Source organism: Cucurbita pepo, unplaced genomic scaffold (assembly GCF_002806865.2).
Source record: "Cucurbita pepo subsp. pepo cultivar mu-cu-16 unplaced genomic scaffold, ASM280686v2 Cp4.1_scaffold000102, whole genome shotgun sequence".
NCBI lineage: Eukaryota > Viridiplantae > Streptophyta > Magnoliopsida > Cucurbitales > Cucurbitaceae > Cucurbita > Cucurbita pepo.
The window spans coordinates 204,106-274,133 of NW_019646432.1; the positions used below are offsets into that span (position 1 = coordinate 204,106).

General features: G+C 38.0%; 8 protein-coding genes and 1 long non-coding RNA gene across 10 annotated transcripts in view; 4 read left to right on the plus strand and 5 right to left on the minus strand.

Moving 5' to 3' along the window:
• Positions 1-10,688: 10,688 nt before the first annotated feature.
• LOC111783842 (COBRA-like protein 10) lies at positions 10,689-13,689 on the minus strand. Its single transcript, XM_023664686.1, has 2 exons — positions 13,053-13,689; positions 10,689-12,523 (listed from the first exon to the last, which is right to left on the minus strand). The coding sequence occupies exons 1-2, from the start codon at positions 13,687-13,689 to the stop codon at positions 11,094-11,096; spliced, it is 2,067 nt and encodes a 688-aa protein (XP_023520454.1). The 3' UTR covers positions 10,689-11,093.
• Positions 13,690-15,467: 1,778 nt separating this feature from the next.
• On the minus strand, positions 15,468-17,155 carry LOC111783834 (thiamine thiazole synthase, chloroplastic-like). Its single transcript, XM_023664681.1, has 3 exons — positions 16,683-17,155; positions 15,938-16,426; positions 15,468-15,856 (listed from the first exon to the last, which is right to left on the minus strand). The coding sequence occupies exons 1-3, from the start codon at positions 17,091-17,093 to the stop codon at positions 15,683-15,685; spliced, it is 1,074 nt and encodes a 357-aa protein (XP_023520449.1). The 5' UTR covers positions 17,094-17,155; the 3' UTR covers positions 15,468-15,682.
• Positions 17,156-25,143: 7,988 nt separating this feature from the next.
• Positions 25,144-30,793, minus strand: LOC111783813 (polyubiquitin-like). The gene is made up of 3 exons (XM_023664654.1): positions 30,711-30,793; positions 29,204-30,113; positions 25,144-25,382 (listed from the first exon to the last, which is right to left on the minus strand). Exons 2-3 carry the CDS (start codon positions 30,111-30,113, stop codon positions 25,144-25,146), a joined length of 1,149 nt encoding a protein of 382 aa, XP_023520422.1. The 5' UTR covers positions 30,711-30,793.
• On the plus strand, positions 28,054-28,980 carry LOC111783815 (2S albumin-like). The gene has a single exon (XM_023664655.1). The coding sequence runs from the start codon at positions 28,485-28,487 to the stop codon at positions 28,905-28,907; it is 423 nt and encodes a 140-aa protein (XP_023520423.1). The 5' UTR covers positions 28,054-28,484; the 3' UTR covers positions 28,908-28,980.
• Positions 30,794-33,059: 2,266 nt separating the features above from the next.
• On the minus strand, positions 33,060-34,042 carry LOC111783837. The gene is made up of 3 exons (XR_002813437.1): positions 34,015-34,042; positions 33,838-33,895; positions 33,060-33,098 (listed from the first exon to the last, which is right to left on the minus strand). It is a non-coding gene; the product is annotated as an uncharacterized LOC111783837 (long non-coding RNA).
• A 7,233-nt stretch (positions 34,043-41,275) lies between these two features.
• Positions 41,276-43,075, plus strand: LOC111783805 (21.7 kDa class VI heat shock protein). The gene is made up of 2 exons (XM_023664646.1): positions 41,276-41,667; positions 42,640-43,075. The coding sequence occupies exons 1-2, from the start codon at positions 41,358-41,360 to the stop codon at positions 42,924-42,926; spliced, it is 597 nt and encodes a 198-aa protein (XP_023520414.1). The 5' UTR covers positions 41,276-41,357; the 3' UTR covers positions 42,927-43,075.
• Positions 43,076-43,941: 866 nt separating this feature from the next.
• On the plus strand, positions 43,942-48,250 carry LOC111783833 (transcription factor ILR3). The gene is made up of 5 exons (XM_023664680.1): positions 43,942-44,263; positions 46,016-46,078; positions 47,127-47,204; positions 47,314-47,476; positions 47,638-48,250. Exons 1-5 carry the CDS (start codon positions 44,124-44,126, stop codon positions 47,896-47,898), a joined length of 705 nt encoding a protein of 234 aa, XP_023520448.1. The 5' UTR covers positions 43,942-44,123; the 3' UTR covers positions 47,899-48,250.
• Positions 48,251-50,074: 1,824 nt separating this feature from the next.
• On the minus strand, positions 50,075-55,142 carry LOC111783824 (probable galacturonosyltransferase 12). 2 transcript variants are annotated; one of them, XM_023664667.1, is made up of 7 exons: positions 54,802-55,141; positions 53,309-53,479; positions 52,263-52,318; positions 52,008-52,166; positions 51,117-51,707; positions 50,647-50,949; positions 50,075-50,544 (listed from the first exon to the last, which is right to left on the minus strand). In XM_023664667.1, exons 2-7 carry the CDS (start codon positions 53,409-53,411, stop codon positions 50,260-50,262), a joined length of 1,497 nt encoding a protein of 498 aa, XP_023520435.1. In that variant the 5' UTR covers positions 53,412-53,479; positions 54,802-55,141; the 3' UTR covers positions 50,075-50,259. The 2 variants fall into 2 exon arrangements, with proteins under 2 accessions (XP_023520435.1, XP_023520434.1); XM_023664666.1 differs by having other exon boundaries at positions 53,309-55,142.
• Positions 55,143-58,524: 3,382 nt separating this feature from the next.
• LOC111783806 overlaps positions 58,525-70,028 on the plus strand; it is a 23,194-nt gene continuing 11,690 nt past the window's right edge. Inside the window, exons 1-11 of the mRNA XM_023664647.1 lie at positions 58,525-58,846; positions 58,959-59,047; positions 59,323-59,432; positions 59,579-59,633; positions 60,774-60,862; positions 62,015-62,081; positions 62,155-62,217; positions 63,220-63,390; positions 63,520-63,613; positions 63,718-63,797; positions 63,888-63,963. Of these exons, the coding sequence (XP_023520415.1) occupies positions 58,735-58,846; positions 58,959-59,047; positions 59,323-59,432; positions 59,579-59,633; positions 60,774-60,862; positions 62,015-62,081; positions 62,155-62,217; positions 63,220-63,390; positions 63,520-63,613; positions 63,718-63,797; positions 63,888-63,963 (1,006 nt within the window). The 5' untranslated portion in view covers positions 58,525-58,734. The remainder of the gene's footprint in view (positions 58,847-58,958; positions 59,048-59,322; positions 59,433-59,578; positions 59,634-60,773; positions 60,863-62,014; positions 62,082-62,154; positions 62,218-63,219; positions 63,391-63,519; positions 63,614-63,717; positions 63,798-63,887; positions 63,964-70,028) is intronic.

The window sequence follows — 70,028 nt, forward strand, 5'->3', positions numbered from 1 at the left end:
CACTCTCCCACATGGCTTCCTCGCTGTGGTGATTCCGCCCAGTACCTTAACGAACGCAATATTCCTGTTGCATAAGGTTTTTACTTCTCTAGCTAAAATTTTTATTAGTTTTTCCTCGTAGCTCATATCTTCATTGAGTTGGAGTGGTTCGTAGTCTATTTCGTGGATAGGGTCCGTAATGTACTTCCTCAGCCTCAACATGTGAAATACATCGTGTACTCCTAAGTGGGCTAGAGGTAGGGCTAACTTATACGCTACTGGACCAACTCGCTCTAGGATCTCGAATGATCCAATGAATTTAGGACTTAACTTGCCCTTACATCTGAACCTCAAGACACCTTTCATAGGTGTCACCTTGAGGAATACTGGGTCTCCTATCTCAAACTCCAGGCTTCTATGCCTTACATTGACATAACTTTTCTGTCTACTTTGAACGGTATGCATCCTAGCTCGAATTTTCTAAACAGCCTCATTGGTGAGTCAAACCATCTCGGGTCCTACTAACTCTCTCTAGCCTACTTCATCCCAACATAGTGGGGACCTACACCGTTTTCCATACAGAGCCTCAAACGTTGCCATTTCAATAGTTGCTTGGAAGCTATTATTATACGAGAATTCCATCAGGTGGAGTTTGGAATCCCAACTTCTCTTAAAATCTAGTACTCAAGCGCATAACATGTCCTCTAGAATTTTGTTTAAACACTCCGTTTGTTCATCTGTTTGGGGGTGAAAGGCGGTACTAAAGTTGAGGCGGGTACCCAGCGCTTTTTGAAGTTTGAGCTAGAACGCTGATGTAAAGCGTGGGTCCCGATCCGACACTATAGATACTGGGACTCCATGTAGTCTTACTACTTATTTCACATACAGCTTTGCCCAATTGTCAACTGTATATGTAGCTTTCCCAGGTAGGAAGTGTGCCAACTTGGTCAACCTATCAACAACTACCCGATCATTGTATAGCCTTTAAGCGTTTTGGGTAATCCTACTATGAAGTCCATTGCTATGCTTTCCCACTTCCACTCTAGTATGCTTAGGGGCTGCAACAACCCCGCCGCCTTTTATTTAGGAGCTTTCACTTGTTGAAAAACTAAACACTTGCTCACAAACTCGGTCACGTCCCTCTTCATGCTCTTCCACCAGAAGTGTTGTTTTAAATCTTGGTACATCTTAGTACCTCCTAGGTGCATGGCAAATGGCGAGTTGTGAGCTTCGTTAGTATTTCTTTCCTAAGCTCCTCTATTGTCAAGACATATAGGCATCCCTGATACAATAGCCCTTCATCTGTGGTCTTCGAGAATCCATTTACTAGACTCTCAGCTAGCTGGCTTAAGACTTTCTGTAGGTTTGGATCCTCTCGTTGGGAGGTAACCATTCTTTGCCTAAGTATAGGTTGCACTGTAAGTCGAGCCAGTTGTGCCATGACTTTCTCGGTCGCTACAACTATGTTGGCTCCCTTGAATTTTCTTTGTACCCTTACTTCCCTCGTAATGAGGGCCGAAGAGTGGGCCGCCTTTCTACTCAAAGCGTCTGCGACCACATTTGCTTTTCTAGGGTGGTACTGGATATCTACATCGTAGTCCTTCACCAATTCTAACCACCTTCTCTGTCTCATATTTGACTCTTTCTGGGTGAAGAAATATTTAAAATCTTGTGGTCGGTTAAACTTTGAATTTTCTCTCCATACAGATAGTGTCACCAAATTTCAGCGCGAACACTACAGCGGCCAACTCCAGGTCGTGGGTAGGGTAATTATCTTCGTATTCTTTTAGTTGATGGGACGCGTATGCAACAACTTTACCGTGTTGCATTAACACACATCCTAGTCCATTCTTTAAAGGCGTCACTATAGATTACGTACTCTTCTGAGATCTCGGGTACCGTGAGTACCGGGACGGTTACCAATCTCTCTTTTAGGTTTTGGAAGCTTGCCTCACAAGCATCATTTCATATAAATGGTACCCCTTTTCTCGTTAGCTGTGTCAAAGGCGAGGCTATTCTAGCGAAGTCCTACACGAACCTTCGATAGTATCTCGCTAGTCCCAAAAAACTCTATACTGATGTTACCGAAGTTGGGCGTTCTAACTTCGTGATCGCTATGACCTTAGTAGGATCTATGGATACTCCGTCCTTTGTCGCCACGTATCCTAGGAAAGAGACTTATCGTAACCAAAATTCACACTTTGAGAACTTGGCATACAACTTGTTCTCTCTTAGGGTGGCTAGGACTTTTTAGAGGTGTTCCTGGTATTCCAAGTCTGTTTTTTTTAGTATACTAGGATGTCATCAATGAGCACGATCACAAAAGTGTCTAGACAGTCCTTGAACACTCGGTTCATTAACTCCATTAACACAGCTAAAGCATTGGTGAGGCTAAATGACATACCACGAACTTATAGCGATCATACCTTGTCCTAAATGCTGTCTTTGGTGCGTCTTTTTCTTTACTCTTTATTCTGATATCCTGACCGCAGATCTATCTTAGAAAATATCGTTGCTTCTCTTAGTTGATCGAATAAGTTTTCTATTCTAGGCAGAGGGTATTTGTTCTTTATGGTTCTCTTATTTAACTCTCTGTAATCGATGCACAAACGCATCGATCCATCTTTCTTCTGAACAAACAACACTGGCGCACCCTAGGGGAATATGCTAGGTCGAATGAACCCTTTATCCTGTAAGTCTTGTAATTGCGCCTTGAGTTCTTTCAACTCTGCTAGCGCCATGGTGTAGGGTGCTTTAGAAATAGGCCCAGTTCCCGGCTCGAGTTCGATGATGAAGTCGACCGCTCGGGAAGGGGGTATTCCTGGTAGGTCATCCGAATACACATTTGGGAACTCATTTACGATTGACATGTTTTCTAGGGTCTTTTCTTTTCCTCTTACATCTACGGCACATGCTAATATAGTTCAACCGCCTTGTTGGACTAATCTCTTTGCTTTCATCATCGAGACTACCTTTGGGGTAGCCCCGACATTTGTGCCTTTAAATTTAAAGCTAGGTCCCACCGATGGTGAGAATATCACTTTTTTTTTTTTTTGCGACATTCTATAATAGCATGGGTTGCAGCTAGTCAATTCATGCCTATTACTACGTCGAAGTCGGTCATCTTTACAACTATTAGGACTACACTTAGAGTTTGATCGGCTACTATTGCTTGGTCATTCTTTACTCTATCCTTAGTTACTACGTCTATCCTTTCAGGGGCTGCTTTCCGACCATACATACAATAAGGGTTCTAATTCAAACCCTGTCTTTGATTCCTCTCGAGGTGGGCTCTCTTCAGCCTCACCTCGTCCTCTATCTCTAATAGGAGGTCGTCCCCTTCCTCGTCTTACTCTTGCGCATGGTCTAGGCAGCATGGTTCTAGAAACCAAGATAGCATCTCTTAAGTCTAAGGCTCATTACCTATGAAATTATGCTATGCATCACATCTACTAAGTTCACATCATATTGCAAACAAAATCACTCAGCATGCAACACATCACATCATGCTCTTAAATAAATACGTGAAATATCACAACAATTTCAGTAACATTAACATAAAAATGCATGCGAGTTTGAAAACGTTTCTCTTTTCTTATCTTGTGCAAGGCGTACCTGACGGTGACGGGGCATCGACGTTGGGACCATGGAACGTGCCAAGCCTACATTGTAGGCTAGTCTACAGAATCTAAAACCTAGAGCTCTGATACCAACTGTAACGACCCTAAATTTCCACATACTCAGAGTCGCTACTAACGTCTCATGCTCATCTATAATGCGGAAATATAACTCTTACATGAACATAATTGATAACGTAAACTTCAAAAAAACGTTTAAAACAACTTCTTCTCTGGAAAACACAGCCATGGTCTTACGTGTTTAAATATGAAATACTGAAATTTAGAGAAAACAAAAACAAATACAAAATAATTTAAAACAATGAAATGCAAAACAACCTATTCTAACTTAAGACTAGAAATTTAAATATGAATCTACCCTATGCACGTGCCACAGTCTCTGCTCGCGATGCCGCCGTCCTCCGTACAAGTGCGCCTTGCCTTTACCTGAAAAATGATGTGGCACACGGCCTGAGTATTTCAAAGAATACTCAGTAAGTGGCCCCACTATAGGGGCCATGCTAATGCAAACACATGCAATCATGAATAGGGACCTATCTCTAATCATCTTAGGGGTGGCCTCCAGTCTCGGACAAATTGGATGTGTAGTACTTCCCTACACACGACTCACACGTGCGAGTGTGAGTCCCCAGGGCGCTCGCACACCCCCTGGACCCTCTGGTCAAGCTAATCTGTAGCGACGTCCGGAGGTCAGCGGAACCCCATAGTGTCATGCGCCTCATGAACACCCTCATCTCTGTGCTTTCGCACCTGTGCGCATTTACGCTCATCATACGGTGCGCGTCCGCACTCATCATCTCTAGGGGAAGTAGCCCTATGCTTATGAACATACAATATGCATGAGGTCCCTCTAAATCCATCATAATGTTTCTTCTGACACAACCCTCTAGTCTCATCTCTTTGTTAGTCTAGGTAACACATACTCATGGATATTTATATTAATATCATTTTTACGCTCTTAGAGTTGTGTCCTATGTCAATCTAACGACATGATGCAATATGGCACTCATCATCATATAGCATGCTCAATATGAAAAACATCATCATATTAAGGTAAACGTCACGCAATCATCATACTCATCATATTGGCACAAAGTGCATCAAACATATCAAGCACGACATTCATTAATATATATATATATACTGAGCACATCATCAAGTATTGTAACCCACACATCATCATAAGTCATACATCATCATAAGTCATACATCATCATAACTCATATACCGCATCGTACGACATAGTTCATACATCATCGTAACTCATACAATTTTTAGTCTATCCTATAGATAGGCCACTTACCTGGTTGGCCTTAGCTGAAGTATTCCCTACCCTAATTTAATTAACGTAAGCTCCCGTTCCTCGTGAGCTGCTCCAAAGGTTGCTAGAGTTCGCTTCATATCGAACCGTTCGTCACCTTTCGTTAGCATTTCACATTTTAATTAATAATCCAACTAATAATGTGAAATACAGCTCTAAAACGGTCTCAGTAAAAATCGAATTCCACGTTTTCATTGTTTCTAAATTTTGGTGGGGTAGTAAAACTTAAATTGAAAATATGTCAATATTATTTCATGGTGCTTCAATCATTCAATCCAACTATGATTTGTTATAATATTATATTCTCGTGTTACAAATATTAATAATTTCCCACCTCTTCCATTTTCCCTCCTTGTTGTACCACTTTTGTTTCTCCTATCTCTGTCTTGTTTTTCTTTCATATGAATGACTATAATATTCAATCAATTCTGTTTTCTCCTCCCTAGTATAACTATCAATTAACATAAGCCATTTTCAATCTTTTTTTTCCCTTTTTCTCTTCCCTAAAAACTACTCTCATCAACAGAAGCCATTTTCTATTCTATTTTCTTCTATCTTTCAATCTATTCTGTTTTCTCCTCTCTCACAAATGACTGTAGAGAAGTCATTTTCAATCTATTTTAATTTTCATTAGTAAGATGCTTATGCATCTATCAATTATGATTTTCTTCTCTCTCCTCAAGATGATGATTCAATTTGGATGCAATCCACAAAGCTATTTTCAATCCATTTTGATTTTCTATTCAATATCAAAAAATCTAAATAATTGAAAAGAAGATCTAACCTAACTTTTCTATCTCTGTCAAAAGATAAAAGAAAAGGAGATCTAAGTTACTGATTACTTTTCCATCTCTTTCCCTTCCTATTAAATCTGCTTGAAGCGAAGGCATCTCCAATTCTTCTCTCCAAAAATCTGTGATCTTTGTTATGTTTCTTTCTCTAATTTTTCCCTTCTCAAAATCTGCCATTTTTTGTTTCTGTTTCGTTTGTTTTTTCCAGATCATTTTGAAGTTGCAGGAGGTGTCAGGGAGATATTTGGGGAAGGTGGAGAGAGAGAGAGTGATTTTTTTTTTTATATTATTATTATCTTTTTTTTCTTTTTTTTTTTTTTTCGGGTCAGTAAAAGCCCAAACCATTTGTATGAAATTTATGGCTGCTCTCTCATACCTATTATTAGAATTAGAAAACTTATAAATACCTAATCTTTTATTCTGAAGTCTTTTTGATAAAATCAGTGTCCTTTGTCTCCTTGTCTCTCCTTTCTCGACATCTCCTTCACAAATACGCGAGTAGTATTTTCACAAAGTGGTATCTTCGTCTCCTTGTCTCTTCTTTCTTGACATCTCCTTCACAAATACGCAAGTAGTATTTTCACAAAGTGGTATCAGAGCGTTCTATCGTTAGTGTGTGTGAGATTTACTTCACAAATTAGTGAGTCTTATTTTAACAATTTTAGCCCTTGCAGGTGTAGACACGATTTTGATGAACGGTCATACACCCCATACTGACCCAATATGGAATGGCAAAACATGTAGAAGGGGTTTGGAACGGGCATGCAACTATGGACAACACGTCCTGGACAAGAAAGACCAGGATATCTGTCATGCGGCCATTGACAATACGCCTTGGACATGTATGACCGTGACATCCTCCCCCACTCAATTGGTTGACGTCCCTGTCAACCGACCCGATCAAGCAAGACTAGGACATTTGTCATGTGGCCATAAGCAACATGCTTTGGACAAGCCTGATCGTGACATCCTCCCCCACTCAATTGGTTGACATCTCTGTCAACCGACTTGTTACAACTCTGTGTTGTAGGCTGAGGTTGACTTTTAGGTCTCTTCAGTGTGTTTCTAGTTGATTTCAGTGTTGCAGAGTCTCGTCAATTCTGTAAGGAGATGTTGAAAACTGCTTCTTGGTTCGTTGGCTCTTGGCGTCTCCTCCGTCAAAGTTTCTCCTACATCTTTTGCTTCAGGATTCTTCTTCTTTATGTGAGGTCGTGTCACCTATCTGTGTTTGACGTCTTTTACTTCAGAAGAGTAGCGTTTCATGTTACTGGCGTGGACAACAGGGCTAGTCCGCATCCATGGGAGCAAATAGATCCTATACGACGCCTTTCCGATCTTGTGAATAACTTCGACTGGTCCATAGTATTTTCTCACCACTCTTCGACTCTTGTTGTTTTGATCTTGGAGTTGATCTGACCTCAACTTGATAAGAACACTCTCTCCTTCTTGAAACTGTCATGGTCGACGCTTTCGACCGACCCTTCTCTTTCTCTGTCTTGATGGTACTTCTACGTGACCATGTGTTGTTTCTAAGGTTTGTCTCTGTCTCCCTCCCTCAGCGGCAGTGTTGGCTAGGTGCCTCTCTCTAACCCTTGGGTGATCACTAACAATGGTATTTGGGGCCTCATGGACCTAACTGTTAGTAAGTTATTTAGCTGCTCGTAAAATCAGCTAGCTCAGGTTCAGAAGTATGACATTCATTCGTGGCAGGTGATTCTGCCCCTGATATGACATCAACCTTGTTATTTATCTTCCAATCTGGAGATAAATACTTTGTCCGACTTCCTTGTCTCATGTTGCAATGTTTCTGAGTTGACCGCGAGACTTTTGTTGAGGTTGGCTCACTCGAGCTTCCCTCTTCCGATACGGTAATGGCAGTGAGTGTAAGTTCATCACGACTTAGATCCTGCCTCAACTGTAGTGCTGACATCTTTTTCACCCTTCCTAACCGACAGGTGTTTGTTTAGATAATCGTCAGGTTTGACCCTGTTATTACTAAACTTTTTGTTAGGGGTATGGGGATGACTTTGTGTTCTAGTAGGAAGTCCATCCCTAACACAATGTCGAAGTCATCCATCTTAACTGTCACAAAGTCGGTTTGTCCCATCCAAATCCCCAGTTTGATGGGAGTTCTCTTCGCAACTCCTAATACGGGTAAGGCTGTTGAATTGGCGACCTTTATCTTCCCTACATCCCGATGCCAAAAGATATTCAAACGTTTTGCTTTGGTCTCCGTCATGAAGTTGTGGGTGGCTCCAGAATTGACGATGGTGTTTCTAGCTGCTTTATGATTTACCCAAATCTCAACATACATAAGATCGCATTCCACTGACTTTTCTATCTCTTCCACTATTTTCTGAAGAGCGGACAAGTACTTTAGCGCCTCAACACGGGGATATCCAACAGTCCTATCTAACGGTGTTTCTGTTTCTACTGTTTCGTACTCAACTTTTGAATTAGCTCGAAATTTTTTTTGGAAGACACATAATGCTGCCTTTTGTGGGCATTCAGATACTTGGTGAGCCCCCTTACATATGAAGCAAGAAGGGGGGTTGTGACTTTGACTCTGACTAATCTGTTTGTATGGTCTTCGCCAAGGAGCCCTACCTCTCTATTGGGAGGATTCGTATTCCTCCTCCTTGTCTTCAGAGCTATCACCCCACCTCTAGGGGAGTTTGGTCAATAATTCTCATTTTCACCACTTGTGGATGCTTGATTCTGCCCCATTTATGAGGTCTCATCACTATCAAGATCAAACAATTGTTCAAGCAACAACATAGGCTGTGGAAAGGGATTGAACTCTTTGTTCGTAGAGTTTGGTTTTCACCCACGGCTTCAGCCCCATAATAAAATTGAAGATATTGTTTGTCTCGGACATATCACAAATATCTAACATAAGCCCAGAAAACTGCCTAACATAGTCTCAGATATTGCCCGTATGCCTCAGCTCTCTTAGTTTTCTCTTGGCTATTATCTCGATATTTCCTGGGAGAAACTGAGAGCGGAGTTCTTGTTTCAAGTTATCCTAAGTTTCCACAGTACATCAACCATCTTGAATGTCCATGTACTTGGACCTCCACCATAACTTTGTGTCGTCGGCTAGGTGCATTGTCGCCAACGTTACCTTCACTTCCTCTGCCTCGTTATTTGTGGCTCGGAAGTATTGTTCAAGGTCGAAGATAAAGTTCTCTAGAGCCTTGGAATCTCGAACCCCACATAAGGGTTTGGGCTCTGGAACCTTTATCTTGTTAAATCGTGCTACACCCCCAGTTGGGGTTTGGTCCCTCACTACTCTCATAGTGAGGTTTAGTTTGGTGTCTAGATCTGCCACTTTGGCCCCGACCATTCTAAGGGATTCTCTAAATAAAGTCTTCAGACAATTCTGAGACCATCTGGATAATTGGCAGTTGAGCATTGTCTAAGCCCTCGGCGCATTCCTCTGTTCGAACAATAGAGCCCGTCGAACAACCCTCTCGTTCAAAGATACTAGCTCTTGTGGCCTTGTCTTCTAGGGCCTCGACCCTAGCCATTAATTCAAGGATAGACATTGTTTCAAGGTGGCGTGCCATCTCGTTGAACCTGTCGGCTTTAGTGGACATCTCATTCGTGCGAGATTCCAAAAGCCCCATTCCATCGGGAATTTCACTCATGCAGAGTAATTGTTCTTCGATTTTAGCTAATCGATCAGCTTGGGACTTGCCTAGTTGTTTCTTGGCGGGCATGTCTGCGTAATACTTTCCAAGGAGCCGAACTTGGCTTTGATACCACTTGTCACAATTGCACTTTGATGATAGCGAACTTGTGATTGTGCGGCACTCACTTCCCAGCAACAAGTGAGTTAAGCCTTTTCGTTCTTGCGTCGCCTACGGCCAAGCGACATATGCTCGAGCCTCTGTCCTCGGTTCAAGAAAAAAGTTTTTAGAAAACGAGGGCAGAGAAATTTCGAAAGCGAGTTTTGAAAGCAAGATTTAAGAAATTGAAAATGGTGTTATATGAGAATGTAAGCAAAAAGGCAACAACAACGGCTTACTGGATATAACTATTGGGTAGGAAGAAGTTGACAACTAGTCATATCCCTCTATAGTACATTTTGGGACATTTTAGCCCTTGCAGGTGTAGACACGATTTTTGGTGAACGGTCATACACCCTCATATTGACCCAATATAGAATGGTAAAGACCTATCTAGGATAAAAGCATGTAAAAGGGGTTTGGAACAAGCATGCAACCATGGACAACACGTCCTGGACATGCATGATCGTGACACTTAGCACGCTTACATTGTCCCACTAATTACGAATCTCATCTCCGGTATCCTGGTATGAGGTGCGACTTCAACGCATCTCATAAGACAATATGATATATCGTGTGAACGCCTTTGTGTAAGGTTAACTGGTGACCCTTCCACGAAAAAAAACCATACAATCAACATTTGGGAGAGTGGCCTTGTGTGCCTGCCAACTACTCAGTCTACCTATGTGATCTCTCACTACTCAGGTTTATAGTACGACAGCTTGTTCAAGGGACCCTTGACTGTTTCCACACACGATAGTGGCACCTAGTTGCTTTGTACGACAGCTTGTTCAAGGGACCCTTGACTGTTTCCACACACGATAGTGGCACCTAGTTGCTTTGTCGCGCGCTACACTATTCAAACCTAGGCTTGGCTCGACTATACATGTTCTAATACCACTTGGTAGAGCTCTCCTAGCACTAACGGCATATTGGAGTCAATAGGATGTGGAGATTCTGGATACCGTCATACTGCTATGATGCTCCGATGAATCTGAGGAATAATATCTTTGATGAGCGTAGATTTCTTCTCTCAGATTCTAGCGATTCTCTTTAGCAACGTGATTAAAACACCCCCAAACCTGAATTTATGGATGAATTACATTTGAATCATGTTTTCTGTTTAAACAAAGTCCAAATGCATGGTTTATGAATCTGTAGAGTTTGAAAAAATTGTAACACTAAATATTATTTGAATCTGGAGACAAATATTAAGTCTCACATATAAATAAACAAAAACAAAACAAACAGACACTGTCCAGTTACAACTAATGATGAACATTCATTGTTGAACTTGGCTCAAACACTAAAATTTCTTTCAACCTAATCCCAACGGATCAAAAAAATCATATGTACAAAAAAATAAGAAGAAAAACAAAAACTCCTGAAAATCTCCCATTTTCAATGGCAGATTGTTGTCCCTTCCAATTGAGGACCCCTTGACAGATTGCTGGGTCACCAACGACGTCGTCGTAGTCATCGTCAGCTCAAGCTTTTATCTATAAACCATACATCTGCTACAGGTATTCAAAACTGTCTTCCAGTATCATTTAGGCCTACATGATTGGTCGGATCAATGTAAGCGATGTGTGATATGCATGAAAGTAAAGGCTAAGACGAAGATGATTGGCATAAGAGCATGGCTGGAGCGTTGGCCTGAACTTGCCAAGGGAATTTCACTCGGAAGTGAACATTCTTCGCCGTTGAAAATAACCTTATTCGGGAAACCGTCACCGAGTAGTATGTCGAAGTCGTGAATGCCCTTCTTGTTGAAAGAAATCACAGATTGCTGCTTCCCTGGAATTCTTGGGTCGGCTTCAGGATGAGTCCCATTGACCTCCCCCATCAAGTATGTTAAACCAGGCAAGCCTTGAAGGAAGATGGTGTTCTTGAGGTTGGGAAGCAGGGTGCCATTGAAGGAATAAACGTTTTCATAGCCACGGCCGGCCTTGTCCAACCGAACAGCAGTGAACCAATCCGCAAATGGGTAATCTTCCCAGTTGAAAAGTGTTAGTCTTGCAGTCCATCCACCGGCATAATCTGAGTTAATATGCCAATTCAAGCTAACACCACAGTTATCAGGACAAGGCAACTTTTTAGGATTTGGGTAGCGCTTGATTCTAGCCCAAGCTCTTGCCTTGGCTGTCCTGTTATGAAATGGCACCAAAAGAGCTTCTGGAGGTAGCATCATTGCCTTTGCATTTGGATTGCAAGTATCAGTATCAATGTCTTCACACCCACATGCACAAGTATTGCAAGGAATCACAGAGTCATTATAATATGCTGAAAATGAAACACAGCATTTTGATTGTTTCATCTTTGGCCTTGTAATGTTGCACACAACTTGCCAACTTGCAACTGCTGTACTTGTTGATTGAAGCCCACTCGGGTCTGGAAACTCGGTCGGATCGACTCGGAGCGGTGGCCCGCATACGTATTTTGGGTTGAGAATGCCGGTGATCTTCCATTTTTGTGGTGGAGTAAGAGCTGTTCTGTTCATGTCTGGTGGAAGCTTAAAGACATGTAGTTGAAAAATAGACCTGGCTTTGCTTTCATCCATCATTGTTGGTAACAAACTTCCATTCCTACAACAATATGGCAACTTTCCGATCTTGTCATCGTCCTTTCGTTCCACCGGGAGATCTGCGATCACTGGCCTCTTATCACAACTCATGACTCCGGTGAAGTCGAAATCTTGATAGAATTGGCCTGTCGGACCGTAAATGCATTGAGAGATATCTCTTGTATAAGTATATGCTCCTCTCATGCTATGAATGAACTCTCCTCTCATCCATTCCCATGTTAAGTTCCAGTGATCCAGACGGCCCAAGGGATTGTTGTTGTCGATTGTAACTTGAGCAAGATAGTTATTTCCATAAGCTTGCATTACATCATAGGTTAGTGAGAGATCTCCATCTTGGCGAGGAAAAAATTTGGTTTTCTCTGGTGCTTTCACCTTGAATTTTGGATCCTTTGTGCAGCATATATGCATTGTTCTTTTTCCTATGTATCAGTCATTCAAACACAACTAAATTGTTACAGCTTACCAATACGAAAACAGGACAATAAAAATGTAACGAACCGCTTCGGTTGAGGATTATTGGGAGGGAGTCCATTGGCTAATTTAAGGAACGATCATGTTTATAAGTAAGGAATACATCTCCATTGATTACGAGGCTTTTGGGGGAGCCCAAAGCAAAAGCGGGACAACATCATACCATTGTAGAGTCTTTTATTCCTAACATGGTATTAGAGTCATGCCCTTAACTTAGCCATGACAATAGGATCCTCAAATGTTGAACAAAAAAGTTGTGACTCAGGTGTCAAACTAATGTATTTTGTTCAAGGGCTCCTAAGAAGGAGTCGAGCCTCGATTAAGGAGAGGCTATTCGAGGTCTCCATAAGCCTCGGGGAGGATCTATGTTGTACTTTGTTCGGAACTATGAGAGGTTATGATAGTCGTTATTCCTAACATTCCTTCTCTACCCTAAGGTTAGAAGTAGAAAAGTTAAAAGGAAAGTGGAAAGAATACCGCGACGGCGAGGCGCAGGGCACTTATATCCATCGTTAACAAGGTTAATGGTCTTAGGCATTGGAAAACCAGGAGGCTTGATGCCGAACATCGTTCCGACCAGCTCCACGTTCACCTGAATCTCATCCATATTGCCGGCAGTTTCAATCGACGTTTTCAGATCCGTCATTGGGTAACCAGCCAAGGTGGTTCCATTCCCAACCATCACAGGGAAATCCGACCCGTCTATCACCACGGCGCCGTTGACCGACACCAGGATCTCGTGGTTTTGAAAGCCGATGAACATCTTCCATGCCTTCAGCTCCGTCAATCCGGCGTTTAGAATCATCGCCTCCGACCTGAAAGCCCATGGTTGAGCCGTCACGTTTTTCAGTCGGGGAAACACCTTCTCACGCGAAACGAAAGTGTACGACAAGAATATGCCATTGCAGTTGTTCTGCTCCGGCGGTGGTGTTGCCCCCTTCGCGTCGGCTTCACCGGCACCAGCACCGGCACCGCCACCGCCACCTCCACCGCCGACGGTACCGGCACCGTCGCCGATGATGTAGTCTTGTCCGAAACAGATAGAAAAATCGGAAAAAAGAAGCAGGGAAATAAGGAGGGAAAGGCGGATCAAACCTTGCATTGGAAATTGCATGCCGGAAGTATGGAGGATGATAAGCGGAGAGAAATTGAAAATGGGTTTGGTGTGTGTATATTCGTTTTGGTATAAAAGATAGTGAAGGAAGGCGGGAAGCGGCGCCGCGCAATGACGCGGCGGTGCAGGGGGGAAAATGAGTGGAGGAAAGTCGGAAATGGAAAGGGATTGTTAGGAAAGAGAGGAGGAGAAAGAAGAAGAAGAAGAGAGAGTCAGGTTCATTTTCTGCCTCTGGTGTTACCGCCATTTTCGCCCCCTCCACAAACTGACTCTGCTTCCTTCGCTTCCTTTTCTCAAGCATTTTCTTAACCTATTAATTTAAATAAAATAAAATAAGTCTATTAACTTAAAAGATTAAATTCGTAAATTTTTTTATAATTTTGTTCTTCATAAATGTTTATATAAAAAGTTTTTAAAGTTTAGGATCTATTAAACACTTTTAATTCTTCGTTCGTGATGATATGGCAGACTCAAACTTACCTCTTGTTTTTGTGAGAATGAGTCTTTGAACCAAGTGCCGAAAATTTGTTGATGTTCTTGAATCGATTACATCCTAACTTTGTATTACCCGACCATGCTAAGTCGTAATGTGTGGAGAATGAATCTTGATTGGCTAAGGGAGTTCATTTTCAACTAATAGTTATGTTTTTGTATAGATTCGATATGTTATCAAAGAACCAATAGGTGAAAATAAATGGGTCGACAATGGCATTTAAAAAGGGTCAAAACCATCCATTTGAAAGAGGATTACTATGTGTGTTAGACAAACACGACTTTCTGCAATTGTATAATATTGTCCGTATAAGCTTTTATGGTTTTGCTTTGCTTCCCAAAACACCTTATATCAATGGAGAGAGTATTATTTTATTATCAACCCATAAACATTCCCTAAATTAGGGGATGTGCAACTTTCATCCAACACCTCCCCTCAAACAAAGTACATCTCCCCTTAGTTGAGGCTCGACTCTATTTCTTTTTGGAGTCTTTGTCATTTTTTACTATAGCTTTGAGGAGCCTCGACTCCTTTTTCTTTTTGGAGTCTTTTATTCCACATTTGAGAATTCTATTTCTTTTTGGAGTCTTCATCATTTCTTACTATGTTTTCGAGTAGGCTCGATTCCTTTTTCTTTTTCGAGTCTTTTATTCCACATTTGAGAATTTTGTTGACATGACTAAGTAATTTAGAGCATGACTGTGATACGAAAGATAAATAGAATTGTGATCGAAAGTGCAACAAACAAAGGTGGACTTTTGATCCCACCGATGTGTGTTGCACTTTGGATCCAAATTCTATGAAACTCTAAAGAACTTAACAATGTTCACAACTCTCATATTTCTCTAGTCTTTTACTATTTTTAAATACATTATTTATAATACTATCCATATATTTTATACTATTTTTAATATATATTATTTATAATCTAAATAAATTTTATCTCAATTTTAAAAATATGATAAGTTTATTTTTTGGAACTGGATGGCAGTAAGCTGATATTATTTTCATGAAAGTATTTTTTGAAACTAATGTCTGTGTTTCAAAGTGGTTTTTTTTTTTTTTTTTTTTTTTTTTCTAATCTACCATTTAAAAAACAAAAAAAGGATAGAAAACAGCATTTTCCTTACCTTTTAAATGTATTGAATAATTATGATGAAAATATTTTTTGTTTAGGTTAAAAAAGTTAAAAAGTATCTTCAATTTTACCTTAATATCATTGTAGGAGAGATATCTTGGAAACCCCATATTTATTAACAAAAAAGAGAGAAAAAAAAAAAGAAAAGAAAAGAAAAAGGCAACCGATATTGTCTTTGACTGAGCCACAAACCCCAACCCCAACCCAACAACCTAACCCATTATGCTACGAAAACAACAGAGCCATTACATGGAAACCCCAACCCCCAGACCCAAACCCCTTTCTTCTTCACTCAAAACTCACTACAAACAAACAAACAAACACACCAACCCCAAACCCCAAAGCAAATTAAATGTAAAACTTCAAGCATCTGCAACCTCCGGCGTCTCTCCCGCCGCCAGTACCATCTCTGCTGCTTCCACTTCCCTTCCTCCATTCTCCCCCTTCTCATCAATGCTGTTCGCCTTCCCCAATGCCTTCAGCGCCAAGTGCGCCGCCTTCTGCCCTGATATCATCATCGCCCCGAACGTCGGCCCCTGCATCCACCAATTCAAAACATCTCATTACAATTCATTCAATTTCATCGTCATTTATTCAATTTCATCACCCATCCTTACCATTCTTGGCGCTCCGTCGATCTCCGCAACCTCCATCCCTGTCACAATCATTCCCGGAACCACCTCTCTCGTGAATCTAACAATGGCATCCTCCGCCGAGTTCATGTCCAGCGCCTTCATTCCCGGTACGCTGTCGATCATCCCGATGCTCTTCAGCCGCTTCACTCCCGTGGCGCCGAATGGTCCGTCGTGCCCGCATGAGCTGACCACGATCTTAGCTTCCATCACATTGGGGTCCATGCAAGACTGTGTGTCGTGGTTCATGGACACCAACGCCCAGTTCGTGACCACGCCGCCGACTCTGCCTTCCTTCACGATCAAATCCTCTGCCGCCACGGCGTTGAACAGCTTCACGTTTGGCCGGCTCAACAGCTTGCTCATGATCGTTGATGTGAACAGAGCCGCGTGCTTTATCACGACATAGTCTTCTTGTTCATCGTACTCCACTTCCAGCTCGTCCAAGAAGTAATGGGCTGGCTTCCGCACCACCTGTTAAATTCAACTCAAAATCAAACATTTTCCCAGGCTTAAGAACTTCAAATCTCCCAATTAAATTCAATCTCGAGATTCTAAAACGACATGCATGAGTACAAATCATGAAAAGCTATGTGGGTTTTTTCAAAATTTTGGGTATTTCCAATGAAAGAACAAAAAACAGAGCATCCATCCAAATATGGAAGAAAAAAAAAAAAAGAAGAAAATGAGACGTTATGGGTATACATGGAAAGGGAAATGAATTTGTTACCATAGCAGAGAAGAGCTGGCCGCCAAGCCATGCACCGCCGCCAGGGCTGACGGATTGTTCAATGATGGCGACTCGAACAGAGGGGTCTTTGCTGAGTTCATAAGCGCAAGAGAGACCGGCAGATCCAGCTCCGACAACAATGACGTCAGTGTCGGCGTAAGTGATCATGTCGGTCATGTAGCGGCGGGTCATCTCCCGGGAGACGATGGACTCCCTGATGGGGTTGAATTTGAATTGGTTCAAATCGTAGGGAGGCTGAGCGGCGGAGGCGGAGATGGAGAGGGAGGCTGCAGCGGTGGTGGGTTTGAGACGGAAAGAAGGAGTAGGGAGCAAAGGGGAGCCATGGAAGGAGGATTCGAGCAAGGAGGGCCTGTGAAGCTTGGTGGGTAGAGAAGAGGCAATGGAAGCCATTTTTGAAGCAGATGAAAACAGAGGAGATGTAATTTTGAGATGAGTGAGTGTGTGAAGAAGATGGGAAGGGAGAAGGGTTTTATAGAAGATATCGAAGACTACCGCACACAATTTTACATCTAAATTTCAAATATTTACAAAATATAATTATTATATTTAGATATTTAATTTTTTTTTTTTTTAATTTCATGACCTGACAACCTCATCGATTACGTCTAAGTTGAATTTCTGAAAACTCAGTTCCATTTGCAGGTTTATATTTTTTTTATCTCACTAATCCAACAAACTTAAAATTAGAGTTACAATCTAATCTAACTCAATACTGCGCTATCCTTTTATTTTTATAATAAATGAGATTTTTAAAATAATTAAAAAAAATAATAATCGAACCCTGCTGACTTTATAAAAATAAAAAATAAAAAAGTTAAAAATATCTGGGAGGGGACACGTGGGGAAAGGATAGAAAATGAAGGGTTGAGAATGAGGTGGTAGGGTTGTACACGTGTCATCCATGATAGCCATTGTGATTAAATATATATTATATTTGTTTTCCAATATCTGACGTTTGCTCAGAGATATTTTTATATATCAAAAACATATTTATATATGCGCCACTCCTTTTTCTTTTAATTCTTTTCCACTCATTTTAATGCCATTTTGAGAAATATATTGTTTGTATTAATTACCAATTTTTAACGCTAATTAAGTCAATTAATTATAAATATTTGTTCATTTACTAAATAATTTCTCTAAACTGAGGGGAAAGGAAAATCAAATTTTATTTAACAAAAAAATAATGCTAATTTATTAAGATAGAAATTACTTATTTTCTTCTACCTGATATTATTAAATTCACAATATCTTTCTCCTATCTCACTCATTTATAATTGACGTCCCCATCATTAGCTACATCACATCTCAACTTGTTCCCGTGCATCCACTATTTTTCGTCCTCTTCGACTTGAGAGCGGGCTATTATTAAAACAAGATGAAATCTTATAATTGAGTTTTTTTTTTATTTATTTATTTTACATACGCTCTAAAAAATTGTGTTTAAATAAAAAATTTATACTCTTCTTGCTTTCCTTTTCGCTCTCTTGATCTCTTGCGAGTTCACTTTTTTCACTCCTTCACGTGAATTTGTTGCACGTTTGAGAAAAAAATACCGTACATTGCTGCTAGTCATTGTGTGGTGTTCACGAGACCTTGTGTTTGTGTCGCTTAACACCCTACTAGAATGTGGACTCTATTTTTAAGAGAGTGATAAAATTGTCACTTTCATATAAAATCTTCGATAATTAGTCATAACTTTAAATAAAGGCGATTTAAAAAGAGAAAAAAAAAAGAAATGAAAAGACTTCAATAACATTATTATTTTATATAACATACAAATAAATAAAAAGATAAATTGAGCTACAATAAATCATTTTAGAAATGAAAATTCAACCTTTTATTATTATTATTATTATTTACAATTCCTATGTTTAAGGGTTTGTTTTTTTTTTTTCACTAATTTAGTAATCAATGATCTATTTTTAAAGATTTTTAAAGATTTTTTAAGTTTTTAAATAGCATATTGTCATCGGGATTAAAGTTTTTAACACATGTTTTAAGAAAGTAACATTGAAAAGAGGACAATACTTGCTAGAGGTGGACTCGAGCCGTTACATACTTTTAGACTCTCGTTGAAACTTCTCATATTAAAAAATTCTTAACCTAGGTGTTCAATTAGGGTCTTAGAGTTGGCCAGCCCCATGACTTGGGTTCACTTATATCACTTTTAGGCTCTTAAAATTCATATATTCTACTTCTATTTCAAGGATGTATTTGGGTTTTCAAAGTGCATCTAGTCTCTCGTTTTCTACTCTCCATAGTCCATTTGGTCATCGCACTTCATGCGCATAAGTCGAGGTGCTCTTGAGCTCCAGAGAAGTCTAACATGAATAGAAGAGTCACGACTTGCTATAGGTAACATCTCTAAGAAGGGGCTAGGTGTTGTTGGTCCTCTAGGAATCTCAAAAATAATATCTTTAAGACAAACAAAGTTAAGGTGGTTTTTATGTGGCAGCTTAGTCATTCATTTATGTCGTCTTTGTCAAGGGCAAAATTGTCAATTCATCATCACATATTTAGCTGCCACATAAAAACCACATAAATTTTTTTTAAATTTCTTAATCTTTCAAAAATTTTAAATCAATCAAAATTAGAGTAAAATTATAAAAATTGAACGTGAACCAAAGGAAAAATCAACCTGTACAACCAAAATCAAACTAGTGAAAAGCTCGAATCAAATGGAATGTAACGAACCAACAATGAATCAGATTAAACTAAGTTGAATTAAGCTGAATCGATCGCAAACTGATCCAAATCGATTTTTCATTGAGTGATTTCCTTCTCCTAACAATCCTGGCTCATATTCATCCCACTAAAAGTGGTGGTGAACAACAACACTACCCATGATCACCTATAACCGACCGGGGAGAAGACCATAGAAACAATGAGAACTTCAAATAGAGTAGAAACTCTAACACATTCGAGGAAAAAAATAATTAAAAAATTGAAGGCCAAATTGATATATTTACGATCAGTTTACTGAGAATATTTGTTAAAATCACCACACACTTAGCAGTGAAAACTCTCTATTTATAATCATTTACAAAATTAAATAGATTACCAACTTTAGTCGAGTTTGTTTATTAAGGTATGTGGTTGATAAAAATTTATATAAAAATTACTTTCGAATTGCTAGATATGTGGCCTATGTTTCTCGTGAAGTAAATATTTTGTTTTGAATTAAGAATTCAAAGTAGATTTGAAATGTAAAACATGAGGAAAAATACAAAAAAAAATTAATCAGAGGAACCAACGAACGACGGTAGGACATGCGTCGATTGACGACGGTAGAAGCGTCCCAGCCAAAGGTGGACATACGTCAAATGCAAACCAGATGAATGCATCCTCCCTTGAGCAACGACACCCAGTGTGACCTGAACCGTACCCGCGACCTGGTAACCAATTCGTACTTACAACCTACATCCACGACTCAATCCGACAACCAACGTGCAAACTCAAACTAGCACCTGCGAATTAGGGTGACCCATCCCCCACCATTTGACCCCGCAACCCGCGATTGTAGCTTCGTCTGGCCCGTGATACGCACGCATAAGGATACCTTTCGATGTGTGTAGAACGCATCAGCCACATGTGAATCACCTTTTCTTTGTCGTTTGACACCCCAGTTTTTCATCCCGATTTTAATACTAATCTCATTTGATGCGAATTAGGTCACACTAGAGGAAATTTAGAAATTTTGGACATATTGGTGGGAAATCGTACTTAAAGAGGTACACGACCAATCTATAAATAACCACAAGAAAATTAGAATACAATGCTTGCAGTAATCACTTAGTTATGCATGCATGCTAGTAAAAATCAATTCTAGATGACGTGTTACTTATATCCTATGCTTACGTAGATGTAATAATTATGGAAGTAGACATACTTGATGTTGGATTATCTAGATTGTACCCGGTTTATTGAACTACAATATTTTATTACTACCTATACATAATTATGCTGAGATGGTGGATGAAAAATTTGTGTATATGCGCTCTGGGTGGTTGATGGATGTTATCACCCTGTTGAGCATGTGTGACATTTGCATTATTACTTGTACACTAGCTTCAGGTCAATGAATGTGAAAATTTTCCCCATAGAGAGTAAGTAGTAGAAATAGCTTAAACCTAGGGTGAGAATGTTGGTTTGGCTAGACCATGACCTAGGGTGCAACGCCTCCAGAGGTCTAAGTGCAGCTAAATCGTGAGAGACAATCAATGGGTGGGGCTCTAATGCTCCTTATCGAACAGACTCAGGGAATTGAATATGATAAACCTAGAGACGAGAATCCCTATGAGACTCCCAAACCCCCTTAGAGTCCTAGTAAACCACCTCAGCAATCCGAGTAGACAATGGTAGCCTTCTAGGTTGTTAGCAACGGGTATAATGTATGAGGAGCTTCCACTTCTTTTTCCACTATGATACGGTATCATCGAGCTAGGCGTGACGCTAGTTAGAGTTGTGTTACTAAGAGATGAATAGACTACTGTGCACGGTGGATCAGAAGGATAGATAGACTATTGCGCACGATGGATATGTCTTATGGGAGAGCGTTGATCATGCAGGTAACTAGTAGAGCTGGCACGTACTGGGGGTAGCACCCCAACCTTGGGTGACTTCATGAGCTATGGGATGGGTTTGCCAACTAACTCTCTTATGGGTGACATGTAGACTAGCACTCACCATGTTGTCTCCCACCTAGTACAAAGTTATTTGGGGTAACGCCTCATCTTTAGATACCAGTTACCGCTGCGAAGGATAGGCTAGCTACCCAGACCCATTAATAACAGGAGTTGAATCTCTAGAGACTAGAGTAAAGCACGTAATCCTCTATCGGATCAAAGAGGTGATGGACGCCTACAAATAGGTTGCTTAATTGGTATATTTACATACTCGCCCTTTTTCCCTTTCTCTCTCAAGTGTTTGACGATGTTGGTCGAGGCGAGGGATGCTTGGAAAGAAATTAACAAAGGAAACAAAAGAAATACAAATCAACCTATACTACCCTATTCTACAAATGGTAATGAAAGTTCGTATTGAACTAACCTATATTTATTAAATGGAAAATACAACTCAACCTACACTAACCTATACTAGTAAAGAAAATGCAAATTTATCCTATGCATGTGTCACGGTCTCGGGATTGCGATGCTTTCGTCAACCTCACAGAGGTGCCTTGCTTTTATCTGCAAAATGTAGTAGCACGAGGCTTGAGTATTTTAAAAATACTCAGTAAGCGACCCCCTATCGGGGTTATGATGCAAGAATATGCGGTTGCAATGACGGGACCTATCATAACAGTCTATTTTCCTACGGTACTATCCCCAATTTCGAGTACATTTGAATTTCATCCCTCGAAGTTGCTCCAAGTATCACCGGTAGTTATTTCTTATTAGAACGTCCATCTCGTTTTTGTTAATAACTCAAATTCCTTAGTCGCAGCTGCAGGCGCTCGGGCTGCAGGCCGTGAGGGTGGGCTGGAGTTGGTGAATTAGTTTTGGGTCGCTGCTGGTGTATGGGTTGCAGTGCTGGGCGGTTTGCTGCAGGGTCGAATGGGCTGTGGGCTGAGACTATTTCGGTTGGGGGCAGAGAGGTTGGGTTGACTAGGCCAGGGTTGCAGATGTGCAGTCAATTAGGTTCTCACTTTCCCATATTTTCAAAATATTTATCTCTTTATAAAATTAGTTGTTTTTGTTATTCCAAACAATTTACCAACAAAATTACACCATTCCTTATTTAAGAAATCGCGACATATAAAAGTAAGAACAAGTGAACACGATTATTCTATCATACACCACTTATGCATGCATGTTTAGATCAACGTTGCTTCAATTCTAGGTAAATGGAACAATTATCTTTTATTTTGAACACGACTCAAGATTTATGATATTGTCTAAGTCTACTGATTATAATACCGTTGGTGCCTTCCTCCAAACCCGTTTTAGTATTCGTGTTTTTTATTAATGCAATTTAACATTTAGTAATTTAACACTAATACTGTGATGTCCCACATTGGTTGGGGAGGAGAACTAATCCCCCTTTATAAGGGTGTGGAAACCTTCTCCCATCAGACGCGTTTTAAAGGCTTGAGGAAAGCCCGAAAGGAAAAGTCCAAAGAGAACAATATCTGCTAGCGGTGAATCTAGGTCGTTACAAATGGTATCAGAGTCAGTCACCGGACAATGTGTCAGTCTTCTCGCTGTTCCCCGAAGGGGGGTAGACACGAGGCGGTGTGCCAGTAAGGACGCTGGGCCCCAAAGGGGGGTGGATTTGGGGGCGGTCCCACATCGATTGGATAAAGAAACGAGTGCCAACGAGGACGCCGGGCCCCGAAGGGGGGTGGATTGTGATGTCCCACATTGGTTGGGGGAGGAGAACAAATCACCCTTTATAACGGTGTGGCCCCTAATTAGACGCATTTTAAAGTCTTGAGGGGAAGCCCGAAAGGGAAAGCCCAAATAAATCTTCTCTTAGCAGACGCATTTTAAAGCGTTGAGGGGGGCGGGAAAGCTCAAAGAAACCTTCCCGCGCATTTTAAAGAAGCGTTGGAGTAAGTTTTTGGAACATGTTTCAACATATTTATAGTGGTAAACATCATTAGGGTTCCCTTGGGGTAAGTTTTTGCATTAAATTAGGAAGAAGACGTAGAGATTTCTCTTTTGGGGAGTGGAATGAACAAATCTCCAACTTCAATCAAATTTTACATGGGAACTTGTATTTGTTTGCCATCATCTGTATATGATAGTTGATCGTTGTCGAGTTTGTCATTAAATTTAATTATACCGCTACTTTTACATGAGATTTCTCACGAACTAAATTTTTTTTTTTTTTATAATCAAAGGCAAGAAAGAGACCGTTCATGTCAGAAATTTGGTTGTGCCAATAAATTTTATTCTTTTTTTTTTTTTGGTCGAGAAATCCAAAAGTGAGGATTAGGGAAAAACATAAGTCACTCATCTCAACATGATATGTAAATTGCTCAGTAATAGTTCGCTTCTAGCAATGATTTGATCTATTTTACAAAAAAATTCTATTCAAAAGATCATTTATCTTCTCCATTCCCGATAGGAATGCATTAAAACTGTCCTTCCATATAGAACATTGTGGCATTAACTCATAATTTATCTAATTTACTACCTCTACTTGACCCAATATCTACCCTTCAAAAGTGTGAATAGATATGAAAATATTATGACTCAACCAAAGAAGGCAGATTTAAGAATGAGAAATAGAATTGGAATTAAAGATTCAATTTTCATTGATATTCACACCGTTTTAAATAGATACCAACTAATACCTACAACTACAAATGAGTAAATATAAACTAATTATATCTATTCAAATTTAACTGATTATGAGGATGTATGATATATTTTCTAACTAATATATTCGTTACTAATATCATATATTTCATAACTAATTCAAATTAGAAATAAGTTGCAACAAGATTAAGTGTCTGATCTTGTTCTTCTAGTTCCTCATGTATAGTACAAATACTATTCGTGTTATCCTCGTCCATACCCGGTACAACCTTATTATAAGCATATGATGATGAGGGGTCAACACGAGAAACACAATATTATGATCTAGGATCAACACAATTGGGAACCCTATATAAAAAAAATAAAAATAAAAAACGTTTCATGTCCTTGGTATATTAGGACAAAGTGGGTGAGAGCAAGCTATTAGAACCAAGGTCGTTAAGCTACTAATGAGGTCTAGCAAACGATTAGGATAGTGATGCGCACGACCCTAGATAGATAACAAAGTTACGTTGACTTGAGATATAGGAGCTTGGGTTTCAAGCCTGCAACAATGTATGCTTGAAGGTGACCTCGATGAAAGACATACTAAAAGTCGGATGAAGGACAAGCTAAGTACATGTATCATCAGACCATTTGACATTGTAGATCGGATCAAGCTAGTGACATACAGATTAGCCTCTACTTGCGGTGCATAACATCTGCCACATATTCATGCTTGACACACATTACAAACTACAAACCTCTCCAAATAGACAATGACCTGAATTATTTAATCACTTTCGAGAATGAAAGTTTCTTTTATAGACATATGATGTAATGATGTCTTGTGCATATTCTTTCAAATTTTGGCTAAATAGAACATATCAGTTGGTCTCCTTATTGGGATGTCTAAAGTGAAACAAGCCAATTAAGCCTCGTCCCTTGGACAATTGTTCTAGATCATCGATCTTTGTTTGAAAATTTCTATTTCTCGAGCTAGTATGCTTAAACATTACTTTAAATTCAAATCAAATAAAAAAAAAAACATGAATCATATTTTATTTTGAACACAACCAAATCTACTAATTATATAGCATTATATAGCATTATATAGCATTGATATCATATGAACTGTGTTGTTGCATTTTAATAATAATAACAATAAAAGAAACTTTACACATGCGACACAGTTAAAATCCACCATAACCACGGAAAACCAAGTGCATTGCAGAATCATTCTGGATGTTATAATACGCAACCGTTCGACAATCGTCCAGAATTTTTCCTGCGAAAATGAGCCTCAGCGCATCAGCTGGTAAGCCTATCTTGGCTTCAATCTTAGCCTTCACATTGCCAATCGTGTCCGACGGCAAAACATCTAGAGCCAAAATCATGCCACTCTGCAAAGATTTCACAAACACATCCATCTCTACCAAACTAGATCAACACTCAAATGGGTTTAGCTTAAAACAACAAACCCACAATTGGAAGGATTCTTATAAAGCTTTGATGTGGCCTCAAATTGTTGGAACATGTTTCAACATATTTATAGTGGTAAACATGATTATGGTTCCCTTGGTGTAAGTTTTTGCATTAAATTAGGAAGAAGAAGACCAAGAGATTTCTCTTTCTTTTGGGGAGTGGAATCAACAAATCTCCAACTTCAATCAATTTTCTTCAACTCTTTGGAAAAACAAAACAGGTTGCTCCATTAATTTAATTAATCCAACAAAATATTTACCTTTCAAATAAATAATTTACCAAATAACTTGCCTAATTAGGTTTAGTTTGAAATTTCTCCGTGTATCAATTCCGACAACATAAGTCACTTGTCGCAACATGATACATAAATTGCTCAGTAATGTTTTCGCCCCTATCAATAAATTCTCCACCAGAAGGTAGTGCAAAGTTTAAATTAGTCAAAATATTCTTAATCTGTTAATATTTGGAGAATATATTAGTTATGGAATATATTTTAGATATTTTTTCTATTTAGTTAGTTTATATTAATATATTATATATATTAAAAATAAAAAATATATTTAATTTAAAGGGTAAAAATTATTATTTAATATATTAGATATATTGAATATAAAAAAAATATATATGGGGACACGCAAGCCAAGGAGTGAAACATGAATAAACTAAGACTGCATTCGATTGAGATCGATGATATAATGGTTAAGAAAGACTTTTATGAATTGAAACTTACTACTTAGTAAGGTGCACATCCTTTTTTTTGGTGGTTGAGTCATAAGAACTTCATGTTTAGCCTGTTTTTCTTGGAGCAATCTTCTTAAAAATTCACGTTGGTTTAAACAGCATGGCTTGATAAGCAAACACCCAATCGCATGCCCCATCGTTATTTTCGTTGCTTAACATACCTATCATTTGCGTTCCTAAGACTTGAATAATAAGTTAATTATCTGATTGTGTATAAGTAGGAATCATGTCTCGCACCCAATCAATAGAGTCAAGTCTAACGTGTTATGATGCCTCAAATTTATATATTGACATGTCATTTCTATACGTACATGAGTCCGCAAACTGACTCTCTCTATAATACATGTCATATATGCATGGACAACCATCACAATCATGATATAATCAAATACAATAATATCAAATCAATATCAAATCAGGTGAGGTTAATTAAGATGACACTTAATGCGTAAGATGTTATTAACCTCAACCTATTCAATTCCTGAAAAATTAACCTAAATTAAAGATCTTAATAGTAAATGTTTATGAATTTACTGAAAATATTATGATTGCTGTTTAGGTAGAGCTCAATGCTGATTTTGCCGTTCAAGTTCTTCCACTGCTTCATAATCAACATGAGGGCAAAGGTCCAAAAAAGAAATAGACCAATTTAGCAGTTTTTTGCTCAATTTCTGGTGGGATTAGATTCTGGTCGGTACGAGTCAAGGGAATGACCTCTTGGCCTATCTTTTGCTCAATTTCTCGTGGGTCAGATTCTGATCGGTACGAGTCAAGGGAATGACCTCTTGGTCTCCCTTTTGCTCAATTTCTTGTGTGGTCAGATTCTGATCGGTACGAGTCGAGGGAATGACCTCTTGTTCTCCCTTTTGCTCAATTTCTTGCGGGCTCAGATTTTGATCAATACGAGCCAAGGGAATGGCCTCTTGGCCTCCCTTTTGCTCAATTTCTCGTGGGGTTAGGTTCTGCTCGGTACGAGTCAAGGAAATGGCCTCATTGCTTCCCTTTTGATCGATTTCTCATGGGGTTAGATTCTGATCGGTACGAGTCAAGGGAATGGCCACTTGGTCTCCCTTTTGCTCAATTTCTCGTGGGGTCAGATTATGACTGGTACGAGTTAAGGGAATGGCCTCTTGTTCTCCCTTTTGCTCAATTTCTCATGGGGTCAGATTTTGATCAGTTCGAGTCAAGGGAATGGCCTCTTGGTCTCCTTTTTGCTCAATTTCTCATGGGGTTAGATTCTGATCGGTTGAGTCAAGGGAATGGCCTCTTGTCTCCCTTTTGCTCAATTTCTCGTGGGGTCAGATTTTGATTGATACGAGTGAAAGCAATGGCCTCTTGGCCTCCGTTTTGCTCAATTTCTCGTGGGGTCAAGTTCTGATCGGTACGAGTCAAGGGAATGGCCTCTTGGCCTCCCTTTTGCTCAATTTCTCATGAGGCCAGATTCTGATTAGTACGTATTAGGGAATGGACTCTTGACCTCCCATTTGCTCAATTTCTCGTGGGTAGGGAATGGACTCTTGACCTCCCATTTGCTCAATTTCTCGTGGGGCCAGATTATAACCGGTACAAGTTAAGGGAATGGCCTCTTGGCTTCCTTTTTGCTCAATTTCTAGTGGGATCAGATTCTTATGTACGAGTCAAGGGAATGACCTTTTGGCCTCTGATTTCTATATAAAGGACACAATGTGCATGAATACCCTCTTTTTTAAGGAAAGTTACTACATGCACAAGGAATCAAAAGAAGATTTGCCAGACCTTTTTCCAAAAAACCTCCAACGAAGAATAGGCTATTTAACCACTACCTACCTTCCACAAAATTGTGCACCACAAATATCTACTCCTAAGAAAAAAAAATTATTTGCAAGGCAAAAATAGGTTGCTTTTAACCGTGTTAAATTAATAAACTTTTGTAGTGGAGAGAGACAGAAAGCCTCTCAACCTCAGTTGGATACTTAACAATTTCTAACCACGAAAAGACTGGTTTGCAGGAATGGCCTTCAAACATGATATTTATCAACCCGGAAATTTACTTATATCCAAAATCCCACTTCAAAATCAGTATAATATGACACACGCGGCTTCGCATTTGCATGCCTACACATACGTGGAAAGCTCAACCGAAGCTCGCAACTCTGCCATGGCTGCCTACCCTTCCTTCGCTTGTGGAACCCACAACACAAAATCACTCCCTCCCTCCACGTTCTATACATGCACCCACACCCCATTCCTATAAATACAAGCACCCAGTCCACCACCCTTTTCACTCCACTCTCTATTACCACCATCTACCTCTTCAGAATCATCAACAATGGCGAGACTCACAGGGATCCTTGCTCTCATATTGATGGCGGTGCTGGTTTCTGATGCCTACGCCTACCGCACCATCACCACCGTGGAAGTGAACAAAGACAACGAAAGGCGGGCGGAGAGGTGCAGCCAGATGAGGGCCCACGAGGAGATTGGCAGCTGCGTTCAGTACCTCACGCAGCAGAGCAGAGATGTGTTGCAGATGCGTGGAATCGAGAACCAGAGGAGGAGAGAAGGGCAAGTCTTCGATGAGTGCTGCAGAGAGCTGAGGAATGTGGATGAGCAGTGCAGGTGCGAGCTCTTGGAGCAGATAGCGATGTGGGAAACGAGGAAAGGACGACCCCAGGAAACAAGGCAAATGCAACAGAGGGCTAGGAACTTACCATCCATGTGTGGACTCCGCCCACAGCAATGCTACTTTTAAGCGCCTATGCCCCGCACCGGCACATCATCGTGTGCTTCCACTAAATAAAGATATATGAATTCCATGATCGAAATTTCTCTCTGACACCACTAACTAATTAACAATTTCTGTGCGCAACTAGGTTCAGAAAGATTAAATAAAAAACGAACAGAGGCAGATGGAACGTATTATTTATTAGTCAAATGGGTTCTAGAACAACATAACAAAAGACTAGAATACACGCAGACGGGCTATACAACTATAAAACGATTAAGGAAAAAACAGTACCAAATGCAGAATCGATCAATTTTGAAGACCACCACGAAGGCGAAGGACGAGATGGAGAGTGGACTCCTTTTGAATGTTGTAATCGGCCAATGTACGTCCATCCTCCAATTGCTTTCCAGCAAAAATTAACCTCTGCTGATCTGGTGGAATCCCCTCTTTATCTTGAATCTTAGCCTTAACGTTATCAATGGTATCTGAACTCTCAACTTCCAAAGTGATTGTTTTACCAGTTAAGGTCTTCACAAAAATTTGCATTCCACCGCGAAGACGGAGCACAAGGTGAAGAGTGGATTCCTTTTGAATGTTGTAATCAGCTAGCGTTCGTCCATCTTCGAGCTGCTTGCCTGCGAAGATCAACCTTTGCTGATCAGGAGGAATGCCTTCCTTGTCTTGAATCTTAGCTTTGACATTGTCGATTGTGTCAGAGCTTTCAACCTCCAGTGTAATCGTCTTCCCGGTAAGCGTTTTGACAAAAATTTGCATTCCACCACGAAGACGGAGCACCAAATGCAATGTTGATTCCTTCTGAATATTGTAGTCCGCCAAAGTGCGACCATCTTCAAGTTGTTTACCAGCGAAAATCAGTCTTTGCTGGTCAGGGGGGATACCCTCTTTATCTTGGATCTTAGCCTTCACATTATCGATGGTATCAGAGCTTTCCACCTCTAAGGTGATGGTTTTTCCCGTGAGGGTTTTCACGAAGATTTGCATTCCACCTCGTAAACGGAGCACCAAATGGAGGGTTGATTCTTTCTGAATGTTATAGTCAGCGAGGGTTCGGCCATCCTCAAGCTGCTTTCCAGCGAAGATAAGCCTTTGCTGGTCCGGTGGGATCCCTTCTTTATCTTGAATTTTGGCCTTTACATTGTCAATAGTATCAGAGCTCTCAACCTCGAGGGTTATTGTTTTGCCGGTGAGAGTTTTCACAAAGATTTGCATCTGTCAGAACCAATTATATAAAATCAATTAGAAAATGGATGTAAATCCTGTAATCAGGAATAATCTGAAAAAACAATTGATCAGAAACATTACATCCCCTATGGTGAATAGAAATTAAAAGTTTCGTCGTGGAAGTCATAAATCGAGAAAATGAACTCTGATAAACAGATCAGATACATATATGCAAAAACAAGAACCACTAGCTGCAAACTTTCACCGTCGTAGAACAGAATGGAATTATAAAATTACAAATACTGAAAGAAACAAAAAAAGTCTAGCAAAGAGACATAAATAAGATATGATCACAATGAACAAAGAAAATTACGAAAATCACATGAATCGAAGCAAAACAAAGCATGTCGGCATCATCAGTTCATTCAACCGAACCACAAAACCCTATCACAAATCTTAAAACAGAAAGAAAGTGCGTAATTCTAACGAAGAGCAACGATTAAGAATCTCTCCGAATTAACGAACAGGCATGACAAAATACAAAAGACATATCATATGAGTTGAACGAAAACTCAAAAATCAATTAATCGAACAAGAAGGTAAACAAATCAAATCTGAAAAAAGATGAGAGATCAGATGGCAAACCTTGAGACGATTGAAGAGAAGATTTGGAACTTAGAATTAACTGTGATAAGAACAAAACCTTTCGACTTTTTCCAAAATGGATGAGAACTTAGGGCTGGAGAATTCACGTATTTATACCCGCAATGGCTGGCTTTCGTTCCTCGAGTATAAATACATTATCCAATAAAAACCTGACACCTGTTGATCTTCGTTACTTGCTGGCCACGGTTGGATAAGTTGGCTAGAAGCTTCTGGGTGTAACGGTCAATTTTCCATTTAAAAGCGCCTTTTAAAAAGCTTTTTGAAGAAGGCAAGGATTAGATTCTCCACCAAACCAGTTCCTTTCATAAGCATTTTCTTGTTCGTTTCTTTCTCGGAAGGATACCTATAACAAGCAACGCAAATGTCTAGATATTTACTTATAATCAAATATGATATATATGGTAAACGAATCATGTTCCCTCTATTTCGACTTTCTTTGATTGAAGCTCCTCCTAAAAATACTTTAATCACTTCAACTTCACCTAATCAACTAGAAATTTAGCTCGAAACTAATGTTAGGGTACTGAGTATCCTTCTCTCTCATGTGTTCCGCAACACAGCAACATCAAATTGTTGTAACGGGAGTAGAAGCAAGATTGATTGTACTCACACACCCACAAACAGAAATTAAACAAAGAGACAAAGACTTACTTGGTTCTGAGGGAAGAAATTTTCTTATATCTACTAGTAGCAACCAATCTCAATAATCAAAGTGTTTACTAAGTGTATATGTCACACTCTCATACTGGAAAATCTCTCAACAAAATTACTCCTAAATGTCGCTTAACAAATAAAAAATGACACTCAAACTCAATTAAACTCTATATATCTCAACCATTCTAGACAACCTTATGTATAGGTAGAGGAGCATTAATGTATGAATCAAGATGATTCATGTATTAAAACAGAAGATGAACCAAAAGAGTTATGAACCAAATAAATGAGAATATGAATCAAAATGGTTATGAGTTATGAACCAAAATAAATAATCATACATGCTTATCAGATGTATGAACCTATTCTTCATGACAACTTGCAACAATCTCTACCTTGTCAAAACATCACAAGCAAATAACAGTTTTGGCTGCTATTAAGTTAACAAACTACTTCTTCCATCAATATTGATCAGATCCAAGCAATGCCAAAACTTTTCACAAGCAACCACCTTTGTCAACATATCCAGGATCAACTATTCCAATTTTCAATAAACGAATGTCCCATTCATTGGTAATTTCTTGAATAAAATGAAATCGGACATCATTGTGCTTGGTACGAGCATGATGAACTTGGTTCTTCGACAAACAAATAGCACTCTAGCTGTCACAAAGCACATCTAAATGCAATAGTAGACTGCAATACACAAGTCATTAACCAGCCATACATCCAAATAGTTTTTTTAAAAAACTTCTGTCATATACTCTATTTTGGTGGTAGACAATACAATAGTAGATTGCAATGTTGAACGCCAACAAACAGGTTCACCAGCCATAGTGAATAAATAACTAGTACTGGATCGTCGCTTATCCAAATCATCAGCATAGTTAGAATCCACCTAGCTAACTAAGAATTCATTTGATAGCTTGTCAATGCTCTTTATTAGGATTATGTATATAGTGGCTCACCATGCTTATAAGGTCGAGTATACACCTTAACATACATCAAAGCACCAATTTGTATAAGAAACATTCCTCATATACCTTTTGTCATCATCCTAACTTAGACACTTAGACACATGGAAGCACTAAACTTGAAATGAGGAGCAAGTGGCATGCCAATAGGTTTAGTTGAATTATTCGAACTAAATTTTGCCAACACTTTGCCTAGACATTGACACTAATGTACCTCTTCTTTGATCTCACTCCATCTCCATTCAAATTATTTTCTTTGCTTTATCTAAATGATAATTTTTTAACTTATCAATTTCCACCGGTTTCTTGGAAGTAATTAACATGTCATCAATATACAAGAGTAAATAAATAAACGATCTATCATCAAGGCACCAATAATACACACAATGATCAAATTGACTATATAAGTGTAATGTTCTACAATGAAGTGGTCGTGTAACGCCCCTAATTTTCTTTAACCTAATTATGACGTCACCCATGCATACTTATCTCATTAAGCTGAAGATCATCATAAATAACCTTGAAATAGTCTTTCATAAAAATTCATGAATCCAAAACAAAACCTAAACTCCGAAAATAAACCTTCAATACTGAATTCAAAATAAATTCAAATAAAACGATACTCAATCCTATAACTTAAAACAGTCTAATAAAAGTAAACTCCTAAAAATATCCCGTCTCCAACTTCCATGGTGGCCTCAGCTCCGCCGTCAACCGTACATTGGCGCCTTGCCTTTACCTGAAAAATGTAGGTAGCACGTGGCTTGAGTATTTTATGAAATACTCAGTAAGTCACCCCACTGTTGGGGTTAGGAATGCAAACACATGCAACATATGAGCGGGACCTAACTTTTCATAAACTTTTCATAGCCTTGGGCGCTTTTCTATTCCGGGTAGGGTTGGATGTGTGGTACTCCTTCACACATGGCCCATGTACGTGTACATGAACCCACCAGGCGGGCTCTTATACATACCCCCTGGGCCTGACTTGGTCGGGCAAAACGTGTTACACGTAGCCGGACACCACAGAACAGAAAAGGGCCCGCATGATATCATGGCGAACATAAATATCGTATTTCATTCTTTCGTATCATAAAGGGGAAGAATCCCGATGCACGTGACATACATATATGCATGAGGTCCCTTAACATATTTAACATGGCATTACATAAGCAGTGCTAACATCGCATTTACGTTTCTTACATCACATGGCATCTCACCTGACTTACATTACATGACATATTACATAAATATTCCAGTTGCATTAACATCTCATGACATGACTCGATAATTCTACGTGTATCTATGGCATCAATCAACATATTCATGGCATAGAATACTAACATACACAATCTACGGTCAACACAATCTATACATCACATAATCACATCACATAAAATATGGTGCATGCAGGGGTCACAAGGCACGCACCATCATACAACACGTACAAAGCTAACTCCAACAGTAAGGTCACTTACCTCGATGGTCTTGGTTGAAGTCACGCACAACGAGCTAATCCCAGCGGTTAAATATGTCCTATGATAACCACATAAAAATTTAGAACTTTTCATAACGTACCCTAGCTAAACCTCATGCTATTTATCAAATAAACCCTCGACCTAATCTGTCTTTTAACGTTTATGAGTCATACTGACCTCGGATGGTAAAACTAAGGGCAGAAACAACTTCGGAAGGGCCAAAAACCTTGGAATCGATATATTATAGTGATACCGATTCACCAAGCTGAGCTGCCGAGCCGACCAATTAAGCCGCCAAGCTGAGCTGCTGGATTTGACGGAGCCGAGCCGTGGGTTTTGACGGAGCCGAGCCGCCGTACACGTCAAGCCGAGCCGAGAGCACGCGTGCGGAGCCGAGACCAAGGCTGCAGCGCGCGTCCGCGTTGGGCCGAAACGCACAGGGCCTGCGTTCGTTCCGTGGGCTGGTCTAGAGGCCAAATGTGAACCCGACCCGTTTTCCTTCGTCTTCCTTACCCGAAATCTCGCTAAAACCCTAATCGTCGTTGCGCCGCCAACGACGACGTCACACCCCCGATTCCGACGATGCGACTACACCCCTCGCCTATTCCAACCGACGCACAACGATATTCAACACCGATAGCCTTGGTCGCTTCTCCTTTCGGCCACTCACCGAAAAAAATCCAGCGAACCACCTCACACGTTTTTCCTGGCTAACCCTCTTGATTTTTCCGTACTCTTAGACACCCTCAAAAACCCTAAACGTTTGGAGAGCAAAAGTTGTTTCCAAGGAAGGAGGAGAGTTGTGTATGGGAATATAAAAGGTCTTTATAACTTTTCCATTAAGGTAGTAATTTCCTGGCTAGAAATCATACATTTTCCAGCGACAATAAATGCAACATAATATCTTTTCATTTTGACAGCAAAAATAAAATCTTAGCATAAGATCTAAAATAAATAAAACAAAAATTCGAATCCTTACATATATGATTTCTACAATGAAGTGGTCGAGTCGAGGGCAAACAGAAAAAGGGTCAAGCTATGACCACACCTTCTACATCTCGAGAGAGGAAAGTTCAGACATCGTGTTAGTAGGAATCTACCCTCGAATAGGTTATTTTTTGTTATGAAGAGTAGGACTCAGTTCCACATACAAGTGTGATTGACATACCTATGAAGCATACTCAAACAGAGGCAGAGCCTCTAGACAACAAGATTCTTGAAACTACCTTAATGGTAGTAGTGATCGTGTCTTGCAAATAGGTAAAGCCAACAGGAGACATAGCGTGCCATAGGGGGTACTTGGACATAGGACTTTACGTCTACCTGTAGAGGAAGCATCCCTAGAGCTTAAGGAAGGCTTGCCACCACACAAGGGCTTATAATAAGTTTCCTAGGATCCCGTACAAGAACCTGTAAGGTTTATATGCTCGATAGGGCTAGTGAAAGGGTATTGCTAAGAGAGGAAGCATGACAAGATGAGCCATAAAATTTTACGGGAATTAGCCTTAAAGGTGAATGCAAGGATTGTGAGACCGATAGGTGAAGGTGAAGTAGCTCAGGGTTTCAGTTTCGACTTTATGCAATGATCACCTACTCCTAAACAACCCATAGTTAACTCAGATGAGTGTACTCAAGTAAAGCTACTTGGCAGGATGTCACACTATGAGAAAAGGCCCAAGTTGGTTGTGTAGGAAGGTACTACGAAGCTATCTTTGGTGAGACAATAAGGACTATAAGGGTCTTGGCAAGACAAGGTTACCATCAGAGGAGGGTTAGAGAGAAGGGCATATCGAAGACTTCTTTTAGGAGTTGTTATTGGTATTAAGAGATTTTTGTATGTCGTACGACTTGATTAACACGCTTTAGAGTTTAAGGATTAGACTAATTAAGTGTTCATAAGACTTTCTTGATGTCATCATTATTGTCGTCCTTGACGCTTCTAACATACACCAAAATGGAGTTGGTTCATAGGGAATCAAAGGCATTGCAGAAGCGTGGTTGGAGGCTATAGAGACGGCCTTGCAATATTTGAGATGTCCTATATAGTATCTATTACATTATGGCATGTACATGCTGAGAGACATGGCACATTCTAGAAGAACATCACCCTAAAGATACTCAATATTGAGGAAGAGCTAGAAATGTAGTCCAAAGGTATCCACCAAAGAAAGTACTACCTAATGATAGTCAGACTCAATAATTAAGTAGCCTTCCTTGACACCGAAATAGAGTGAGAGGATGACCTAGTGCTCAATAGACCAACAAGGTTTGCACCAAAGTTGGTTAGTGCAAATAAGGTAAAGATAGATCATAGGTTCCAAAGACGATATCTAAGGCTTGAGAGAGCCTAAGATTCCTTAGATTATGCAAAAGCACTGCATGATGCTAGAAGGGTGGACATTCCCTGAAGAATTTATCTAAAGGTAAAGCGTTTCAAATTATTGCTTTGATTTTTTCTTAAGAAGTTTTAGTAGTTCGATAACAAATGGATTTCTCATAAATTTTGTGAAGGAAGCCAAAATTGATTCACACCAAAAGGCAGTATTCCAATGAAGGTAAAAAAGATGATAAGTTCGGTAAGTTCTGAATTTTGGACTGATTTAGACTCGTTTATTTATTCGTGTGACAAGAAATTAAAAAAAATCATAATTTTATAAAAATGGATTAAAAAGATCAACAAATTTCATGGAGAAACATTTTGATTCCAGTTTAATATGAAAAAAAATGCAAATCTAAAGTGGAAAAGAATTAAAAACGGATCGTAATAGGGTAAATGCTTGCACAGGCAACGGGAACACGAGGCATTGCGCTTCCAAAAATTGGGGGCCACATGTCGAACGATGTGCAATGTTGCGTAACGATTCATGTTCAAGATTTAGATAGGATTCAAAATCTAGACTCGATACCTATGTGCATTAATACTTCTCTACATTTCTTGCGACCTGGTCACATTATTTAATTCTTAATTCTAAGAGTGAAAACAATCCCCACAAGTCAACACGAGTTCTTTTAGCATATTTTGTCCTCACACATTACTCGAAGAAAATCATTCTTAACTTTAGAGTACTTACGATTCCGTTATCCAAAAGAAAAGTGACCCTTGTTGATATAGGTACTAACTTTTGATTCCTTCAAAGCATTTCTTAATCATCCTATTATCAGAATCGCTCTCATTTACTTGGCGATATCAACATTTCTCAATAAATTTCTTACCCTGTAGGATAAAAATTATCTTCATCCATCCATAATCTTTCCCCTTTTTTTCTTCTCATTTTCAAAACCCTACTTTTTATTGCCTCCACGTTTCCACGAAACGGTATGAAAATAATTTCAAAACTTACCTAAAAGTTGGAACATAAATGCAACTTTATCTTACGAAAGAGTTTATAGAATGGTTGTTTTGTAATAATGATAAATGTAAAGGATAAAAATGAAACTTTTGAACGAGTGACACGTATCTCGAGGTTGACGTTTGAACAAGAATTTAGAGTAGCCCTCGTCCTCTGAACGTGACAATGGTATTTTGAGAGCTGAAAACCCAATACACTAAAAAAGCATATTCCAATTAAAAAGTTACACAATGTGATTGACTATTAAAAAAAGAAGGGGCTTTGGCTCTTGAGAAAATGAAGAATATGGAAAAAGATAAAAGACCCAAACACCAAACCCATAATATTTATTCCTTTCCCACTGCTTTGTATTCAAATAAGACCTTTAATATCTAGATTTTTATTCCTCCTCAAATAGTATAATAATAATAATAATAAATAAATAAATAAATAAATAAATTGTGAATCGACTTAAATATTAATATCATACAAACTATTTTAACTATTTTTGTAACCGTCTTTTTTTTTTTTTTTTTTAATATATGTGTCTGTACATAATATGCAAGGAAAGTAGAAGTACTTGTGACATACAACATGCATGAGGTTCTGCATTTCAAATTATGGTATATGGTACATGGTCATGATACATAATTCTTCCATACATTTGATGACATGAATTTCCTAAGAGAAATTCGTACATGTGTATGACATATCATTCATACTTATCATACCGTCTATCATGATATCTTATAGGCTTAAGTAATCATGGTTTCATAATATATATGTACCAATAAATTGAAATTACATACATCACAGGGGTTAATAAGCATATTATATCACTAATAATAACACGTAAACAAGCCAAAGTTCATTTAACCTAGTTAAATATGTTCCAACAGTAAGCTTAATTACTTGTTAGTTTAAGTGGAAGTCACTGAATTTCTTGAATGTTAGCTTGATCCTAATTATTGAGGTCTTTGTCAATCTATGATGGTCTAAGACATCATAATTAGAGAGGTAGGGCACCAAATCTTAATCTAAAAAGTGAGTTTCGAAGGAAATTTAGGCATGCGGCTCTAAAGTTAAGTTCATCCATATGAAACTTAAATGCTCGCTAAAGTTTGGTGTTAATCTAACACTAGATGGACCCTCCATCAGACCATAGGACCGTTCACCAAAATCATATCTACTCTGAAAAAATAAAAAATGTCTCATAACATATTTTAGGGGGAGACATGGTGTCAACTCTCCACTACATCTGAGTCATGTGGTCTAAGTGAGCTACCTTGTGGTACATACATGTTTTACAGCGAGGGTAAGCATTACAAGATAAGTGTCTCGGGAAACTTCCTTTAAAATGGATCTTTCAAGGATAGTGTCAGACAGCACGGGTATGTCAACATTGTGCCCCTGTCTATGTGTTGGAGGTTGGAATATGCACATGTTATCCGTTACAAAGTTCGTAAATGATATAGCATAGACACAGAAGGGTCCAATTTCTCTATAGTACTTATATGGATGGAATTTGGGATGTATCGATGTTATGAATGACACTGAGTCCATTCTCGATGAGTATGACCGAGTGAGTTGTAATGGTCGATGACATCTCATGACTTGGGATGACATCAAGACATGTGGGCCATGTTAATTGGGAACCTAGATGATGAGATGAGATGTATTGTTGCATATGAGAGACCTTGGTCTCGAGTAGAGGCAAGGTCGAGTCAGATGACTTGACCAATGTAGAGACAAGTTGGTTAAGTAGCAGACAATTTCATGGCCGAACAAACTTTGATTCTGCATGAGTTGTATTTGGTTGGTGAAGACAAACCTCATGTAATGTTCGATAAAGGCTACAAAGGACAAAATAAAATTAATATGGGGCTCCCCTTAAGGCTTGTCCTACACAAGAGTGGGCAAGACAATTGCAAGTTAGAATCAAGAAGATTTTGTGGATTGACGTCAGATAGAATCTAGGAGGAGTCTTACCCATTAGGAATCAAGAACCAAGCTTATTTGCGGAGGACTTGGAGTTCTGATGTGGTCACATCAAAGAATCAGAAAGCACACTAGATCAGGTGTTTTCCAAAGAACCATTCGCATTAGAAGATAGCATCAACCTTTACCAACAAAGAAGTTAAGGGTCAATTGAGCACAACGCAAAGTTCTTATGGGGACAACATTGCTGCAAAGTTCTTATGGGGACAACATTGCTACAAAGAGGTTGCCCAAGTTCAAGGGGGGAGAGCCCTAGTGAAGGGTTGCCCGCTCCATAGATGTGCTCCAAGGTGCGAGCACACGTGTATTCATTGAATCACCGCCTAACACCTAAGGTGGGTAACTGGAAGTGGACGAAGAGAATTGAAGACAAGAGAAGTGTCAAGGTATTACATGAAGGTAGTTAGTTAAGAAGTGTCAAGGTATTACATGAAGGTAGTTAGTTAAGGAGTTGGCTCGAAGTATAGTGTCAACATGTGGCTATGTTACAAGTTTCCCAATATTGCTATATGGGTTGGTGCTACGATGAGTAAATATCATGGTTGGTTTTCGAGCCTTACCCTTGTTGTTTTGACTGGAGAAAAACGATTGTTATTTTGACGGAGGAGGAAATCGTTAACGAGAAAAAAGCCGAAGCAAAAAACTTGAAAGAAGAAAATAATAGAAAAACAAAAGAGAGAGACAGTATTTCAGGCTAAAGACCAGATGATTTCCCACTCACTTTAATTGGCAATTTAATTAAGCCCTTGACTCTCAACCTCACTCTAATTAGCAATTTAATTAAGCCCTTAGACTCTCACTTTCCACTCACTTTAATTGGCAACTTACTTTAATTGGCAACTTAATTAAGCCCTTTCACTTCCCATTCACTTTAATTGGCAACTAGGCTTTCCACCCACCTTTATTGCGTGGGTTCAACCAAAAATAGTTACCTCAAAAAATAGTAACTAAAAACTAAAAAATAGTAACGAGATGATTTTCAACTTAGGTATTTATCTAACTGAGAGGTGCATCCTTGTGTGCAAGACAGAGAATACAAGTGTTGAGGCCATGACCACCTTTGAGGTGCGCTCCCCTAGTTTAAGGGGAGATATGTCGAAGTTAATTAGTTTGTCATGATTTGTGTGGTGAGTCTTGGGCCAAGTAGGAGAGAAAGGCGAAGGAGGACCCAAGTGGGATAACTCCATAGGGTAGTTGTTTGTCATCTGGTGAGTCATGCACAGGGTAGTTGTTTGTCATCTGGTGAGTCATGCACGTACAAGCGGCTTGTGTGGTTGAACAAACTTGAATTCTGTACAAGTGGTGTTCGGTTAGAAAAGAAAAACCTCGCCGCCTAAGGTCCAACAAAACCACAAAGATGGGCGAAAAAATGAATATGGGACTTGGGTTCTCCTCAAGGCATGTCATGAGTGTGTCAAGATCATGACGCCAAAAGGTTGAAAATGTACGATCGTGACAGCTCGCGCGCATCAGGGTTGGTATCGTGCAACTTCGGTTTTGAAGTTAAGGTCGGAGCAATTGGTTTTGAGGTTGTGGTTGAACCTCTTAAATGCGAGGGTACCTCTGCTTGGGTATGTATAACACTTAGAAGGACCGACAAGAGTACTCTGAGAGAGCTCATGAGGGGATAATAATATAGTTGAGAGAGGTTGAGAGGTTCAAACAGTGCGACCAAGAATCATTCTTCAAAACAAGATTGACACAAAGTTCAAACAATTTAGAATCTCACACTAATCTATCAAGTCTTAGTTTTTCAAGCTTTTTTTCAAAACAAAAAATCAAATTCATGGAGAATGTACGATCTAAACAAAATCACTCCTTAAAAATTAAGGAACCAATGGAGAAATTTCTCGATTTCAAATCATACCCATAATGGATCGACACGAATCAAACCAAATGGACGATCACGAAAGAGGGTGACAATGATTCGATATTATAGTCTATTAGGAGGTTGGTTAGTACTAGTGTTTGTAAATGTTGCTGAAAAAGGTAAATTTATGTAGCCACATAAAGATGGCATCTAGGGAAAAGATGGGTAGGAAAAAGGAAAAGGGAAAGATTCCAAATATCTTTACAGCCCTCCAAATATGCCCAAAGCATATGGTTCTCAAACCCCCCCATGTCTTTAAGCATCAATGTTATTAATAGCTCCAAGTTTGTGTTGCGCCCTAGCCACAGCTCCCCCCTGCCGGCATGGCCACTTCGAAGCCGCAACTGGAAGTCCATAAAGCAGACCACAACCCTTCAAAATGGAGTGTGGCTCTTGGAGAAGAGGTTTTCAGTAGATTTGTGGGGCAACCCAATTCGGGTGTGCAGAAGGTGTTGGGCGAGGGCTCGTTGTTCAGCCCGCTGCTGTTCGGGAGGTTCTTTGACCCCGCCGATGCCTTTCCGCTGTGGGAGTTTGAGGCCGATCTGTTGATGTCAGCCCTCCGCAGCTCTGGGAAATCTTCAATTGATTGGTTTCAGACCGATCAGGAATACGTTCTTCAAGCAGAATTACAAGGTATTTTCTTCTCTTTTTTTTTTTAAATTTTAATATTTAATTTATAAAATTAATTAAAAAAATTGGATTTAGCTGAAGATATTAGTAAGAAATTGATCGAGTAGAGGAAGGAAGAGAGATTTTTTTTACCTAGAAGTATTTTATGGATTTTTCAAAATATTAATTATTAGGTGCAAAATTAAATGAATTTTGATTATAAAATATAAAAAATGGTGAGAGATCAAATTTATTTCAAATCAGAACCTCCCACATCGAAGAATTTATAAACAATGAAGACTTTAAAATAGTAATCCCGTCCAACTTCTATTGGGGTGTGGGCCGGAAACGACACGCGCTAATTTAAACCCTAAACCCGTTTGATTGTTAGGGGGATTTTACCGGCGTTTACCCCTGTGGATCTCAAAAAACTTTAAACGCTGATGCACTGCGCGTGGTTAAGTTTCCAGTTGTCTAATATAGCCTTTGAGGTTCGTAGGTGGTGCTGCCTACACCATGTCATGGTGTCCTGCGGCGGCAACTATTGTCCTCGCCTCGTAATCACCCCCCTCTTTTTCATGCCAACTTTAATTTTACCAAAACTTTTACTCGTGATAGGTCTTTCATAGGTCTTTCAATTATAAAACTTTTACCTTTTACTCGTGATAGGTCTTTCATAGGTCTTTCAATTATAAATTTAGTGTCTAATTTATATAAAATTAAAATTTTACTGAAAAACATATTAAATATAAAATTGAAAGTGATTTTTAAATTTGACGATGGTTAAGAACATTCTCAAACATTTATTTTGCAGAGAGTTGAAGTTGAAAGTTGAAAGGACGATAAAGAGAGAATAGATTTTAATGGTGAAATTATATTATCAAATTCGTTTTAAAAGACTCTCCAGAGGGCCTTCAACTCTCTCTGTTGCTACTCATCCAAAAAGATTGGGTGATATGTTTGATTGACACAAACCAAAATTTTACAAACACACAGAACCTTGGAGAAACGCTTTGCAAATCTCCGTGGAAGACGGGAAGGTGTTAGAGATAAGTGGTCAGTTGAAGGAACAACAAAGAGAAGCCACGAAGCTCGTCGATTGGCGATGTGCCAATTGGTGGGAGTATGGATTCGTTCGGCGACTCGAGTTGCCTGAAGATGTTGATTGTTGTAGAATAGAGGCTCGGATGAAGAATGACACGATTCTTGAGATCAAGATTCCCAAGTTAGAATCGAATAGAGGTGCTGAATCAAAGAGCAAGGATTCTGATCAAGATGTTTAAGTTCATGGCCAAATTTGTAATGGAAAACGTGTTTAACTTAAACTTAATTTACATATGCTTTGTGGATCTCAAATATATGTATGTTTCTGACCAACTTCTATGGACGAGAATACAAACACTTTCGACATGTGTAGTATACAATTTTATAATTACATTTCTAACCTCATATCAAATGATTAATGGCTTATAATATTGTTATTTTGTTCTCTAATCGAGAAGAGATTGTTTAAGATGATAAACATATCAATAAAAACGGTGATATTGTTCATCTTGAGCATATGGGCTTCCCCCCAAAAGGGGAGATAGTATTCCTTGATTATAAACCTATGACTTTCATCATCCAACATCTCCCCTCGAACAAAGTACACCTCCCCTTAATCGAGGCTCGACTCCTTTTTCGTTTAGAGTCCTTTGTTCGACATTTGAGGATTTTATTGATATGGCTAAGTTTAGAGCATGGCTCTGATACCATGTTAGATGAACACGACTCTCCACAATGATATTGTATGAGATTGTCCACTTTGAGTATAAGCTCTCATGGCTTTGCTCTGGGCTTTTCCAAACGGCCTTATGCGAATGGAGATAGTATTCTTTGTTATAAACCCTAAATTAGCAGATGTAGGACTTCTATCATCCAACATTGTTCATATTTTCTCGTGTCTTTAAGTCTTTTTTATTTTATTTTTTTAAAAGGTCGAAGGTGGTAATGTAACATTTTAAAGTTCACCGAAATTACTATTAAATCAAAAACTAAAATTTTGTATTTTTTTTTTATAATTTAACCAAAAAATTTTGACATCATCTTTCACTTTCAAAACAAAAAAGAATCTTTGTTTAATTTATTATATTTTTGTTTTCCAAATGCAACAAATGCGTGATGTCATCCTTCTTATGATTATTATTATTATTATTATTATTGTTATTATTATTACCATAATGATCTCTTTCCAATAATTTTATTAAAATAATTATAAGGCCCAATACAAGGGAAAAGCCCAAAACGACATATCGTCAACTCAACTCTGTGACGGAGGGGTGACGAATCTATCTTCCCGACGGCTACCCGCCACCACTTCTTTCCCTTATTCCCCAAATCCGATTCAGATTCTCCATTTTTTCTCCTCTCTCCGTTAAAATTTCAGCTTCACTTCTTCAATTCCAACGAAACTCACGCTCCCCTGTTGAATCGCCATCGACATGGTATCCCCCGAAACCACCAATTGGCTCTTCGATTATGCGTTAATGGATGATATTCCTGTTGCCGATGCAAATTTCTCTGCCTCCACTGCCGGCTTCTCCTGGTCCATGCCACCGCTCAACGCCTCCTCCAATGTCAGGTTTTATTTCTCTCTCATCTGGATTCAATTTTGTTCCATTTTTCTGTTCTAGCCGTTGACAATTCATAGATTGCTGACCCTTTTGTCGGATTCTTGTGTGTGCGTGTGTGTGTGTGAAAATTCCCTCGAGTATGCACTTATGGACTTCTACTTGTGATCTAAGATTCGACTGTGAGCAGTTGCTATGCTTAAGACTTTGATCTTGCTACTTCGATTTGTATCTGCATCTGCAACTTTCATTTTCTCTCTTAATTTAGTACTAATTTATACAGCTTGAAGTGTTTAATTGAAGCTTGTAGGTTGGAAATTTAAATGGGTGGGTTCAAAATTTGCAGTATGAATAACTTGTTTCATTGAATTTTAGCACATTTTCACCCTCTAGCTTGGTCAGAGTCATTTTCTCTTGTTGACTAAATAAGTATTAAGAAATTTTCCCCTTCAAGTATTGTTCCAAACCATCTTCCCCCATTAACTAGGGACGCAATTGGCAAGTTCTATTGACTTACGAAATTTGTTTTTAGTTCAGGACTAACAGGTAAATATTCCCTTAACGTGAAGCTATAATGAAATGAACTTTGAAATCTATTTATCTTTATAAAGAGAAACTTTATATGATCTTTATTTTGAACTTTTAATGGTCTGTACTTTCTTCATGTCAGGCATGAGTCTTTGACTGCTTTCTTTCACTCTGGTGTCTCTTAAATATTATATGTATACTTCGAGGAAAGATAATTTGGTCAAAGTAGAGGGTCTGGTTTATTTAACTATCCTCGAGAGGAACTTGTCATTTACCTGTCTTTCAAGCTTCATTTTTATTTCCCAAATTGCTTAGTTAACGTCTATGAATTGATGGAAGATTTTGAGTCCTGTACTTGAACATAACTTTTGTTTGTTTGAATTATGAATGTTTCTAATATTATTTCAATATTTAAACTGTGAATCCCTACATTTGTTGGAGATGGGAACAAAGCATTCCTTATAAGGGTGTGGAAACCTCTCCCTAGTAGACGCGTTTTAAAATTGTGAGGTTGACGGCGATATGTAACGTGCCAAAGCGGATAATACCTGCTAGTGGTGACCTCGGGCTGTTACAAATGGTATTAGAACCAAACACCGGGTGGTGTGCTAGCGAGCATGCTGGGCCCCAAGGGGGGTGGATTGTGAGATCCCACGTTGGTTGAAGAGGGGAACGAAACATTTTTTATAAGGGTGTGGAAACCTCTCCCTAGTAGACTCGTTTTTTATAAGAGTGTGGAAACCTCTCCCTAGTAGACTCGTTTTTTATAAGGGTGTGGAAACCTCTCCCTAGTATGTTAACAAAGAGAGTGCTGGTGCACTTATAGAGTTTTTCCTGTGGTGGTACCACGTGCCTTTCGATATGGAACAGTGACTTAATCTTTTGGTTACTGTCTGAGTTTCTTCTAACTGTATACATTCCTTTGATATGTTATTGCATTTAGTAGTAAAAAAGAAAAAAACTCTCTCTCTCTCTCCCCCCCCCCCCCCCCCCCNTCTGCTTGCCCTTGTTTAGTACAGAAACATTTTGTGTGCTTACCATTCATGGTCTTGGAGGCCTTTACTCCAAAGATTCTGTTCAATGATCCTCCCCCATCGGCACTTCTGTTATATATTCACATTCTCTGTCTATTTAATTTTACCATTTCGAAAATTTCTGCTTTTTGGTGATGGTGGATGGTTGGGAGCTATTATTTTGCATTTACTCATCAAACTTTTTGCTCCATCCTTTGCTAGCACGGAAATTGAAGGATCATTGTTCGAATCGGATAGCCTGAAGGAGCCTGGTTCAAAGAAGAGGTAAATACCAGCCTCTTGGCTCTTGATGGTTCTACAGTTCCCTGGTTTGTTGCAATCCTATTTCTCAGACATTTTTCATATTCTTGAGCCTCCAAGATTAGAAATAACATTGTGATTGAAAATAAGGGAAACGGACTTGTTAACAAATTAAAACTTGAATGTGACAAGTGGGTAAGCTTCAGACTGTAACATTTAGAAGAATGCATTACCCCATTATCCCTTGTGAACATTTAGGGGTGGTGAAGTTCTTGTAGGCAAGCTCCTACGGAAACCCAACTCTAACGAGGTGGAGACTCCCTCGACGTTAGAGTTGGATATGGGAATAACCTTTTCTTACTAAATTGATTTTAGAGGTGCAGATGAAGAATGCACCGTTCACCTTGATCTAAACTTCGACAAACACACCCAACTCAAATCTCTGAAGTTTTACACAACTCAAATCTCTGAAGTTTTACAGGTATTATTTGCACTATTTTATAATTAACTATATAAATATTAAGTATTTTTACAAAATTACTAGTTTCACTAACAAATAATTAGAAATAAATCTATATTCTTAAGCCAAAAATTGTATATTCATATATATTTGCAGAAAACCAGCAAACTTTTTTTTAAGTAAATAAGGTTTTGGAAAATTTTCTCCTTGTGAACCTGATTCAAGATCAAAGAAACTGAGTGTGTTTTGTCGCCCTAAAATCAGAAGATGAAGAAGAGAGGACTAAGATATCCTTGGGGTCTGGGATGGAGAAGCCATTTCCAGCCCTCACCTTCTTGTTGCTATTCTTAAAAGCCTTGTAGAGAAAGAGCTATTGCAAATTGATAAGCTCTTAAAAATCTTCTTTTAGGGGAGATTTTTCATATAGCGATTGTATTTATCTTTTTAATCTAGTTCCTTTTTAGAGTCGATGGAATCTGTATTGATGATCGTAACGATACGTATAGAAGCAGTCTGTTCCTTGAACGAATTACTCAACATCTCATTCATCCCTTCATCCAAAGGTTAGGGATAAAGAGAGTAAATAATAAACAAACGAACAAAATGCTGCAGGGTCAGAACTGAAACAAGTTGCGCATCTAGCTCAAAAGCGTGTCGGGAGAAGCTGCGGAGGGACAGACTAAATGACAAGTAAAGCTCCTCCCCTTTCTCTCTCGCTCGCTCTTCACACAACAATGCACATTAGCGAGATGTGTATGTTTTATTTCTATTAGGAGTGAATACATATGAAACTTGACAGGTTTCTGGAATTGGGCGCTATTTTGGAGCCCGGAAGACCACCTAAGACCGACAAGGCTGCCATTTTGATTGATGCTGTTCGAATCGTCACTCAGTTACGTGGTGAAGCGAAGATGTTGAAAGATTCAAATACAAGTCTATCAGAGAAGATTAAAGAGTTGAAGGTTAGTCTTCTACAATTATCTGACCAAGAAAATCTCTATTTATTTCATTACGTTGTAGTATTCCATCTGAAAGATTGTTACATATTACAACATTTGTGATGTGAGGATGTCGATCTGCATACTCTTAAGACTTCCAAGTTTCTCTGTTCCCACTTATTTAGGCTGAAAAGAATGAGCTTCGTGATGAGAAGCAGAGGTTAAAAATGGAGAAAGAGAAGTTGGAGCAGCAACTAAAAGACATGAATTCACAACCTGGCTTCTTGCCTCCAGCCATCCCTGCCACTTTTGCTGCTCAAGGCCAAGCAGCTGGAAACAAGTTGGTTCCTTTCATCAGCTACCCAGGAGTTGCCATGTGGCAGTTCATGCCACCTGCAGCAGTCGACACCTCACAAGATCACGTACTCCGCCCTCCTGTTGCTTAATTAGGCAACCTGAAAACGAGGGGCGTTTTGAGATTGCACATTCTGACTATATACCCCATTTGTACTGATTCTACCATTATTCTCGACGCTTGTTTCATATCCTTGTGTAACTGGATGATTATATGATGGCTATATCTCGACTGTATTTGCAAGTTGTAGACTTTTTATGGAATCAATGCTGGGTTTTAGCTGTAAGAATGTGAATAAGTTAAACCAGCATGTGAATGTTGATGAGAATAGGCTAACAATGGGATGTTTTTGCCTGCAATACTGCTAGAGACTGATTTTTCTTGGATGGCTAGTGAACTGTACAGATCAATTGCAGCCACTCTGTGGGAATATCCTTTTCTTCTTTCTTTTTTTTGTTCTTCCTACCTGAAAGTCATCTGCTTGCCCTTGTTTAGTACAGAAACATTTTGTGTGCTTACCATTCATGGTCTTGGAGGCCTTTACTCCAAAGATTCTGTTCAATGATCCTTTTCATAAAGATATTCTCATTTTTCTCTCATTTGTCCACTTCATTCACCAATTTTCTTATCAACAAAAAAAGACTCAATTTTTTTTTCCCTCCTTTTGGTTGTCCTAACGTACAATTCAGTTAAAACATTAAATCTTAAGGTCATTTAGTGGTTCCATAGTTCTCATTTCTGTTTGTTATAACTAGAGATGTCCATTTTACATGTAGAGACCAACCGTTCGATGTCCATTTTACATGTAGAGACCAACCCCGAACGGGGAGAGGATTACCTGTTTAGACGAAAACGAGAAAAGGAGTGGGGAACATTTTTTCCTGTTATATAAATGGCGTGAGGACAGGATTATATTCTATGTCCCGGTGCCCCTTAATATAAATATACTTTCAACCTATATTATATATATGTTTTTTAGCTAATTGTAATATTTAAAGTGAAGACTATGTTGGAGATGTTTTTTAATTGTTAAAAGACTATGTTGTAATATTAAATTTTAAATTTTTAGAAATTATATGAGTAGAACTTTATGAAATATATTGATTTATTAGGAATTTTTTACAATTTTTTTTCAGTGAAGGTTAGATTGAAAAATGAAAATTTTTAAATAACTATATTTTTGCAAAAATAATAAATTGAAAAAAAAAAAACTTTCTACGGGGAACTCGATCTCCGCAAATTTTTCGCGAATCCTTGTATTGACCCCGCACAAATAAAGTGGCAATTTCAGGGGAATGGGGAATCAAATAGGTGATGGGACAAGGGACGGGGAAGGCTTCCCCGACCCCGCCCTGTGTCACGGTCATGCTTGTCCAAGGCATGTTGCTTGTGGCTGCATGTCGGATGTCCTGGTTATGCTTGTCCAAGACGTGTTATCCATGGCCGCATGCCCGTTCCAAACCTTTTGTACTTACTCTCATGTTAGATAGGTCTTTACTATTATTGTTGTGACAATACAGGTGTATGACCAGTTATCAAAATCATGTCACACTCACTAGAACTAAAATGTCCCAAAATGTACTATAGGAGGATGTGACTAGTTATTAATTCTTCCTACCCGGGTTATATACTATCAAAGTCATCGTTGTTGCCTACTCGCTTACGTATTTCCTCGCTCACGTTTTCTAAAATATTTCTCTTAAATACCGCTCAATCGTTGTCTCACTATCGAGTTCAATTGTGACAAGTGGTATTAGAGCCAAGTCGGCTCCTTAGATCGTAGTACACAGACATGTCTGCAGTAAGACAATTGGACAAGTCTCTAGCTGACCGATTGGTAGAAATCGAAGAACAGTCACTCTGCTTGATGGATTAGATGCCAGAATTTTGAATTCCAGTGATGTGGCTGTGTTTTTGAGTCCAGAATCTTCTCAAATTCAAATCGTAAACGCCGTTACAGATGGTTTTTATCCTAAGCCAGTGCTGATTTTCAACCCCAACTGAGCATTTAAGGAGGAGACTCAATTTGTTGGGTTTCTTTGAGGTGTTTCACTCCCTCACGGGGTTGGAAGTTCATTTGAGTGGTGAGCTAGGGAATGTGCTTGTTGAAGAGGGAGGAGAATGGAAGGCAGTGTTTTAAGTTGAACTGTACCTTTTTAAGACTGGTTGCAAGCTTGCAATGCAAAACAGTAGACTTTCAATCTTTATAACATAACAAAAGTGCCTAAATCTACAAAATTTGGAACTGATATATGGTTTTTATGTGTGTAAGGAAACAAAAAGTTAATAGTATTGAAAGATGAGAATAGAGGAAAAGATGAAGAGCAAGCAGGAGAAGACAGTAAGAGTGGCAGCTTTCATCTCATATCTTGTTTCAAAGAACTCTCTCATGTTTCTTCTTTGCATTTACAAGTGATTCTTTATCATCAGTCGAAGAAAATTTCTTCCCAACCTAGGAAGCTCTTATATGGCAGCTCTTGATAAATTTATCAGAGAAGTTGATATATTTTGTCCATAATGGCCGGAGATGTGGAAAGGCTATCTCGAGCCATGGCTTCGCTCGTCCATTGAAGTGGATGACTCCAGCAGTCTCTGCATCAACAAAACTTGTATTCTCTTGATAACCTAGGCCCAGCATATGCCAAAATGGATCGATGATATGAACGTGACCATGAAATGCTATAAGGCCAGGAGGCAAAGTCCCAAGCTGCCATAAACTTAGGTCCGATTTCACGTTCTGCATAGCAAACAGTTTCCATTCAGCCAAAATATGTTTGAAAGTGTAGGTTAAATAATATAAGCAAGCGGAATTTTGATTCGTGATTCAATTGAGCCTTACCTGTTCAAGCCAGTGATGGTATGTGAGGCTTATGTTGGTCTTTCTCCAGGCCTCAAGATCAAAGATGTTCATTCCATAAGCCCATGCACATTCATTAGGATGAAAATTTTCTGCTATTAAAGGATGTGAGAAATTCAGATAGCTCTTAAATCGCTTCGCCATTACAAATTTATCATCTCCTCTACATGTTTCTACTGCTCCATTAACCTTCCCATTCATATCGATGTCCCACAAAGGGGAAAGATCAGTTTGAATCACAATGTCGTCGTCCAAGAACACCACCTTCTTGAGACTTGGGAACAACTGCATAGAGAATTGTCATCCATGAGCATTCACATAGTAAAACATCCAGATAGGTCTCTAAGGAGTTTTAACAAAATACTTTCTTGGCAGTTTACAAAAAAAATCAAAAGAACATCTACTCTCAGCAAAACCCAAGTAATTATGTTTCGTAGAAAGAACTTGTTTACCTCTGGTAAATGGATACGAATGTGATTCATCACGGAATTATATTTTGGACTCAGTGCCTGCAACTTTGATGCAATGATATTAGGTTTTTCAGTCTCATTTGCGACAATGGCTGATGACCCACCTCTGAATTGTGACCGGACCTTCTGGTCTTTCTCCATTGCTTCCAAAACTGGGACTTTACCCTTTGTAAACCAGTCAAAATGATGCAATGCCTTAACTTCAATAATTGCAGGTGATAGAGAGTGAAGGGAAAACCATGCTTGCATAGGGAAGTAAGTCTTTCTATCTGTGATTATATGGAGAATAATTTTCTGTGGGCGTAAAGCGTTGCGGACGAGGGATTTGGCGACGACAGATGCAGCAAGCACATTGTCAGTGGCGAGGACAAAGTGAAAGTAAGAATTGTCAACAAGGGTCGGTACGAGTTCTGCTGAAGGAAGCTGGAGGCGAGCAGCTGCATTGGTAGAGTGCTCATTGGCAAGCCTGAGGGCAAGGCAATGGAGCTGCTTTGGTATGCTGCTAGATGCTACGTGCCTGTACAAGTATTCTTGAATTTTGGCGGTTCTGGTTCTTTGTTCCATAAGACTGACCTGCAAGATACACATGAACTCCAAATTAATACCTTTATAATAATCAAACCTGCAAAATATCAATACCTTAGCTAAGATGTTTTAGAGAATTTTAAACAATATGATTGTGGCAGTGGTGTTCTGTTTCTTAGATGATTGTCATAACTCCTTGAGATTGGACTAAGAACATTTGAATTGTATTTGGATTCATTATCCTCACACACCTAACGCTAACATAATTGGGTTTTTTAGGTAAAGAGTATGTTTCAAGAGGTTGAAGGATAACAAACAATAATAAACTAAGAGATGAGCGATTATAACCATTTCTCTGAGTTTAAGAGCAAAAGTTTTTGCATCTGGTTTGCTTTCCTTGATCTCAGCCATAAAATCTTCTAAAGTCTGAGGAATATTGTCTAATCTTCCTTGAAGTTCATCTTTGCTCATGGGCTTATCCAATATTTGATACATAACATCTGGAACCTGACCCAAAATCAAACAAAGTATTAGTAGAAAGTTCATTGACAGTACCTACATAGACATTGGAAATAGCCTTCGGAGCAGAGGTTTCAAGATTACTTTTGGTTCCAATCTTCTCCCCAAAAGCCTTGGACCTAATTTTTTCCCCAGACAACCTACCATAAGATCAAGAAGTTTAGACTATTAGAAGCTGCCATACTTTATTTTCAAAAATTAAGTAAAGTAATGCTTATAAGTTCAATTTTCAAAAATTAAATGTTATTGAATAATGCCTAAAAAACTAGTTTTTGTTTTTTAAATTTAGTCATGAATTCAAATGTTTTTTTTTTTTTTAGGAAAGTTAAAAACCATTATTTATAATGGTGAGAAAACAAACATAGTTTTCAAAAAATATAAAAAGAAAAAATCAAATGGTTATCAAACGGAGTCTTAATATTTGGATGTTTAATTTGAGTAACTTTAGTTAGAGGCCTTACTTTCCTTTTGTTTCTTGGAAAAGCTATTGAAGGCAAATCTAATGGTGTTAAGTGGTGGGTTTTATAAGGTTTACTCCAATCAGATTCCAAAGTTGGTGTGGCTGTTGGGTGTCGGAAGGTATAAGAGATAAGGACAATAGACAATTTTGGACCATTGAGAAAGTGCAAAGGAAAAAACTTCTATCTTAAGCTTCTAAAGCATGCTTAGGCTGCACGTCTGAAGCTAAGCATAGAGAGACTCAGGAGCCTTCTTCTCTTCTTCTTCTTCTTCTTCTTCTTCTTCTTCTTCCAACACCCACCCAATGAAGATGGAAAGATTATCTCTAAGCATATGCACTGTTGGATAATGGCTGATGTTGGGTTTGCTTGTAATGAATTCTACATTTGACACAAAAGTTAAAATCTCCATGATTCATCTGAATGGCTAATTCCTTTTGTAGGATACTGCTTCCCTTGATAAACTTATCTTTTGGGCTCTCTCTCTCTGCTAAAGGTTCTACTATTCTTAGCATTTAATAGTAAGACATCCCAGAAAAGAGGAGCAAAATCTTTCATTGAAGTATTAATAAATCTATCTTAATTGGGAAATGGGTTATCTATTAATAATAATCTACAATGGATCCCAGAACACAAACACGAACCGGAGAAGAAAGGTGATAAGCAATGTACCTAGAGTAGAACACTTGCTTTCTCCATCAATGGTATCAACTGCTGTCAACACGAACACGAACCGGAGAAGAAAGGTGAAGAACAGAAGTGAATAGATAAGCATTCGACATGAAACCCGCCTCGATGCAACCTTCACTTTGATGTACTCTCTAACACCTTGGCCTGGTAGAACTGTGACATGCCTCAAACTAGGTGAGATATGAAGCTGCATTATGTTGTAACAGAGGAAACAGAGCAGTATGGCTAAAAACACAAATACAAATGGCAAAGCAAAGCAAAATCCAAATCCCAGAAAAAGCTAGCCAGGTTAGAGTTCTTCTTCCTCGAGACAGTTATTTCATTTGACAATCTCCCAAAGAAGAACTGAATTTCAATTGCAATATCTAAGGAATAGATATGCTGTTTTTGATGGTGTTTAAGGTTGCTATCTCTCACCTAACCTTGCTTAGTATTTGGGCTAGATGTTTCAGGTTTTCCCAGTATGTTTTTTTCAATTCAAAGGAGAGGGAGGGGGTTGTTAAGAAGAAAGGGACATAGGACTGATAAGAAGCCATGTCTGCTTACTGGTTCCTTTTCGTTTTCCTTCATTTTCAAGAAGGGAAGTTTAGAAGGAACAGAAAAAGAGAGAATAATAAATAACTTCAAACTTTCTTTAAAAGAAGGGGAAAAGAAAAAAAGCTTCAAATGTGAAACAGGGCTGATGGAGGGGTTGGTGCTTGGCTTGTCTTTGCCTTCACATGAAGTCTACAAATGTAGTCTACAAAGAGTTTGCACTCTGAAAGAACATAGTTTCTAAATGGAAAAGGACTTCTCCCCTCTCTTCTGGAGGTTTGGTTGGTCTTTTTTGGAGTGAAAATGCAGAAACCTTTTTTTTTTTTCCTTCTGTTGCATGTTTGCCTTGAGATTAAGTTAATTCAAGCTATCACAGGTCCCTTAATTTTTCCCTAATTAAACAAAGACTCATGATTACTCCATCAGATGTCTCTTCAAAAGTGATTGATCATTCCATGTTTTGATAATCACTCAGTGAAACTTCTGAATTGGATTGTTCCTATCATCGATATTGTGTTGTTCTTTTTCTCAACCACCAGGCTGATTATTGAACTCACTTCATTGGGTTAGAGAGAGTAAAAGGCAAAGGTTTCTACAAATTTACGATACATACTGTTCCTTGATTCGTAATGAGGTTTTTGATCTACTTTAACCACAGTTTGAATGCATATCTACATAATTCTATCAACAAACTTTCCATTTTAATAAACTTTCATGAAGAAGGGGGATCTCAGTGATCCAACAGAACAATCATTCGGACTATCAAATTCATAACGCAGAACGACATTCAAAATTGAATTGAAGTTGAAGGATTGACAATTGAAGATTCAAGAATTTTATTGCCAAGACACGACTATTCAGAAAAACAAATCAATTACAATCTGTAAAAATAACTCTCCGCAGTACTTAGAGCAGGAGATCGATAGAAATCAAACACTAGCCTCGAAGTTGTTCCTTCCAGATTGTAAAGATGGATTTGGTTTCTTTAGGGAGCAAGAAGACCTGAAGGCCTGTATTTGAGACTCGCACTTAACACGATCGCCATTGTTTTCCTGCAAACATTTCCTGAGAGCTTCAACATCGCATGGCGATAGATTCTTGGTCACAGCCCTAGATTTTTCAGTTTTACCATCCATCGAGCGCCAAGAAGTAAGCGGAGAAATTTGATTTCAGACGCAAATTAAATCCAAATGGGGAAATTGTAAGAAGTTAAATTATATTTGTGAGAGAGATGGAAATCCGATTGAACACACTCCACACGCAGCCGATGGAACACCGCTGCTCGAGCTTTAAGAATATAAACCCTAGCTTTTATAATTTTAAGTTGAATTAATAATGAAAAACATTTTTTCAAAATTTTCTATAATACTTTAAAATATAACCAAAATAAATTTTAAACTTTCCCATTTTCATTAATATTTTTCAATTTTTTACTCTTAAATTTTCATTAATACTTATTTTTTTCTTTACTACATATAAGAACTTTCAATAAAAGAAATAATTTTTTTTTTTAATTTCCAAACATAAACATAAATAGTCAATTCTTTTAAATTAGAAAATAACCAACTAAATTGTGTATTAAAGTGTTTGAAATTTATGTCATATTATTAATTATTTAATTATTTAATAATAATTTTGATTATTTTAGTAACCATTTAAGATTATGTGGTATATAAAAAATCAAAGTTATTAATGTAATTTTTTAAACCGTTTGTAATTGACATATGAAAGGATTATGTTAAAAAAAAATAATCTAAAGGACTTATATTATAGGGATAAGTTTGAGGGTTTAATTCGAGTAAAACTATTTATATGACTATTTTTATAATTATTACAAAATGATTTCATCAAAATCGGTCGTGTAGCTACATGTGAATGGGGTATTCTATATAATGAGTTCGTACAAAACTGGACCACGAAATATTTAATCTTTTTTATAATTTCAGAAATTAATAATTCCTAGGAGGATCATATGTAACTCAATCTTAATTTTGAGTGAGTTATGAATTCTTGATTATAAAGACTTATCCTTTGATTTGCATGGATCAGATAAGAATTATGCCCCATATATATTTTTTGCCCCGGCTTTGTGATTCGTTGGACCTTAGGCGGGTTTGTCTTCGCCAATCGAACATCGCTTGTGCAGAATCCAAGCTTGTTCAACCACACACGCCGCCTGCGCGTGCATGTTAAATCGTCTGTGACACATCCAACTTGCCTCTACACTAGGCCAACTCATTCGGCTCAACCTTGCCTCTGCTCGGGCCAAGGTCTCTCAATACAACGTTACATTTGTAGCTAATTTAATAAGTCTATTATTTTGGAAACTTGAATCTAGCTGAAAACATAATTTTGAGATAGAATCCACTTCTTCTTCAGAAATAGTTTTCTTATTACTAATTTTAGGACTTGAACAATGGAAACTCACCCCTCACAATCTAAGAGGGACTTAGTTTACCATTTAATTATAAACAAATTGTTCACGAACCCATAATTGATATTTAGTGTAATATGTAATTACAACCCACTTTTGACTAAAATGTAATTATAATGCATAAGAGTGTAACTCTAGATCTATAGTTAAATAATGAAAATTAATTAATTATAGAATTTAATAATTTGGCGAAGATTTTTTTAAAAGCAGGTTGACTATAAAGTATGTACTTTATTCTCTATAACTTAATCTTAGGTTATGTGCTCAACTATTCATTCTTTATCTAGTATCGTGTCTCTAGTATGTACTAGTCTTTTTAGGCTCATAGGTACCTAAACCCTTTACATTTCTCCTCTAGGGAGTGTCCTAACCCCTCGGGGTCCATAACTAGAAGGTTTTTGGGTGCTCTTATTGCCTAGGTCCACATCAACCTTGCACTAATTGCGCCTTGAATCACTTTGGCTCTTGGAAAGAACTCTAGGGTAAATCTCATAAGTATGGAGGAGCTCTAATCGTACTCTACAAATTTGCCTATTGAGTTCTAACTAGAAGGTTCTCCCTAGTAGTATCGAGTAACAACTGCGTGCCCCTATGTATAGTAAACTACTTGTTACATTGCCATTTCAGGCTAGAATAGAAAACTGACCCTTCACACTTCCTTAAGCTATAATACTATACTACCTACTTTAGGAACAGTAACTATCTGTTATATTACTTTTTCAAGTTAGAACAACAAACTACCGGTTCATACCCCTCTCGAACTAGAATAATAGTAAGATACTTGTTATATTCCCTTTTCAGGTTTGTGCATGCCTAAACCCGAGGGTATGATCTAATTTAGAGTTGCAGTTTTATGTACTTTAAGATAAGTTATATCCATTGATATAACTATTATAGATAAGTTGATCTTTTTACGAGTTGTTCCTAATTATAGTTGAATCAAAATGTTATTTTACCCCAGTAATTACATCTCATTCATCTTATACCTTAAGTATTATTGAATTGATACTTTAATTTATGATCCAAACATAAACTCTAATTCTCTTTTAGGTTAGTGAGAGGTTAGGATACATTCATGGTACAAGTGAATTTCATTTCATAAAATTATGGTCTCAATTTTCCATTTGTTAAAATCCTAAAATAGTGGTAGACTTATTAAATTGGCCATAAAATACATTTTTTACATTTTTACTTATGCAAGCAAGAGGTAACCTCGCATATAAATTAAATACTCAAGATTATCTTGTGAAATATTAATATTTTAATTAAACAAATTTATAAAAGGAGATTAAATATTTTATGTATAATCTTATATAAATACATTATTTAATATATTTTCACTCGGATCTCCATAAAAATGATTTAAACAATTAAAAAGAAATTCAAATCAATAATATTAACTAGTCTCAACTCTATTCATTTATTCTTTATTTTATTATAAACCACTTAAAATAATAACCTCCAAAATGAAGTTAGGATACATTCCTTCCATTTCAATAAGGGAACAAATCGAAGTATATATTCTTAAATATTATTTTTGAAGTATTAATTATTTCTATTTGAAATTAATAATATATTTTTAAAATTTTAAATTTAAAGGTATCATTCAAAAAAATAAAATATATCCCTATAAAACAAATTAAAAAAAAAAAGAAAAAAAGAAATCTATAATTTACAGGGAGACGACACATCGTAGTAGAGAGAGAGAGAAAAAAAAGAAAAAGAAAAAGAAAAAGAAAAAAACAAATGGAACGACACTGACAGACCTTTAGGCTGACACGGACGTGCTGGCCTTCAAGATCCAATGCGTTTTGCCGTACTTTAACAATTAACTAATTCACATATAAAGAAAAATAAATTAAATTAAATTATAAATTTATTCTCTTACATTTTTTTTTTTAAATTTCTATTTAATATCTCATTAAATTTTAAATAATATTTGGTACACTTTAAAATTTAATTAATTATTTAATAGATAGTTGAATATTTGATTGTTTTTAAAATTTAGTTAATTATAAAAATAAAATAAAATTTTATTCTAAAATACATCATCAAATAGTATCATACTTGTTAAACCCAAGATGGAGAGGGGATGAAAAAAAAAAAAAGAAAAAAAAATTGTAATTCCTTCTAACACGTGCGAAATTCTTGGCATGTGCGAGTGAACATTCCGGCGCACGTGCAGAGCACTCGCCCGCCAGCCCAGCCCACCCGTTTCTGTTTTCGGGATCCCTCCGGCCGAAACTAATGCTTCAGACACAAATGCTCATCTCGCAGTGGTCGATTCCAAAGGCAGCATCGGCAGGGCAATGCCTGACGCCTCTACCCATTCCAATCCCAATCTTTGATCCCAGCCCCTAAAAGCCTCTCTATCTCTGCAAGATCTATAACTTCTCTTCTCCGTGGAACCGCCAGTGCGTTCTGCTAGGTGATCCGCCCCATGGAGTCGATTCTGGCCCGAGCCCTCGAGTACACTCTCAAGTACTGGTTAAAATCTTTCTCACGGGACCAGTTCAAATTGCAGGGCCGGTCTGTGCAGCTCTCCAATTTGGGTCTGTGCTCGCTGATTCGTATGCTAATTTATTCACTTTTCACTGGTTACTTCTACCAATCGCGGTAATCGGGTTTCGTTCTTTTTTTCCTTTTCTTTTTGAATTTTTGTAGATATCAATGGCGATGCTTTGCATTCCAGTATGGGGTTGCCTCCGGCGCTAAATGTTACGACGGCGAGGGTTGGCAAGTTGGAGATTATGGTTGGTAGCGAATTGCTTAGAATTTCCCTTTCCTTCCCCTAGATGATTTGTGATTGCTTGGATCAATTGGAAATGTGCTTCTTCGCCCTTTACTTTTCTTGTTGAGCTTTGTAAAAGTATAAAGTTATGGTAGAATGATGCATATCAGTTATTTTTGGTTCCTGGAATTATAGCAGTGGAGAGGAAGATGAAATTTCGGCTGGTTTTTGCAGCATTTTCTATGCTTTTTGTACTCTGATTCTTTCCCTAATTGAGTTTTCTTCTTGATCATGTAGCTACCATCGCTGAGTAATGTACAAGTGGAACCAGTCGTTGTGCAAATAGATAAATTGGATTTAGTTTTAGAGGAGAATCCAGATGCAGATGTGGGTAGAAGCAATAGTAGGTAATTCACATGCCTCAATTCGTTTCTCTGCCCCTCCCCCTGCTCCTTGCTTCGTACCATTTTGCGAGCTTTATGTATCAACCTTGGAAGGATGCTTATCTGATCACAGTTAGTTAGAACTGAGCCTTTGCTTTTATAACTTGCAGTAGTCAGACTTCTTCCAGCACCGTGAAGGGTGGTGGTTATGGATTTGCTGATAAGGTAAAACACTTTTGCGAAATCGACCGGTTCACTAAACTCAAAAGTGCTAAGTTATCTTAAATCTATTTAACAGTTCTCTAACAATGAATGGTTTGACCGATCCATTCGCATTTCATGAAATTTGTGGGATGTGCATAATTTCATTCTAGATTTGGAAAATTTCACCCCATGATATGCAATCTCTTGAAAAGTGATTAGTATTGGGCCTTCGGTTTTTTGTTTATAAATCAGTGATGGACTGTTTCTTTTTCCTGTCAGCCGATTTCTTAAGTTTTTCTTCTTCCTCTGATTTTAGTTTTTCCTTTTTGAAGCAAGAAATGAAACGTCTCATTGAAGAAATAAAAAGAGACTAATACTCAAAAGATACAAACTCCATCAGGTAGTGAAACAAAAAGCAATAAAAGTATAACCTAAACTAGAAAGAGCAACCCAGGAAAAACAAAAACAAAGTATTCCAATTTAGAGAAATATCTTGTATAGAAAATCTGTCCAAAGACTTTGATAGAGAACTTCAAGGCGAGGCTTTCAAACGAGCTGATTGAAAACGATCAAGCCAAAAGAGATGCTTGTCTTGGAAGATCCTTTGATTCCTTTCCAACCACAATTCTGATAAAAGGCTTTTAATTGCTCCATTAAACATTTGCCTTTGGAATCAAAGAGGGACCAAAAAGAAAATGACGAACATTTGAAAATGTTAGAAAGAACCCACTGAAGATTAAATAAAGAAAATAACTCGCCAACAAGCTCGAGAATAGATGGCATTAAAAAAGACGTGATTAAGAGTGTTCCCATCCAATCAGCAAAGAGAACAAACCGATGGCATAAGAAAATTGAAAGGGAGTTTCGTTCGTAAAACTTCAGAAGTGTTAAGACTAGCATTGACCATGATCCACAAAAGAACATGAATTTTCTTTGGGCATCTGTATTACCATTTAGCTTCCTCCGATTTTAGTTTCTACAATTATATGGTATCTCCATATCTATTGGGGATGCAGCAACATGAAAGGATGTTAGATGTTGTAAGTTTTTAGTTTTGATGCCAATAATTCACGCCCTCACCCCCCTCTTTGGCACTTATATTTCATTTACATTCCACATTCATATATATTTTTAGATTGTGGAGCTTTTCGTATGTAATAGATTGCAGATGGAATGACAGTAGAGGTTCGCACTGTCAATTTGCTACTTGAAACTGGTGGTGGATCGCGACATCAAGGAGGAGCAACTTGGTGAATCTTTTGCTTATTTCCTAATTTTTTTTATTCTTCATTCCCTGTTTCTCTTTCCTCCTCCCCCCACCCCCTATTTTGTTACTTGTACGATAGCTGTATGCATGTGAACTTTTGCATGTATGGTTTCCATTCAGCATATGCGAATACAGTGTGAAAGATGAGCACCCAGTCAATTAATTTGTTAGCTATAGTTCAATCCGTGACTTATGATTTCAGTGAGGAGAATATTGTATTTAAGCTTCTTAATTCTTATTTTATTTTCTCTGATACAAGAATGTATATATCATTATGGAAAAATATGTACAAGTAAAAAGAGGAGTTTTTTGCTTTCTTTTTTTATTTTTATTTATAAAGGATCATTGAAGTAGCAATAGTATTTAAACCATAATTTTTGTGTAACTCTTGCTACCATCTGTATGAATGAATCAAGACGGAAATATTCCTTAGAGATAGAGAGAGAAGAGAGAAAGAGAACTGGATACAGAAAACTGAACCCCATCCCACACTCAAGTTTAGTCCTAGCATTCTCAAAGAGAAATAAAAGGAAGTTAGTATACTTTCTTTCAAAATCTCCCAACATACAACTAAAATAACCTAGAAGGACCGGACAAATTTTTTGACCAAAGGCACAAAGAAAGACGTAACTTTTTAGGTTCGAGGGTTAGAATATGTAATACGATTTTTAAGGATCTGGCCTTTGGTAAACAACATCCGAGTTCCAGATTGCAGTTTAAAGAGCTGAGGTCAGTGACCTTACTAGAACAGTATCTTTTCTACTAGGTTGTACAACTATATCCTTGAGTTGTAAAGATTTCAGTTTAAAGAGATGAGGTTATGGTCTGCATGTGACTATTGGCAGCGGATGGAAGATTGGGAGACTGTCAGCTTATCTATCCACACGTCTTTCTGTATCTAATCCTCTTACATGGCCTCACCTATAAGAAAGATAATCGGCAAAATGATGACATACACTAGCCACAAAATATTGTGCCTACCTACTGCTTGTGCATTGAACTAAGTAAAAGCCCACATCTAGTTATATAGTCCTACGAAGCTTTCAGTTATGATTTTTAGGTTTAAATCTGTTAAATATTGTGTTAGTACTTAGCTCTCATGTTATTTCCTTTTTTGCTTCCCCCTTCTTTGTAGGGCTTCACCTTTGGCATCTATCACTATACGCAACCTTTTGCTGTATACCACAAATGAAAATTGGCAGGTGGATGTTTTACATCGGTGTGGCTGATATTTTTAGTCACAACATATATTTTCTAACAAATTTTCCATCATAGGTGGTCAATCTTAAGGAAGCCCGTGATTTCTCTGCAAATAAGAAATTTATATATGTTTTCAAGGTAATTCTAGCTTCTATGCATGGGTTTATTTGGATTTTAGGTTATATTATTCTGAGCAAGAAACTATATTTTCATTGAATGTATGAAAAGGTACAAAAGTAGGAGAAAACTTTGGAAACCACTGAAGCTCATAAAGAATGTCTTTAGCTTACCATAGAAAAATTAGAATAATGACAATTTTAACTTATTTTGGTGTACACTTTTCCTCTTTTCTTTTTCTGTAATTACATTTATTAGATTATAACAATGTTATGAAAGTGTAAAAGTGGCCTTAACTTTTTTGGAGGAGGCAAAGAGTAAGGCTTGAGGAACTATCAGATGTGACCTAAGCTTAGATAAAAAATGTATTGGTGAGGCTTTTGTTTGTATATATTCTTTCATTTGTCCTAATGAACGTGTGGTTTCTTACCCAAAAAAAAAAAAAAAAAAAAAAAAAAAAAAAAAAAAAAAAAAAAAAAANGAAATGCATAGAAGAGAATCATGTATAGGCTATGTATCATTAAAACTACGTTCACCATTCCCAACATCATCGTTATTAACACTAGAATCTACTTTCTTTTTAGTTTGTCTTCAAATTTTTGTAAACCTTCGTAGTAAATTGTTGATGGGCTAAATTTCTCACTTTGTATGTATTGGCATTAAACAGCTGAGTGAATTCTAATATTTTTTAAGAATATGATAAATTGGTACCCTCGTTTAGTCATTTCAAGTCATAAACTCAAAGCGTAAATGTGTTCTTATGGAAATGCCTCTTCCATAAGAGATGTTAGCTTCTTATGATCCAAAGAAGCCGTAAAACTAAGGCTACAAATTAAAAATTCACTCTTAAGGTGATCCTGAAGGAGTGAGCCTCAAACACCTTCAAAAGCATTGGTTCATCATTGGTAGAGAACGTGTTTTTAAGTACTGGCCTGGCTCCTCTGTGCATGCGTCAAATTTCAACTTAACATGAAATGATGTTATGTTCAGTGACTTATAATGCTAAATTCCTCTTGATACTAGAAACTTGAATGGGAATCTTTGTCAATTGATCTTCTGCCTCATCCGGATATGTTTGCTGATGCTACTTTCGCTCGTGCTAAAGAGGGAGCAGTTAGTAGGGATGATGATGGTGCTAAGCGTGTTTTCTTTGGTGGAGAGCGATTTATTGAAGGGATATCTGGTGAAGCTAATGTAATACAAATCTGATGTTTCAGTTTGATTCTTGATGAACTTGTATTTATGGTGCAATCTTAGAGAGCAGCTTCTATAAGTAGGATGGTTTTGCATTCCTGATACACTTCGTTTTGTAAACATGAGTAGATAACATTGCAAAGGACCGAGCTAAACAGTCCACTTGGTCTCGAGGTGAATTTACATATTACAGAAGCTGTATGCCCAGCCTTAAGTGAACCAGGTTTTTAAATCATTTGGCTGTTAGCTCAGTTGATCACAATGTGAACAAGGTGTTGTATGATGGTGATCTATCATGCTGATAGGATTTTTCTATGGCATCAACAGGACTTCGTGCCTTCCTTCGTTTTTTGACGGGATTGTATGTTTGTCTAAATAGAGGAGATGTGGATATGAAGGCTCAAAAGGTTATCATTTACTCTACTCTTTGAATTGTACTTTTGAATATGATATGGAAAAGTCTCACACATCTCTCTCTTTCTTGTTTTCATTGGCAGCGTTCAACAGAAGCAGCAGGACGTTCTTTAGTTTCTATTACTGCAGACCATATATTTCTCTGTGTAAAAGACCCTGGTTCGTGCCTTTTTCCTTAAAAACAATGATCTTCAATAATATGTGCCTGTGTAGTTAGGATTGTATCCTAAGTATTAAAAGGACCAAGTCCGTTGGGTTAGAGCTGTACCAATTCAATAGTGTCCATGTTTTGAAGGTTAGTAGCTAGAAGCCCATCTGAGTTTTGAAAGCTTAACTCAACCCTTTAGTATGTTCAAGATTTATTCTCTTTCTTGATATGAAAGTATGTTTGATGAACGGATGAATATGTAGAATAGGGGTCAAAAGCTCAATCCAAGCTAAAGAAGTTTAAAAAGTTCCAAATAGCACAAGGAGTTTAAGAGGTTGTAATTATCAAAAGGTTTGAACAATTTGGACAAATACAAACCACAAAACAATAGGATTCTTCATGAAGGCAGAGTTAATACCTTAGATTGGATATGAAGTAGACCGCTAGCTTGATAGGGCCAAAATGTTGTGTTCTTTATAGGGAAGCAGCTGAGGACCTCAATCATTATTTGCGGACTTGTGATTTTGCTTGGTCAGGTTGGAATTATTTATTTTTTCGGTCCTTCAGTCCTAGCTTGGTCCAGCGTAAAGACTGTAGGTTCATGCTAGAGGAGTGTTTGCTTCACTCACACTTTCGTAACAAGGGTTGTCTTCTGTAGCTTGCTGGCAATTGCACTATTTTATGATGCCTTTGGGGTGGGAGGAACAATAGAGTTTTTAGTGGGGTTGACAGGTCTTATTGGAAGGTCTTCTTTTTTTTTATAAGGTCTTGTGGGGAGGTTTGGTCCCTTGTAGGCTCCATCTCTCCCTCTTGGCATTGTTGTATAAGAATTTTTGTAAATCCACGTAAGTTTTCATTTTGCTTGATTGGATCCCTTTTCTATGTTAGTTTAGCTTCCTTTTGGAGGGTTGTTTTATTTGTATGCATATTCTTTCATAAAGTATGGTTTCTCATTAAAAAAATATTCTACAAAATAGATAAGGATCTTTCTTTTTCCTAAAGAAACTTAAAAAGTTGGTTGTTTTTCTCGAACCAAAAGGCCCTCCCCCCCCCCNNNGTTGTATTGTAGGTTTGGCAAAAGTATGGTCTGACAGAAAATGATGGGATTAGGTTACTGTAAAATGAGGTTAGAGAGATTATTAAGGATTGTGACACAGATTGGATTGGCTTAACATGTTGTCTTTTTTTAAGGTTGTAAATTGTTGCCTTTTTTAACACATCCATTTTTACATTTCTTCTGCTTTCATTTTTTTGGATTTTCTCCCATATTATCCATAATTAATTTTATGAAACCAGGTATTGTTCTTATGTGGTAAATGTTAATTATACGAATCTCATCATTTCTAGGTTAAAAGATTAAATATACTCTTTTCTCTTATTATATAATACACTAATCTGTCACTTTAAATTTAGTTTAGTTTTTTTTTATGGAAACTCAAAACAAATCTTTTAAATTTTAATAATGTTTTCTTCACTTAAAAAAAAAAAGTGAGGTTAAGCCACAAAGTTTTAGCTACAGCTCCAAAAGTAAAGAAAAAAAAAAGTAGACATTTGTTGTGTTAGGAAAAACAATGAACCAATTGAATCAAGCCTGCCAAGTTTTCCAAAATTGAGAGGCCAGTGGACAGCTTATAGAAAGATGATCTTGATATTTTTATTGCTTACTTTGCACCTAGTATACACCAGCTGGGGGATGGATGCTACTTTGGATTCCTTTTTTGGACTTTAGCATTGTTGTCTAAACATACAATGGGATCTTAAAACAAAATGTCATGACTTGTTTCTTTGGGATAAGAGGTCAAATCCACTTACAATGTTTCTGGTCAAGATCAAAAGTCATCAGGGAGCTTTTTCATCACTGAAGTCACTAAAGATGCTGCATTGGAGATCCTGAAAAGAAAGATTGGCATTCTATATATTTGATCCATGAAAAGTATTTCATTGTTGGAGACTGCACAAGGTGGCAAAATTTGGAAGAGAAAGGCTTGTAGCCAATTTACTTGTCCTTCGGAAAATCCTGATATTTCCCCTTTGTCAATCTAGTAAGTCACTTAAGAAGCTACAACATCCCTTATTTTGTTGATGTCTTTCCCTTGGAGAGTCTAAAAGTCGTATGATTGGGCCAATTTACCTTTGGAAACTTCAACTTTTGCGGCAAGGACACTTATTGAAGCTTTTTATTTTAAACAAATGAACTTTCATTGATAAAAATAACATGAAACTTGTGCTGGCTAATTGTATCATAGAATTTTAATGTGTGTGTGTGTGTATAATATTTTGATATTCCTTCACGCCTTTATATATCATTTTTTTGTATTGTCCAATAGCAATCTGAGTTGAATAATTTTAATTACCCTTTGAGCCTTCTATGGCTTTGAGTTGTGATTCATTGCACTTGCTGTTACCTTCCTAGTAGATATCCAAGAAGGTAGACATAAATCATGTAGGGGGGTTTGGAAAGAGGCTTAAGGAGCCTTCTTGCTTTAGAGAGAATAAAATGGTTTTTATATTAATCGGATCCAAAATGGTGAATCTCCTTGCATAGCTGTGAGAGGAAGACACCCAAGTAAGAGATTGGTCAAGAGTAAAAAGTTACAATTGGCTAATGAGTCCGACTCTTGGGTTTCTATGCTTGACGCCAACAACTGCAATCGATGCCCACTTTACTATTTGGTCAAATTGATTTTCAGCTCTAGAAAAAGGTTTAGAGGATCTAATATCTCGAGATCGAGGATTTTGGACGATGTGCATGTTCACTAAAAAAATCAAGGTAAGCCTACTTTCAAAAGCTGAATAGCCTCCTCTCTTTCTTTGTGTTGGATCAGACAAACCCTCTATCTTTTCCTCTTCCCTTTCTCTCTCAGCCATATGTATCTCCTACCTAATCCATGGAGAGAAATTATAATAGCCCAAGCCATCGCTAGCAGATATTTTATTTATGTATCTCTTACCAAAAGAAAGCCATGATGAGGTTTTTCTATAGTAGGGCTTTTACCTTCTTGAAAGGGTGGTACGTTAAGGCCATATCCAAAAGGTAAAAGCCCTACTATAGAAAAACCTCATCATGGCTTTCTAAGCGTATATGCATAGTGACTTTGTGATTCGTTTTCTTTTTTTCATAATGGACACCAATTTGGAGAAAGAGTGATGTAAGACATTCTTTTTTGAAGATTTTCACTTGTGCTAATGACTTTATGCGCTATTTCCCAAAGGAAGAACTTCACCTTCACTTGTGAATGGAATGAGTTTTTTTGAAAGAGACAGGGAGATCCTCTCTCTCATTTTCTCTTCACCAACACCATTAGTAGATTGATTCACTACTGTTCTGAAAGAAGGATGCTGAAGGATTTTGTGGTGGGCAGAGATGACATGCATGTTANATGCCTTTGGGGTGGGAGGAACAATAGAGTTTTTAGTGGGGTTGACAGGTCTTATTGGAAGGTCTTCTTTTTTTTTATAAGGTCTTGTGGGGAGGTTTGGTCCCTTGTAGGCTCCATCTCTCCCTCTTGGCATTGTTGTATAAGAATTTTTGTAAATCCACGTAAGTTTTCATTTTGCTTGATTGGATCCCTTTTCTATGTTAGTTTAGCTTCCTTTTGGAGGGTTGTTTTATTTGTATGCATATTCTTTCATAAAGTATGGTTTCTCATTAAAAAAATATTCTACAAAATAGATAAGGATCTTTCTTTTTCCTAAAGAAACTTAAAAAGTTGGTTGTTTTTCTCGAACCAAAAGGCCCTCCCCCCCCCCAAAAAAAAAGTGAGGTTAAGCCACAAAGTTTTAGCTACAGCTCCAAAAGTAAAGAAAAAAAAAAGTAGACATTTGTTGTGTTAGGAAAAACAATGAACCAATTGAATCAAGCCTGCCAAGTTTTCCAAAATTGAGAGGCCAGTGGACAGCTTATAGAAAGATGATCTTGATATTTTTATTGCTTACTTTGCACCTAGTATACACCAGCTGGGGGATGGATGCTACTTTGGATTCCTTTTTTGGACTTTAGCATTGTTGTCTAAACATACAATGGGATCTTAAAACAAAATGTCATGACTTGTTTCTTTGGGATAAGAGGTCAAATCCACTTACAATGTTTCTGGTCAAGATCAAAAGTCATCAGGGAGCTTTTTCATCACTGAAGTCACTAAAGATGCTGCATTGGAGATCCTGAAAAGAAAGATTGGCATTCTATATATTTGATCCATGAAAAGTATTTCATTGTTGGAGACTGCACAAGGTGGCAAAATTTGGAAGAGAAAGGCTTGTAGCCAATTTACTTGTCCTTCGGAAAATCCTGATATTTCCCCTTTGTCAATCTAGTAAGTCACTTAAGAAGCTACAACATCCCTTATTTTGTTGATGTCTTTCCCTTGGAGAGTCTAAAAGTCGTATGATTGGGCCAATTTACCTTTGGAAACTTCAACTTTTGCGGCAAGGACACTTATTGAAGCTTTTTATTTTAAACAAATGAACTTTCATTGATAAAAATAACATGAAACTTGTGCTGGCTAATTGTATCATAGAATTTTAATGTGTGTGTGTGTGTATAATATTTTGATATTCCTTCACGCCTTTATATATCATTTTTTTGTATTGTCCAATAGCAATCTGAGTTGAATAATTTTAATTACCCTTTGAGCCTTCTATGGCTTTGAGTTGTGATTCATTGCACTTGCTGTTACCTTCCTAGTAGATATCCAAGAAGGTAGACATAAATCATGTAGGGGGGTTTGGAAAGAGGCTTAAGGAGCCTTCTTGCTTTAGAGAGAATAAAATGGTTTTTATATTAATCGGATCCAAAATGGTGAATCTCCTTGCATAGCTGTGAGAGGAAGACACCCAAGTAAGAGATTGGTCAAGAGTAAAAAGTTACAATTGGCTAATGAGTCCGACTCTTGGGTTTCTATGCTTGACGCCAACAACTGCAATCGATGCCCACTTTACTATTTGGTCAAATTGATTTTCAGCTCTAGAAAAAGGTTTAGAGGATCTAATATCTCGAGATCGAGGATTTTGGACGATGTGCATGTTCACTAAAAAAATCAAGGTAAGCCTACTTTCAAAAGCTGAATAGCCTCCTCTCTTTCTTTGTGTTGGATCAGACAAACCCTCTATCTTTTCCTCTTCCCTTTCTCTCTCAGCCATATGTATCTCCTACCTAATCCATGGAGAGAAATTATAATAGCCCAAGCCATCGCTAGCAGATATTTTATTTATGTATCTCTTACCAAAAGAAAGCCATGATGAGGTTTTTCTATAGTAGGGCTTTTACCTTCTTGAAAGGGTGGTACGTTAAGGCCATATCCAAAAGGTAAAAGCCCTACTATAGAAAAACCTCATCATGGCTTTCTAAGCGTATATGCATAGTGACTTTGTGATTCGTTTTCTTTTTTTCATAATGGACACCAATTTGGAGAAAGAGTGATGTAAGACATTCTTTTTTGAAGATTTTCACTTGTGCTAATGACTTTATGCGCTATTTCCCAAAGGAAGAACTTCACCTTCACTTGTGAATGGAATGAGTTTTTTTGAAAGAGACAGGGAGATCCTCTCTCTCATTTTCTCTTCACCAACACCATTAGTAGATTGATTCACTACTGTTCTGAAAGAAGGATGCTGAAGGATTTTGTGGTGGGCAGAGATGACATGCATGTTACGTACCAGCAATACATTGACAGTACCATTAATTTTTTTGTGATGGTGACGCAAACTTGGAGACATGGTGATCTTGGTTGAATATCTTTTTGCAAGGCTCAGATTTAAATTTGGGGGAAACAGCTACTGTTGGCATCAATGTGAGCAGCGAGACAGTGGTGGACTAGGCCAAGAGGATTGGGTGTATGGTAAAAAATCTTCCTATTTCCTACTTGGAATTCCCATTAGGTGGCAATCCTCAAGCTATCAACTTTTGGGAGCCGTTGTTCAGATTTTGTGGTGGGCAGAGATGACATGCATGTTACTTACCAGCAATACATTGACAGTACCATTAATTTTTTTGTGATGGTGACGCAAACTTGGAGACATGGTGATCTTGGTTGAATATCTTTTTGCAAGGCTCAGATTTAAATTTGGGGGAAACAGC

Coding starts and splice junctions, on each gene's coding strand:
- LOC111783815 (XM_023664655.1), top strand. CDS start 28,485: ATGGCGAGACTCACAGGGATCCTTGCTCTCATATTGATGGCGGTGCTG.
- LOC111783824 (XM_023664666.1), bottom strand. CDS start 53,519: ATGCAGCTTCATATCTCACCTAGTTTGAGGCATGTCACAGTTCTACCA. Junction 50,950..51,116: donor TTCGTATCCATTTACCAGAG/GTAAACAAGTTC, acceptor TTCTCTATGCAG/TTGTTCCCAAGTCTCAAGAA. Junction 50,545..50,646: donor ACCATCACTGGCTTGAACAG/GTAAGGCTCAAT, acceptor TTTGCTATGCAG/AACGTGAAATCGGACCTAAG.
- LOC111783805 (XM_023664646.1), top strand. CDS start 41,358: ATGGCCACTTCGAAGCCGCAACTGGAAGTCCATAAAGCAGACCACAAC. Junction 41,668..42,639: donor TCTTCAAGCAGAATTACAAG/GTATTTTCTTCT, acceptor ACAAACACACAG/AACCTTGGAGAAACGCTTTG.
- LOC111783842 (XM_023664686.1), bottom strand. CDS start 13,689: ATGCAATTTCCAATGCAAGGTTTGATCCGCCTTTCCCTCCTTATTTCC. Junction 12,524..13,052: donor CCCTGCGCCTCGCCGTCGCG/GTATTCTTTCCA, acceptor ACTGATACATAG/GAAAAAGAACAATGCATATA.
- LOC111783813 (XM_023664654.1), bottom strand. CDS start 30,113: ATGCAAATCTTTGTGAAAACTCTCACCGGCAAAACAATAACCCTCGAG. Junction 25,383..29,203: donor CGTCCTTCGCCTTCGTGGTG/GTCTTCAAAATT, acceptor CTAGTTTGGTAG/AGATGGATGTGTTTGTGAAA.
- LOC111783834 (XM_023664681.1), bottom strand. CDS start 17,093: ATGGCTTCCATTGCCTCTTCTCTACCCACCAAGCTTCACAGGCCCTCC. Junction 16,427..16,682: donor GCCAGCTCTTCTCTGCTATG/GTAACAAATTCA, acceptor TGAATTTAACAG/GTGGTGCGGAAGCCAGCCCA. Junction 15,857..15,937: donor TCGACGGAGCGCCAAGAATG/GTAAGGATGGGT, acceptor TGGTGGATGCAG/GGGCCGACGTTCGGGGCGAT.
- LOC111783833 (XM_023664680.1), top strand. CDS start 44,124: ATGGTATCCCCCGAAACCACCAATTGGCTCTTCGATTATGCGTTAATG. Junction 46,079..47,126: donor GAGCCTGGTTCAAAGAAGAG/GTAAATACCAGC, acceptor AAAATGCTGCAG/GGTCAGAACTGAAACAAGTT. Junction 47,477..47,637: donor AGAAGATTAAAGAGTTGAAG/GTTAGTCTTCTA, acceptor CCACTTATTTAG/GCTGAAAAGAATGAGCTTCG.